Here is a 72,089-nt window from a genome sequence, read left to right as displayed (position 1 = left end):
GTGATGCATCAATAAAAACCAAGATGAAGATCAATAAGTTTGTGTAGCATAGTTAAGAGAATATTGCATATAAATTAGTACTTAAGGTACATTAATACTAGTTTGGTATGTGTTGTCTTTGGCATGTGCTGACAAAGAGGGAGAAATATACTGTCATATCTTTCTAAAATTTGTTTTGTCATTTCAAGAGGGAAAATTTCTATAATTCCTTCACATAGGGAGATTACTACATGAAGGTGAAGTTTTTTGGTGTAAAAACTAAGAGGGAGAAAATTTATGTCAAAGAAAGTCTTGTTCTAAAATTCATTGTGCTATGACATGTTGTGTTGCCATCAATGCCAAAGAGGGAGATTGTTGGATACAATTTTCTAATTGTGTATTGTCTTTGATGTTACAAAGATGTCATATCAATTGCTAGTTAGTGCTTACCAAGTTCAATTGGTTAGAAAGACAATTTTCCTTATCTACCAAGCATTCCTAATTTTATTCTATTAAGACAGTGTCTACCGAGCTCACTCAGGCATTGAAGGAAATTATGGCAGAAAATAATGTTAACCAAGTTCTCATGGTTAATGAAAGAAATTTGTACAGAGTTAGTGCTAACTAAGTTCACTCGGTTACCAAAGGATTTTTTGCAAGTTTGCATTGTTAACTGAGCTTCTATTGGTTAACATAAGAAATTGTCTCAGAACTAGTGTTTACTGAGTAGGGTCAGCTAATGAAGGATTTCATTATTTTGGCATAAGAAGTTTAATTATTTTAAGAATTGGTTCTAGCTGACTGTGGTAATGATTAGTGGTCATTCTAATTTTTATTGAGCCAACTTGACAATTTAGATGATATAAATATAAGGTCAATTTGTGATTTTCAAGTGTGTTGTGCAAGTGTGTTGATTGAATTGAGAAGGAAAGAGTGAGAGAAAACTTGAAAGATAAGAAGATATCCTTGTGGAGAAAAAAAGTAATATTTGATTAGACAGGATCAAGTTTAAGTAGAATAGATATCTGGATTCATCAATTTAGTTGCATCACAATTAGGTCATTTCATTGTTACTCTCTAACCATTGTAGCAGTGATCTAAAATCTCTTAACAGAGTTGGTTTAATAGCCAGCTGTAAATCCTCTAACAAGGTGATAGTTCCATTGAATTATTTTAAGACCTCTATCAAGGCCATTCCTAACAAGGTGATTAAATCCTCTAACAAAGTCACACCTAACAGTGTGTTTTGTAACCTTTAACTAGGTTGGTTCCTAATAGGGCTCACTTTAGAAGAGTGAAAAACAATAACTAGTTACATTGGTGATTTTTCCCATATAGGGATTCCATGTTAAAATCTAGTGTCTCATGTGTTCATCTCTTCTCTCATGTTTGCAAGATAATTACTATTAGTATTAGATCTGCTAAAGTAATACATACTTTGTATTTACCAAGTTACAACAACTTCTCTATGTTTACCGAGCTATAGTGGTAATCAGTTTAATCAATCTTATTTTGTTAAACACTTGGAACAAGCTCCACTCTTTCACCGTGATGTTCAACATGCTCTAAAATATTAAAAAAAGGGTTAGACATCAAATTGCAATTAAAGATGTTAAATTGTATTCAGAAATTGTATAATTAATTTCCAATAGAAAATTAATACCTCAACCACTATAATTCACATCATGGCCTTCATCATGAGCAAGTTTTGTGATAGGATATGAAGGTTGTACTGAAATGTTTCGCACATTGTTATGCAATCAATTTATGTTCAAAACTAACACCAAAAGAGAAATTTCTCAACTAGCCAATTTGATTTAAATTTCATCTAACCAATTTACCTATCTCTAATTTGGTGTACTATATTCATGGGTATGGCATTTAGATTCTTTTGATAGGTGTGAAACTATGACTTTATAGCCTTTCTTCAAGTCAATTTTTTTATCTCCATCTGTGAGCTCCACATTGAATTATGTGCCTTGTATTTTTTCCTCAATATCATCAGTTTTGCATGTGTGGTTTCCTTTTTTTTTAAAAAAATTCAACATTATATAAAAAAATAATAAGGAATTCCATTGCTACTACTTACAAGTTGAGATTGGAGATTCATATAGCCACCAAAGTCAGGTTTGTGTTGGCCAACCTTTTCTAGCCTTGCTTTTGTAGCCTCTAATGTATCATGCAATCTATGAATAGTTTGACATGTGTTATATTATATATTTACAAAGATGACTAATTAGTGCATGATTAGATTCTACTTAATACTATCATGACATACCTTCTTTTTCCCTGTTTTGGTTCATTTCCTTTAGTATCACGTAGCCTTTTTCTCATTTGCATCTTCTATTGTTTCATTCCACTCCATCAGTGGAATCATCGGAGGATGATAATGCTTTAGGTTCTCCTTTATACCCCTTCTATATTGATCCCTCATAGTCTTAATATGTCTTGATGCTCCTTTTAGAAGTAGGGCAGCGTCAAAAATGTTTTGTCCAAATAGGTCCCCAAAAGATGTAATTGGCTAATTTTTTAAATGAGAACCCTGTTCATTCCACCTTTTTTTTTAAATGTTAGATCAATGACTTTAATATAGTAAAATAAATGGAACAAAAGAAAAATATTATAGAAATGATATGAAACTACGTACCTTTTACTTATGGTGGGCCTAAATAGCCTAAATGTCATATCAAAAAGATGATCAAAGAAAACATTATTTCCTATAAAAATATAAAAGGATTATCAGTCCAAAATGAATTATCTATAAGTAAAATAAAATTACACTTTAAATAACAACAATTTTGAAGCACCTAGAAGCTCTCATAGTTTTAATGGAAACATAGTTTTCTTGTTCAACAAAAATGTCCCTGCAAATCAACCAGTACTAGTCACATGGACTGCTCCAGGAAATGGATCAGCTTTAGTAGTACTGGTCTCTATTGCTCTACCAACTAAAGGTCAATCTATTAGTGCACAAAATAGGTACATGAATATAAAATACACCCAAAAAAAGAAAAAAAAGCATGATTATCACATTACAAAATATAGCAAAATAAGGTTTTACTTGTTGTAGTGGGCATAGACAAGGATGTTTGAATGCTCCTTGTTGTCGACAATGCACTCAACAATATCAGACCACTAACCGAAGGAGGCATCTACACTTCATCATGAGCTAAAGAATACAATATTTTTAGTAAATACATTTGCAATGAATAAAGATCAAATGGGATACTAGCTAGAAGCATCCAAAAATAAAAGTTAACTGTTATAATGTTGATGAAAACAAACAATGTTGCACCAATTTCACTTTCAACATTAGATGTCCTATTTCAAAAATTAGTAATTTCCTTAAATAAACTCAATGGTGTAATAATGGTATAATTATAAGTAATATTTTAAAAATAAAGTGTTACTTACACAAAGGTTGTGTGCTACAACTCTCACCATGTTCACCACATAGTATCACAGTTATCACATATTTCCGTAGAAGAACACATAATATCTTAGATCATGATCCATAAGATACAATAAAATATAAACATCCATTGAATTTCTATTTTTTTTTAGATTAATTATCGCTTACTTTCAAAGAATCAACCCTATAGCCCAAATCTTCTTTCAATGCCTCTTTTTCCTCGCTTGTGTCACCCTCGATGATAATGTTAACAATTTCATCATTGCATCTTTGTTTGAGTTGTTGGGCCTTGAACATAGGGTGAGCACTATGGGTGATGTCATGTAGAAATGAGGCTCATATTTCATATCACATTTGATCTGCTATAATTTTAAATTTTCCCTATCATTTGTTACATCAATATCAATAAAATTCCATCAAAATAACTCTGAAGCCATAAAGAAAAGAACATAATAATATGAAATTTGTTTCTATATAATTTGAACAATTATAATAATTATGTTTTACCTCTACCAAAGAAGGTATATGAGATGGTGCATCCCTGCCTATGGATGTTGGTCTATCCATGTCGCCCTATGAAAGAGATTAGTAATTCTTAGCGATCAGCAAACAATGGAAGTATTTGACATTTACTTAATGTTTATGTCTGCACATATGGTTTTGAAAGAAAAATTTAGTGTAACTAATGTGTATATCCTCTAAAATATTGGATATGTTGTAGATAATGTTTATATTATATGCACGTATGGTTTTGAAAGAAAAATTTGGTGTAACTAATGTGTATATCTGCAAAAATATAGGACATGTTGTACTTAATGTTTATATCTGCACATATGGTTTTGAAAGAAAAATTTGGTATAACTAATGTGTATATTTGCAAAAAAATTTGACATGTTGTACTTAATGTTTATATCTGCACATATGGTTTTGAAAGAAAAATTTGGTGTAACTAATGTGTATATCCACAAAAATAGTGGACATGTTGTACTTAATATTTATATCTACACATATGGTTTTGAAAGAAAAAAATCGCATAACTAATTTGTATATCTACAAAAATATTGGACATATTGTACTTAATGTTTATATTTTCACATATGGGTTTGAAAGAAAAATTTGGTCACCTCGCTCAAATTAACCCATATTATAATATCAACAACTTTCATTGAGCCTTTTTATTACTCGTTGTTTGTCATGAGTTGGGATTGTTTAGTAGGAAGAGTTTGTATTCATTGTAGAATATGCACATATCAGAGATATGACTATTAATTTTAGTAGCTCAGTATGATTAATTCAATCCGGTAGTTATTTGGCATCCCCTTCGCCATTTTTCTTGATTTAAAAAACATTAAGGATTTGATTGAAGAGAAGATTGAGAAGTAACTCAAAATATGGAATAAGCGTTACCTTTCCTTGGCTAGAAGAAATGAGGTCTGCAAAAAGATATTGTCCTCTTATAATTTCTACTCTACTTCTTTCTTGATGATAAACCATTTCTAGTTTAATGATATACAAAAGAATTTTGGAGATTTCTGATCTGATTGCAAGGGGGCTTTGAAGGCACATGGTGTGAAATGGGATTGGTGTGCCATGAGAAAAAGAAAAGGAGGATTGGGCTTGAAGGCTCATAGAACACAAGTTCGCACTTGCTACTAAATAGATTTTCAAGGCACTACAAGTAATAGAACATTTAAAAGTCTTGGTTAGATGCAAAATTAGTAGGGCAGTCCCAACTAGAGGTTCCTCATGGAACAATTAGCACTTTTGTGATCTCATTAGTGGATCCTTTTCCATGATCTTTTTTTGGATCTAATGTTATAAATCCTTATCAAAAGAATGGGAGAATGTTAGACAAGATATTACATAGAATAAAAATATATCAGAAAGTAATATAATATGTGGGGAAACTTCCAATTGATAAATCTTTGTGCATAGAAACATATCACTAGCTTTACTACAAGGGCACTTAGTAAGAGAATGTTCTAGAAAGGGAATTGAAATTTTGTTGTGAAAAACTATTGGTCTGCGAAGAAGTATGTCAGTTTAAAACAAAAACAAAAACATTTTGTGGTAAATGTGATTTCAATTTAAACTAATTCTATTTATTTAATCACCAATAGCCATGGGTTATTTATTATTCTTCATTTATTTTAAAGTGAATTTTTATTATGTACAAGGATAAAAACATTGGTATGAAGTTACTTCTAAAGTTGATGGGTGAAAAAGCATTAGAACTTTAATCAATTACAAAGGGGCACTATTGTTGCTAGAGGATTCAAACTTTGATAAGAGAGGAAGTTGTGGAATTTCTCATAGGAGATAATACAAGAAAAATCTATAGATGCTCAAACCAATTCATCAAAATTTAAACATGTATATCATTTATGGTAACCTATACCAAAGGAGGGAAAATTATTGAACCCATGTACCAAAACTGAAACCCAAATTGGCAACTTAGATGAAAATTTAAGCATAATTTAAATACTCCACTTGAGCTACAAAAATCAACATAAAGGCTTCAAAATCCAAAATTAATCAGCATGATATAACTAAAGTGAAAGGATGATGACAAGTGCTAACTCACAAAATTCATTAATAAATTGAATTTTTTCTTTTATCTTGCATAACCTAAATAATAGAATAGAGTAAAGGATAAAGGATTATCAAAAATTTGTACTTACCCAACAAATATCCAATGCAACACCAACTAGTAGAGATTCAATACAACATGAATTGGGACAAATAGGCCCTAAAGACCAAAGAGGGATTTTGTGGAAATAGAAAGAAATCATAAGCAGTGAAAGCAAAAATTAAATTAAGGGTTTCCTTTTTATCTTGTTTAACCTAGAATAGAACAAAGGATAAAGTATTGTTGAAAATTTGTACTTACCCATGTTATAAAACCAAATTATAAGATATATAAATAGTGTGAAAATGGTATAAATAAGAAAATCATATTAAATTGTGCAAGCCAACAAATGGGTGAATAGAGATGTTATACATGAATCTACTAAACAAAAAGATCTTAATGAAAGCTATAATCCACATTTGATGCAAGTGGATAGACATGCTTGAGAGCCTTGTTTTTGTCTATAATGCACACATAAGCTATACCAAACATATTTCTCAATATCTGAGTCTTGCATGACTTATCTTAGTCATATTCATAAGAGGGCATAGGCTACTATGAACCTTAATCTTCTACACTCTAGCTGATATTTTGATATATGTTTTCAAATTTTGATTCAATCGATTTCATATATTGTAGAAATTTGATAGTGACACCATGTTTAAGTTTATATTATGTTATTCAATTTTTTTCCTTCAAAAATTTTCTATTGTACTTATCTGATCTATGCATAATTGTGTATGAGGGTTAAGTAGCTTCTATTTGTCTCAATTACTATGTATTTGATGTTTATTGATGTGCATGAAAATATCTTTGAATTTCATAGGGTCTTTTATTTTCCAAGTCCTTGTCAAGTCTTGGCCAAGTTCGAATCTAATTTTAGCTTTCTAAGTCAGAGGCAAGTCTGAGTCCCATAACTATGGTCTAGACTACATGCAGGAGAAAAAATTGCACTAAAATGGAGGTTTATGCTTGATGATAAGATCTTCTAATGTGGATATGGCATTGAAAAGTATTCCAAGGATAGAACACATTTTCTATGGTAGGAGGATGTACTATTTCGAAGAAACATCTTTGCATAGGATTTAAGAATAGTAATTGATAATTAAATAATGAATCTTATATTTATAAGATGATTGTGTAAAAGTTTTCTTTCTTATAGAGTAATGTTAATCTTCTTATGTTTAGCAAAAACATGCACACAAGCTTTCTTTCCCATGTATTTTATAAATTTTGGGAACGTTGTGAGGTGACTTCTTTCTTAAAATTAGCTTGTGGGTATTTTCTTGTTTTGTAATCTAATTTATCTAAAACTTCCTTGCATGATCAATTATTTTAAATAGACTTCTCTTTCATGACTTACCTATGGAATCTCTTTCTTCATCACCTAATGTGACACTTGTATAAATCAATTGAATGCATTACTTTATGATCACATTTATCCTTTTCTTTACCGTGTTTTCTTGAAATTGGGATGCATTAATATGTTCATGAAAGTAGATAATGCAAGTTGTTGAGCAGAATTAGATTTAGAGATTGTCTAGAATGTCAGTTGTGTAGTTAGGACAGGATTTCTCATGATAAAATCCATCACCTTGAACTCCATGCTCAATTTAGTGCAAATGAAATCCATCCATGTATGTAGTAACTTGAATTAGAAAATAGCAAGCTATGCTGAAATAGTAGGGCTCCATCTAAGATCCCTAGTAGTTAACTATGTCTAACTAAATGGATAAAATTAGCTGAAGAAATATTTGGTACATGCATAAGTTTACTATTGGGTGTGTATGTGATGTCATCCTGACATTATTGTTCTCATTGTGTGTGTCCCTTGTGTTCCGTCCATCCCATTATGTAAATTTTTTTATATGACTATAATCGAACCTCCATTTATCTTCTTAGTTTTTCTTGTTTATTCCACCATTTTTCTGTTCATGGTAATGTAATAGTAAGAGATTCTAAGTTATCATTGTTTAGGGAACCTCCAGAAATATGCAATAAATATGGTTGAAATCATTTTCCTATATAATTTTGTATTAGTGTGGCCAGCACTAGAACTTTCAAGAAACCATTAAATGGCTTTTCTAGTTTAAAATATTGATTAACTACATATTTAATTCCCCTGAAATGTAGCTCAAACATAAATGATGCAATATGTAGTTGTAAAACTGATGTAACAGATATTACAATGGTGTCATTCCCTTCTTGGGTCTTTGTTTGGATTATACTCTCCATCTTGTATTTCTCTTTAAAGGCATAATCTAGACTCTTTTGTGCTACAATAGTCATCTTTGATGATCTGATTTGATATAGTTCATGCCAAGATTCCACGAAATAAGACACTAAATTTGACATAAATTTGTCCCCCTAATGTGAAACACCTAAGCTTGGTCCCTAAATGTAAATGCCTAGGCCTAAATGGATCATTTCTGAACCTAATCCATAGGAATGCCTTAAATAAAATGTGGGCTCAAAAATCCCACTTTAGATACAACAAGGAAACCTTCATAGCTAAATGTGTGAAGAAAATACCTATATCAAGCCTTCAAATGCAAACATTCTTTGTTTAAAGCTCTACTCATGAGCTTGGATAAGGTAGTGTATGGGCTTAAATCCACACAATAGGCCTAAAATTAATGAATGTAGCCCTAAATATGAGCATATGTGCCAAAGATCAGGCCTTAAATGAGGCATGTGGGTGTAAATTTGTTAGATCTGACCTAAATGTGAATTGGATAAGATCGATAATGGAAAATGTTTGAACCCAAATGCATACACCAGGCTCTATATCATCAAACATATGGATCTTATGGAACTAAAATTAATGTAGGTTTAGGCCTAAATTCAAATTCAAACTTCTAAACCTAAGCCCCATGGAATGGGACCTAAAGCTCAACACAAAGTTTGATGGCAAGATAATTGACATTATAGTCAAGTTTTTTTATTAGTGACACACAAACATAATTAGATAGTTAGTAGCTACCGAGCTTATATTTTAGTTTATAGTGTTAACCAAGTAATTTAGGCTCTATTGAGTTTGTTGCTACCATGTTCTAGGAACAATATCCAATTCGCACAGAGTAGTATTTACCAAGTTCATGACTATTAGTTTAAATCAAACTTCATAGTATTTACAAAGTTTCTTAGTACAAACTAAGTTTTCTAGTGTTTATCGAGTTTACAACTTCAGTGAAGTGAATCTAGTGTTGATTGAGATAAGAAGTGCCAACCAAGTGATTCAATTTATACCAAGTTTGTAGTGATATTGTTGACCAAGCTATGCAGTGTCAACCAAGTGATTTAGTTTATATGCTAAGTTTCATAGTGTTTAATGAGTTACCAATGTAGGCTGAGTTCAGACCACTTGGATGTGATTAGTATGAGCCAAGCTTCAATGTATATCAAGTGCATGATGATGTTGAGCATTGACAATGGTTGCCGAGTGTTTGAACCTCATCGAGTTTTTCCTCAAAACCTAAGTACCTACAGTTGGGTTGACTTTGTGTATTTTGGTGAAACTTGTATTGTAGCTAACTTTGATGACTTGTAAATTAGATTGGTATATATGGAATGCATTGTACCACATTCAAAATGTGGGAACATATGACTAAGAAAGATATGGATAAGAGTAGAAGTTTGAAGTGAAATGACTACAAGAAATATAAGGAGCAACAAAGATTTATCTATTATAGCAAGGTAATCATTACACTCCAAAGGAATCTCATTTAGTAAATCAAGGTTGTAGATCAAAGATCAGCCACTGGTTCATCCTAATAGGTGGAATAGTTGAATGCTTTCACAAGGTAGACTTAATAGTCCTTTTTAAATCTCTTTACCAAATACATGCTTCACTGTCTATTTGTAAATCCTTTTGTAATGTCGACCTAGTAGTCCTTATTGCAATGAATAGGGAAGATCGTCAGAAGTGATCGTTGTAAGCCTTAATAGGCCAACTTTGTACTGCAATACTTAAGCTTGTGGGTATCATCCCCACCATAGTTTTACTTTCTAATTGGAAGGTTTTTGTGTTACCATATTGTGTGCCATAGTGTTATGAATATTTTAATGCTTTAAGTTTTTCATGCATGCAATTAGATCAAATTACATGTGAAGGATTCATTGGTGAATTAAGATTAAATTTTATTTGTTCCTAATTCACCCCTCCCCTCTCAATAACCTAGACTATCTTATGTTTCCAACAAAGACCCTAATTGTGGGCAAACATAGGCCCAAAATCATACATATGACCTTGAAATTTTAAGTCCAACCTAAATGCCAATTATAAATACCTAAATACATAACGTGTGGGGTTTCTTTTCATGAAGAACAAAATCTAGGAAATTTTATTGATTTAGTATGTCCCCATAATGAGGCCTATAATGTTGAATTACAAATAAAACTTTATATTCAAATAAATAAGAATTTAATTAGTCCCCATAGAGTAGTATGTGGTCTTGCATTCAATCACTCAACCTGGTTCAATTTAAATTCGACACCTTATCCTTGAATCTAGTCATACACTCAAGATATAGATATTAAAACTCTAAAAAAATGCCCTAAATCTGGGAACAAGTAATCATGAGGCACTAAATCTAGCCTCTACTACAGCAAATGGGCCAAATTAGGTGTGTGGATTTTTATTTATTACAAGATCTCACAATTTTAAAGGAAAAGTTGTAAAGCATTAAAGCCAATTCCCCATAGCCTCAAGTTTAACCACTAGAGGCCCAAATTTAATGAGGGGATCCCTACCTAGAGAAAATTGATCCAATATGGAGGTCTTCAAAATCAAAGATTTGAACTAGAAGAGAGGAAAAAATTTAATAAGCATGATATAGGTTCAACATAAATGAGGTTTCCATTAAATATATGATGTTAAATATTAAAATTAGTAGCCCTACAAGGAATAAAATTGATCCAAGACACCTTGTCTATATAAACAAGGCCACTTTACATTTAATAAGAAGTTTGTTCAAGCTAATCGTAGGCACATCTGAAGTTCAATCTAGTAGGGCAGAGATTTTTTATTTTATTAACTATTTTATTACACAACTACATAAAGGATATGATATAATTGAACCTACAAAGTTTTCTCCCCAAGATTTCATGCTAAATTTGGAAAAATCTCATACATTTACCAGGAATTGGGTCTAATTTAAACCATCTTTCAACAAATTAAACTCTGATTTTAATCCCTATCAACATTTACCAGCAAGAGGATTATGATTACAAGCATTTACAAGAAAATTAAGGTCTGATTTCATTCATCTTAGACATATATAAGGCTTGAAATTAATTAAACTAGTCTCATTCTTCAAATTTTGTTCTTCTCACAAAAATGTTGGTATTGTGGATAGATATTTACAATCATTTTTAGAACAATATAGTTTTGCAACAACCTTTGTTTCTTAGAGCTCACTCAAAAAAAATTTCTAGCAACATAGTAAAATTGAATAGAGAGAAGTGGTAGGAGGTCTAGGATTTGCAAATGATCAAACTTTTAAGTTTTTCATGTCATTAAAGTACTTCATTTTCTAATTTCAAAGTCTATTGTTAAATTTTTTAAGTTTGATTTTAGAACTTTGGTAACTATTAACTTTAGAATTTAATTTATTGTGTGATAAAAAAAAGAGAAATCATGGAAATAGGTAGCAAAAATCCAAATCCATAGCCAAGAAAAACAAAGAGCCATCAGTAAGGGAGAAGAAAGGAAATGAGCAAATAGTGAAAGGGTTAAGGAGCCAAAAGTATTGAAAGTTATAAAGCACAAAGGTTTGCACAACTAAAATTTGATAAACAAGATATGACTCCTGAATCCACCTTTACCTCCAAACAGGAGCACTTGGGAAAAACCAATATTGTACCATTTGACATGGATCTAGTAAGTGACTAATGCAAGTAAGAGTAATCACAATCACCTAAAGGATAACCAACTATCCTTCTTAAGACCTACTCAATTTTAGGGTAGATGTGAAATGCTCCTATGTTCGCTTCACCAACTTCACAACCTTAACTCACCCTATCTTCCAAGTGGTCTAGAACATATACCCAATAGTAATCACCCTTAAACCTCTCTTCACCTACATCTTTTGGGATCTTGAGCTACCATACACCCTAAAATATCATTATCCAACCTTCTACAAGGTTTATTGTCCAATTGATAGGTCCAACACTTCCCAATATGCCAAATTCAAAAGTTGCACTAGAAGGCCTAAAAGGGGCTCATTCATAGTAGCCCTGTTTTGCCAAACTTTACACTAAACTAGACAAAATTCCCCACAACCACCAAAAATAATTATAGAATCTCTTATCATGTATAAAACCATATCTAAATCTCCAATATTGGGTTAATATTACAATTTTACAGCCCTATCCTACCGATCCATAGTTTATATGCTTTCTTGCTTAATAGCATTTTTTGATCATTTTTGTTGCTTCACTCATAACACCATTTGGATTTAATTTATATTATCTATTGGAAACATTATAATTCACTTTGCACTAAATCCCAATCTTCTAGTACTTGAAATGTGGTCTCCAAACTCAATTTCAGAGTTTGTTAGCATGTAACAACATGGAATACATACACCACAAGTTGTTGTTGGACCCAACCCAATAAAAAACCACCAAAACTAGTACAATGGAATTTTTCCAAGCATCAAAACCTTTCCTTTCACTAGACACTAGGAATACTCACCGTGAGATTTGAGAGAAATATAATATTTAGAATTCAAACCCTATCATAGTCTAGGTAAACAAAAAGCAATGAAAAAATCATAATTAATAATTTCTTTATTAGGTTCAAATCAATTCATTCCTCCTTTCATTTAAAAATCAAAGATAAAAACTTTCCAAAATAACTTCAACGCTTACTATCACCCAAGTGGTCAAATAAGGAAAATAATTGCTAGTTGTGCATAAATATGTTGTCAAAGATAAGTTTTTTTATTCATTCCCAATCTGTACATGGTATCTTTTCTGCTTACAAAGAGGAAGGTAAAGCAATATATATTTCCCCTATCTTGACCTTACAACTTCAACTACCTAAATAAAACCAAAATAAAGTTGACTGTTGAGCTGCCAAATTTTGCAAGAAAAGATGGAAATAAAAAAGTTGCATGACAACTTTTTTTGCAATTTTTGAAAAGTTTACATTTTTCCAAAAATAAAGCATAAGAATTTCATTATGGTCACCTAACTATACCTAAATATGAATTAGGTTTATACAGCACAATATTGATGATTTTTTTGGTCAACTCTCATGTTTGAGGACTCATTGACCACCCTTTGACTTTTCTTGTAACCTTAGTAATCATGCAATCCAAATGTCAAAAAAGCACAAAAAGAAAATCTAAACTAACTTGTGTCAAGTTGGACACTTATTTACCTTCACACTCTTCTCCTTGGTGTTTGATTACCTTAATTGGGACCTAGGTCCCATATACCAAGGATGGAATGTATGGAGTCCTCAAATCAAAAGAAATCAAGAAGATAGTTAAGAATAGTATTGTGTGAGTAGCGGTCTTCCCACCTACACATTGATAGACAAAATTAGTCTTGGAGAAGGCAAGAAAATACAATCCAGCTACAATACAAGTTGTCACACCAAAGGTTAGCATTATAGTTCTACTTACAATAGATGTTATGAGGATTAATTTCAATATCCTAGAGCACAAGATAGGTATTTTTTGCATGGATACATACATTTTGGAGAGAAAAAAGACATCTTTATTGATATACACTTGCAGATATCTAGATTCCATAAGATACTTATATAACGAACTTCCAATGGATAGATTCCTACATATGGAATTCCATAGATCTTTTGGTAGAATATTTGATCCTTGGGACTAGTTTCTTGTCACCCTCAAGTCATATGTAGGTCATTACTTTCAAACAATAAAGATTTTCTACACTATCTTATCACCTAATCCGATAGCATCCAATATCTCTTCCAAGGAGGGTATCTTTGTTATATGTGTTAGTAGAGAGAGACATAAGTTACTGAGAAAGAAAGGTGACAAAATGCCAAGAATTCAACTAGACTAGTTGGAGTATGCAAGAAACCAATCAACAAGTCCCGATAACTAACGTAATATAGACAAGATACTCATAACATGGAATGAAGGATATTAGAAATTTTCTTCATTATTTATTCATACTTTAATAATTAGATAACAACTTATAGATGATCATCAAGGTTTCAATCATCCATATCATCTACTTTTCATCTTCTACCGAAGTTATAGATTCTAGGAAGAATTTTGGCATTATGATAGCATATCACTATTTCTTCGTATTATTGACAAGATTAATACTCCCAAGTGACTTTAGTAGGATCTTGATTATATTTGGACATGGATAAGGTTTGATATCCCCAAGATGATTCTTGATCATAAATGCATAGATTCATCTCTGCTTTGCCAAGATACTTTCTTATATAGCTTTGGGCCCTTTAAACTTTTTCTATGTTACATTCTCTTGTGAGATTGCTTAGGGTTTTGTCTTATTTTCTATGATTCAAATCACAGTAGACTTATTCTTCTTATATAGCTTCGTACATGACTCTTTTAATTTGATATAAATTTTAAATTAATGTACACATTTCAGTTCTTCAACATGTAAAGTCATTGTCCTCGTTCTTATTAAAATACCAAGCATACAAAAGAAACAAGATAAACAAGATAGACAAAGATAATATATATAGTCAGCATGAAAGAAAAAGCATTTATTGGGAGTAGCTAAATGGTAAGGAAAATGTTCTATATAACATGACAAAGTTATAAAAGAATTGACAAAAGAAATGAATAAGTATAATAATACATTATCTATTTTTTAGAGGATCATACATCTATGGTGGTTGATTTGAAAGTTTTCTTAACTCTGTTAAAATCCTTTGTAAATGTATTCAAAATCAATTTGGTCTCATTTATTTATGGCTTCTCAAACCCTACATGTTGTGTGCCAACATGATACTCTCTAAAATCCTTTTAGTCTTTCTTAGGATGTTTCTTGTAGGTTTTTAGTATGATTGATAAATCAATGTGCTAATGTATTTTATATGAAATAAGGATTTCTAAATATAATTGGAACAATAAATATTCTAAAGATTCATTTAATTCAACAATGGAAAGCTAGAGATTTAAAACAAATTCAAATGTGGAAACATGGAGTTTCAAAGTTAGAGATTTAGAAGAAAAAAATTGAAAAAGAAATGTGGAGTTTCAAACATGCATTGATTACCTTACATCGATTATGTTTGATACGTGATTATATTCCATATATCCCAAATAAGGCCAAGGAACTAACCTAAAAATGGCTCCTGCATTACTACAGACCGTCGTCAAAACTACTCAATGCCAAATAACAAAATAAAAATTTTCTTTTCTTTTTGTTGTGGGCCTGATTTGGTCAAAATTTTGACCAAATTGGGAAACCCTAATTTGCTAAAAAATTTGACCAACATGGGGAAAAATAAAATAAAAAAGTATTCAAGAAGCCCATTTAGGGCTTGGTCAAAAATCTTGGTCAAAATTTCAATGCAAATTTACTATTGGCAGTTGAGTATTCTCTTAGATAGTTTAGCTATAAAGAGATTGCAGAGATACTAGACAATCATATTAGAAAATTTACAAGGAAAAAAACTTATGAGGAATACCTGGTCAAATGGAAAGGCAGGCGAGAAGAAGATTCATCATGGCTAGCAAGGGAGAAGGTTAACCATCTTGGTTTTCCTTTGAACACTTAAGACATGATGGAGTGACTTCTTAAATTACCTGAGGTGTCTAATACAAGCACATCTAGGGTGTAAGAGAAATCTTACATCACCCAAAAATATTTTCTTTTTAGTCTTTTCTATTTTAAAAAGGCCTAGTAGACAGGGGGTTTCTATTCCTAGGAACTTGTTATTTTTAATAAGTTTTTCATACGAGCTTAGAATGTTCTCATTTTTTACATGAAGGTTCATTTTAGAGTTATAATCCTACCATAAAAATTTCATTGCTTTGGCTTACGTATAAAGTTATTACAAAATTTTGGTAGAAAAAAAGATAGATAAATCTCCAAGCTCACTATCGGAGGCCTTAGTGTGCTAGGATGAGGTTTGAAAACTTGATGGAGGGGCACTTATGCCATTCTAAGCCTATATATTAATAGCTAGCATTTTTTAAAAGTGGTTATAATAGCCAATTAAATCAATAGTTTGATATTTATGGCCTTTTGCAGTTGGACTACCCAAAATTTCTAAAATAATTGTTAAAGATGTACTTGGTTGACTCTAAATGTATCATTAGTGTTTGACAGCACTAGGTATTAAGTTTCAATGTCAAGAACCTTCCTAGGTGACATAAAATTTCCTATTTAAGAAAGGCTTGAACATTATCTAGGACAACTTTTGGTGGTTGTCTACAGCTTAATCTTGCAAATTAATGTAATGAAGGCACCCATGTGGGTTAGTGTATTGTACTTGTAAATTCTATAATTCTGCATTTGTGGCGATAATAAGAAGTCCATATTTTTTTCTCGTATTTGGTGTTATTTATTTATTTTTGTTATGAGTTTATGGTATTAAAGAGAGTATCCTTCATTAATTTTTGCAAGATATAATAACAATATTAGCAGAATAGAGAAATAAGTAGCTAGAAACTTTACTTTAGTTCCATAGAATATAAAGATGTTTGAATGCATCACAAAATCAAAGTCCTCCCAAAGACCAATCATCCACATATCAAGAGTAATCTTCTTAAACCCTTGAGTATTATATTTTGTTTCATGTATCATAACACATTTAAAAATTGAATTTCCTTAATACAAGACTTGAGAAAATGATTCTTAGTATGGTTTTTAAGACTCTCAAATTCTATTAAATCATTTCCTTCAACAAAAAGACTAAGTAAAATTTAAGTCTAAATATAGATATGTCCTAAATTGAAGACCTTACACCAAAAAAACTAGAGGTCCATATTTTATATTTTTTTCTATTATTTGTAAATCCCTCGAATGTTGTATCATTGTACTATAATCTTATTATAAATCATCCCCCATCTCATTTTGGTCTTTACCATTTAAAAATAATCCTTTCTATTACCATTCACAATATCTAGCTTTTTCTACCCTTTTTTTCCATCAATAATGCTCCTATAAAACTCACTATAAGAATGGCTAGACAAATTATCCATAGTAGGAGAAGATCTTTAAACTTAGAGGTGAGTTTTTAGGTCTTTAGGTCTTTCCAAGAGATGAGGGAGGTGGGAAACAAAGGGGCCACTAGTATTTTTTTCTCAAATAAAGTCCAACTTAGGGGTGGATCCATGTGCCATGGGAGAAAAAGATATGGAACCTTCCCAATGAGCCAAAATAAGGTTGTTAAGATAAATGTGGACAATAGCCATATCCAATTCATCTTTATGCATGAAGGAGACAACAACTTTAATAGGGTAGTACTCTCCAAAAATGGAACACCACCACTAAAAAGGTTAACCTCATGAATAGAAGAGAGGGTAGCATTTTCTGTAAAGTCAAAGATAGTATAGACAACCAAAGGTTTCATAAACCAAACACAAATGTCAAGGATAATGCTTCATTCCTAAGAATCAAATCAAACAAATTCTCACTTTTGTAATATAGGGCTTCAAGGCATGCCTTATTTGTTGATTTTAATGTATTATAGGTTTGGAGTATAGTATTCACCAAAACACTAATACAAATAAAAGTAAAAAGGAGTCATAAAATGGTCTAGACAATCCTATACATGAAAATAAGGGAGACTAAAGAGTCTTCTATGCCTCTAAAAATCTTGATATTCCAAATTCTGGTAAAAGGCCTAGAATGTAGATCTACATATGTTTCAAGACTTCTAGGCCAAAAAGAGGCTTGAATCCAACACTTGCATAGAGAAATAATATTCATGTTTCTAGTGCCATCCATCTAGGGACCATTAGTAAGGACAAAAGGGCTCCTCTTTATTTAGGAAACAAAATAAGAACATTTCATATTATCAAAACATTAATTTTATAACTACCCTTTATGGCCCCAATAGTTTAAGTAAATTCCATTTTTTATTTAGTAAAGGGTATATAGGAAAATATGTTTTCCACCATGGATAGCTCTAGAGATACATCTATGCCAACCAAAAGTTCACTTGGGATCGACACCTTATAACAATTTGAACAAGTTGTATTGAAGCGTCACTTCTCCATAAGTGCAGTAGAGAGACCAAGCATGTTATCTAGAAATAAATGACTCAAAGAAGAGAGATTAGTAGATATATTATCACCTCCAAGTAGAGTCAAGAAGGGGGTATCCCTAGAAGAGTTCACAACAAATTGAGAGCCAGAAGCTCAAATCGAAGGGAGAGTGAAACAACATCAAGAGCAAAAAAAAAAAAAAAGAAACTTGGGGGTCAATAGCAACCACCATAGGGTAATATAAAAAAAATAAATAGAAGAGAGACCTAAGACACACATCTTAGCTTCAAGAGGTGAGATCCATGAAGAAGAAAGAAAAAATATTTAGGGAGTAGGAGGAGGATCAATTTTCCTTTTCACTAAAGGTATGTGTTATTTATGGCTTCTCCTATAGGAAAAAAATCTTAAACAAAAAACATTAATATGATTTTGAATTTTTATGCCTTTGTTTACATTTTATGTTGTCAAGAACCAAAAATAACTCAAAATATTCTTTCTAATTGTAAAATTTCATAGAAAGTTTGGAAATATAGGGGAGAAAAATTTTGTTTGTAATCACCTTTTAGTAACTGTCTCAGGAATGTTGTTATGTAGTGGCCCATCTTAGTCAGTTATCTATCATTTTTCTCATTTTTACCTAAAACTCAAGCTCTTTTTCTCTAGAATATATGGTGAGAGGGGGATAGGGAAAAAATTAGAAAAATAATTATAAATTGAAACACTTCCTCATTGATGTTAGAGACATTGATCTAATAAACTATCACAATGGATCTTCCTTCGATGAGATAATCATCACAATATTAGATTATATTTAAAATTTATCCAAGCACAACCCAAATTATCCATGAATGTTAGTAGTCAATCTAACTTAGTTAAAATTATATTTCTTCACTTATTCAAAATAAATATATATTGACTTGTGTTTGGAAAAATGATTCTTTAAATAATCCTCCTCTTCAAAATTAGTGGAGTCATACATGATTTCGATAGAGGTCTAATAAAAGCATCAATATAAATGGTGAAGTATGTAGGACAATGAGCTCAATCATTCTATTATATTTTTCTTTCATATGTATTATTACAATAATCTAAACTTTGTACAAGATATTTATTATCTCATTTATATACTCACCACATTTTAATAAATTAATATCTTTAAATATTTTAAAAATATCATATTCATATATGAATTCAACTTTCAAAGATATGAATGTTGTTTATATGAAGACTTCCATATTTGAATTAAACATAGTCTCTATAATATACGATATATCAACATCTTATTCAACAATATAACATTATCTCTCATAAATAAATTTGAAAATATAATAAATGAATAAAATTAATAGCGTGTATCTTGTTATTTAGAAGATTGGTAATATAAGAGTTAGACATGAAAAAGTTCCTCATCTTATATTTTGTTTAACACATTTTTGTAAATAAATTGATATATTTTTGGATTCGATTGTGTAAAGACACAATTTTGTTTGACATCGCTTACTCTCTTCATCCTGATGATGGATCACGTAGTGTGATTCGAAATGTTGATGGTAAAAATCTTTAAACAATCGAATCCAGAAATATATCAATTTGTTTATGCTATGGATTGTGGAAATTTGGTCTCTTTAACATTTTTGTAGAACTTATGTTTTCTGCTTCAAATATACCTTGCTTATAAAAAAAACAAAGAGATGTTATGTCTATCTTCTGTCTTGACATTGTGTGGCTAAGACCTTAGAAACTCAGGGAGGCAATGATTCGTTGTGTACTTGAGGATTGAATGACACGATTTCTATGACTAAGTTTTTTTCAAAAAGCAACTAATGGGATTTTGAGACAACCAATAGTATAGCATTAACTCTAATAAATCAATTTGAAAATATAATAAATAAATATTTTTTAATGGTGCGTATCTTGTTATTTAAAAGATTCCTAATACTAGTATAGATATATTAAATAAATCTATCTAAAGAAATGCCTATAGATATCCACTCCAAAATAATTATAATTTAATTTACTACATCTAAAATTATTTAATATTCTTTATCTCCATTTATTTAGTTTTTTACTAACTTAACCTTTTTATTTTAATTTCTTAAAATATGGATGATTTATTTCTCTAAATATTATAATTTAAATGGATTTTTTTTGGCATTTATCAAATTATTTTTAAAAGTATATTCTAGTTATAATAAATCTAGACTTTTGACATGTAGATGGTTGTCAAATTTAACCTAGAAGAATAAAAGTTAACATTACCACACTCACACCTCCCATTCCCCCATTATACCATTGTAGAATGCCTATCGACATTAATTAAGAGTTAGACCCGAAAAAGTTTACCATCTTATATTTTGTTAAACACAATTTTGTAAAAGTTGTGTTTTCTACTTTAAATATACCTTGCTTATAAAAAAAATTTAAAAAAAAAAAGAAAAGTTCTATCTATCTTCTATCTTCACATTATGATGCTTTGTAAAAGTTATGTTTTCTACTTTAAATATACCTTGCTTATTTAAAAAAATAAAGAGATCTTCTGTCTTGACATTGTGTGGCTAAGACCTTGCATGGAGACGACTCCCTGTATACTTGAGGATTGAATGACACGGTTTCCTTGAATAACTTCTTTGGAAAAGCGACAAACGCGGTTTTCACGATTAAGTATTACCAGACAACCAAAAAGAAAAAGATAATTGGCGTAGGAGATCTTTCTCTTTTTCTTTGCGAAGGAATTTACACGATCTTTCACCGACATCACGGGACAAATCTCTGTACAATCACCTTACCAAAATACATACATCATGTTTAACAGTGTACTGTACTGCAATTCGAGCAAATTCTCGTATTGTTTATGTAGTGAACGCACATTAATCATTGGAGAGCTGTAAAATTGACACTAACCCGGAACTCAGGTATGCCGAGATTACGAAGGTAAAGAAACGTTATCCATACACGTCAAGATGTGTTATAAGAAGAGGCAAGCGATATCCCTTAAACAAACTGTTCTAAATTATATGATATCGATTGTTCTGAACTATATGATATCTTAGTCCTTGCTGGAAAAATGTGTTTGTATTTGGCAAGCGGTTTTAATGATTTCATTGTGGATATTGTTTCCAAGGCCAAAAAGGCAGAGGAAGCGAGGGATAGGAAAGAGGCATGCATTCTCACTGTGCCGGTAGCCATTCTAGGCGAAAGCACCAGGTTCTACCATCCCACCATGGTATCTTTGGGACCTTATCATAATTACTTTCCCGAGTATTATGGCAAGAAGGTAGAAGAGTCACTCACAGAGAAAGAAAAGGAGCGGCGCAAGCAGCTTGAAGGAATGGAATCGGACAAGTTGTTAGCCACAAAAAAATTCTGGCAGCTTTCCGATGATTCAAAGCACCAGGGCAAGCTCAAGGCTCTGAGAGAGGTATCTGAAAGGAAGAAAGTGGCTGATAAATATGACAGAGATTTATCTCATGTCCCTCTAAAGAAATTTGCTGAGATGTGCTTTGTAGACGTGGCTTTTTTGCTTGAATTTCTCAACACTTTCGTTATGGGTTTCAATAGACACGAGGATGGTATCGGCATCTCCAGCACCCTTCCGCTAGTTTACAATGGATGGGACGATACCTCTGCTCAGGTAAGTTCTAGCCATCCTGTTTTCTATGAACGCAGTAACAATCCTGTGCTCTTCGCCATTTTAATGGATGTGATGAAACTTGAGAACCAACTGCCAATGGTGGTTCTTGAGAAAACAATGGAGCTAACACAGAAGAAGACCATATTGGAGGATTTGCTTCGCCATCTATGTTTGCATATTTCCCCTATAAAGTCCCAAACTCCATGGCCTTGTAATAGCACTCTCAATTTGGTTGCATGCAAACACCTCTTGGATTGCTTAAGGCTAACGCTTGTCTCCAGAGATTCATGGTTTTCTTATAAGAAGAGTTTAAGGCTGGCTTCATCCGTTTCTGACTCATCTGGTTCCGATTGTGATTTCAGATCCCCTGTGCTTAGGTTTTTATATTGTCTTGTTAGTCCTTGTGTCAGCAAAAAGGAAGTTCCTGAGACAAACGAGGAAAGGTATCTTCCATATGGAGCAGACAAACTTAAAAGAGCAGGAGTTGTGTTCAAAGTGATGGATCATGGCGGGATCCATGACATCTATTTCGACGAGAAGACTGCCACGCTGCATCTTCCAGAAATTGATGTTGGGTTGTGGACGGAAGCAATTTTCAGAAATTTATTGGCATATGAGGCGTGCTATAAAAGTGGAAGCAGTGAGCTTTTAGAGACAAGTAGTGATGAAGATCAGAAAGTTGTCACTCGATTTGTCCTGTTCATGTCACAGTTGGCTGAAACTGAAAGAGACGCAGACGTTTTGAGGGAGGAGAAAATCATTAAGAACAATCTGGGTGACAGCAAAGAGGTGGCCAGGATGTGGAACGATATGAACAGTTCAAGATGGATACCGAAATGCAATCAATTTGATGAAATCACCAGGAAGCTGAATCAGCACATCGGTCAGCAGTGGGTGGTCTGGTTCGCTGAATTATGGGAGCAAAATTTCTCAAAACCATGGCTCGTCTTGGCCGTAATCATAGCGGTTATTGTGTTTGCAGAAACCGTCGTAAGCCTCTGGTCCTCACTGAAGCACAACGTTTAAGGAGTGTGTCTGTGTTTAGATTTCTATGTAATTTGTATTTGTAATCATAGCGTTTATTGTGCTTGCAGAAACTGTCGTAAGCCTCTGGTCCACACTGAAGGACGACGTTTAAGGAGTGTCTCTGTGTTTAGTTTTCTATGTTTGTATATGACATCATAGCAGGAGGCTATTGTCAAGAATAGTTTTTCTTCTTATTGGGATTGTTCACATTAGAGAAAGGTTTACTCTTTTTATTGCATATTTGCTATACAAAACAGAATTATAATAGACTTGTATGTCAATTTTACTGATCACGTCGTCTTTTTATTTATATTAGGTTGTGGACAATTCTCCTGTTATTATTCTTCTCGCTCTTTACAGCAGAATCGACCAAATTATGGATGTAATTCATTAAAGTACTAGCGAAAATTAAATTGTATGGAATAATTTAATAACATAATATTGTGACTTTGTATTCCACATAAGAAGAATTTCGAAATATTATGATCATCTCAAATAATGTGTTTTATGGGTAATTTATTATTAAATTGTTTTAAGTGTTTCTTCTAAATGTAATATTTGTTTATATTCAACATCTTGATTTAGATTTTTTTTTAAAGATTTGTGTTAAGTTAAAAGAGAGTAATAAATTTGGTATAAATAATTCAAACTGATTACATCATTGTTCATTAATATATCTATATTTTCTTCTATATAGAGATGCTATTGAACAACAATTATAGTAAAACATTAATTTATATTTTATAATAAATTACAAAATAATTAAAATCAAAATAGTTGTGCAAATATTAGATGCATCATTGGAACATATTTTATCTTTATGATTCATTATTTTTATAAGATAATTTGTTTTTCATAATAAATTAGAAAATAAAAACTGTCAAAAAACTTAAGAGGGATATTTATTCTATTTATCAAACAAATTTTATCAATATGTCTTTTTATTAAAATTTTTATATGTATTACCATTACTAGTTGTCAATCTAGTTTGTTTGCATTGTTCTTTACTATTATCTGTGGTTTCACTTGATGCACTTTTTACTTAAGTATTTTGATCTATTTACTTCCCAAGGGTTCATCAATGGATTTCACTTTCTAGATCCTCAATCAAGATTGTTAGTAGGCACTTTATTTGTGTATAGTTTTTCACTCTTGTAGAAGAGAAGAATAATACCATGAATACCCTCTAGTTTTTAAGAACCTGTCAAGATATTGAGACATGCATTAAATAGCCAAATATCCATTGTTTTTTATTAGATAAACAGGTTTTACAGGGAACCTGAAACCCAAAAATTAGTACATAAGAAGGCTGATAATAAGTGTGACAGCCCAGCCAAAAAAGTATAAGTTCAAAGGCTGATAATAAGCATTAAGCCCAGCCAAAGGAAAGAGTACTGAGAAAAGACCAGGAAAAGGAAACAAGAAAAGCCACAGCCAAAAGCCAGAACAAAAAGCCAAATGACAGTGATAAACAAAAGAACAGGCGAGAGTTATTCCTCGTTATTTCGCTCCAGATCATGCATCACCTGAGTAGCCTCAAAGGCCAGTTGATTCTCCTCTATTTCCATTTGTTGTGCCCTTTGATTCCCCTAGTCCTGAGCAGGAGTGGAGTTGTCCTTTGCAGGGTTGTCCTCCGTTCTAGCCTCATCCCTGTCATTTCCATCCTCATCATCATGCATTTCTCTGTCTTTGATCTAGCCCATGAGAGAGAGGATGTTGTTGTTGATGGAGGTTAACAAGGAAAACATCTTATTCGCAAGGTTGTGATTGTAGTTTTCTAGGTTGTGTATCCTCTGTTTCACCAAAGTGAGCCTATCAATCGAATCCATCCTCCTATTGGCATCCATTCCTTTCCTTATTGCCTCAATATGTTTCACCTAGTCTTTAACCTCCTCAAGCTCATGGAAAAGCCATTTGATTGATCTAAAATTATCAATCATGTTGTTGCGAGCATTATTTAAAAGGTTCATCCTTGTCTCCCTGGCTCTGTCTGAAATAGCCACAATCACTAGATCAATTAATTCTTCTAGCCGCTACTCTTCTTGATTATCCGCGAGGATTTGGGGATTCATGGCCTCCCTAAATATACCCATTTTGGCAGTCTTGACATTAAAATTGATCCATGCTTTCCTCCTATCTTTGGTCTACACTTCCCCTTTCGCATACCCAGCTTTCTCCTCTTTCTGCTCCTTAGGGTGGAGATGGACAGGAGAAAGGGGCAGCACAGATGCCTCCTCATATTGAGAGCGCACATCCTCCAGACTATCCCTCTTGCACTTCTTCCTTCCACTATCCTCCTTTGTTTCCTCCTGCATCTCCTTAACCACCTCCTTAGAGTCTGGATCCTCCTCATTGTCGTTACCTCCCTCCTCAACCTTCTCAGCCTACTTCTACTCGAGATCCTTAGGGCTTTTTCTGTTTGGGGTTATGGGGGAGGGGGATTTTTTAGCATGGTAAGTCGCTGCTATTCCCTAAAGAGGAGATCTCGCTTTTCTTAAAATTGAGGCTCTGAATATCTTCTGAGTCAGAGGAGTAACTGGAACTTCCAGACTCCACAATCTCTATCTGAGGGGGGCATTACTAATAGTCTGAGCTTTGAAGTGCACATGGATAAGTAGCAGCAGCCCCTCATGCAGAGCCAGGTTAGCAATGGGCTTCCTTTTAAACCTATCCATGGCCTTACTCATAGAGGTTAACAGATAAAAGGGAAAAGAAATTATGGCTTTCTTTTGGAAATGATTTTAAATGACAAAGTGGTGGGTTCGGGCTCTATCAAACCTTTGGTCCAAAGTGATGTACTCAATAACAGCTTTCAGAACATACCTCCACCACTTCTTCATGGAGTTAGGGACATAGTGGGTGTCAATTTTTTTCAACGCCTTCAATTCCTTATCACTCTCCACAAAGTCCCTAACCACATTAGCTGGGAGCTTCTTATCCCTGAAGAATTTGAAACCCTCGATAGAGATCTCAGTGACAGTTGCAATCACCTTCTCTGTTATCCAAAAGTTGATGCCATGCACCTTAACCCTGCCATCCTTCCAAGACCCCACCATACTATTGGTCACCTCCTAATCAAAACTGTGCATCTTGATGAGATACTTGGATACCCCACCCTCTTCTAGCTTTTCCCAAACTTTTGGCTTTCTTCTCCATTTCTCAAAGTCCCCCACCGGCTCCTTTCGGCATCTCTCGCCCACCATCTCCACACACTGCACACCCACTTTACTCATATGATTTTGTTACAAACAGTCAACCATTTATTTTACAACATGGTTTTGTTATTATAGATCATCATATACCCTTAACTCAGTCTCCAAACATCTAGTAGAAGAGTGAGCTATTAGATACAATAAATGTATATAATTGAGGAGAGTATAAAGATACAAAGTCTCTTCCTAAATATGAAAGACAAAATATAAGGACATGAAAAATTTGAAATAAGTATTTGAACTTGGAGCTAGTAGAGTTCTAACAGTACTCAACAATATCCTCCAAGATACCTTAGAGTTAAAATAGTTCCCAACACTATCTATCTACCTCATTAATGAGTGAACTTAACTTAACTTTGATAATGAGTAAATATGTAAATTACCATTTATTCCAATATACCACTTAAGTGAAACATAGTTATATTAATTTTGAGGTAGAAAATTGCATGCAACTCATAAACAAAGTTATATTAGGTGTCCATTTACAACTATAATTTAATCTCTCCTAATGAGAGAAAATGAGAAAACGTACGATGAGAGAGGTCTTCTCCAAAAGAGAGAACATGAAGGTTTAGGAAGGCTTTGAACGTACATCTTTATATCATCAACATTAGCATCACAAGATTAAAATGATATCTATATTGATGCCAATGACTACTATGGTACTATATTTAAAATTCCCTATTTGAAATAATGATTTTCTAGATTGTTCTTCTTTCATGTTGCCAAGGTCTTCCTAGGATGAGATGTGCACTCCAACTAGTACTTCTTAAATTATGATTAGGTAGAAAAAATCACAATAGTATTGTTAGGTATATGTACAAAAGGTTTAGTACTGGTGGCGAGAGGAATCAGTACTTTTAAAAATCGTTTCTTTTTATTATCAATTTTATAACCAGTAGCGAAATCCAAAATTTTAATATGATAACTAATAGATATAACCAATGGCATAATCATTAACCATTAACTGTTTTGATGCATAAAATTAAATATCAACAAGAAATCAACACGCATAACTAATAGATTTGGTACCATAGAAAAATCTTGGTTGAAGCCTTAAAAATTGTGGCAGAGATGGCACAAAAAACTTTTTAACTGTAGTGAACCAGGTTTTTTCAATTTGGTATAAAATAGTGATTCCTTCTTAGAAATTCACCTTTTGAGGAGTGATTTGTATAATTTTAGTTGTATGAGTACCTTGATAAGACTACTTGGCTAAGAGATTTTATCTTTCTTGTTTCAGTATTCACCTTGTTAGAGGACTTGACAAAATTCCATTCATGAAGTTAACTAGCCCTATAAAAGACTTCAAAAATCTTGTAAAAAATTAATTATTTGTACAAGATTACTTGACCTATTAAACTCTCTCTCTCTCTCTCTCTCTCTCTCTCTCTCTCTCTCTCTCTCTCTCTCTCTCTCTCTCTCTCTCTCTCTCCCCCCCCCCCCCTCTCTCTCTTTCTCTCTCCATTCCTCCCTCCCCCCCTCCCCCTCTCTCCCTCTCTCTCCCCTTTGTGTGTATGTATGGGGGAGGGGGGCAGTAAATATTAGATTAAAATAGCTCTCAATATCCTTATTAATTCCAAAACATGTAACTAGTATATGAAACACCAATAGAAAGATTAGCAAACACAATACCACAATATTTGTTTGATAGGGAAACTCTTTATTGGAGGGAAAACCCCAATGGAGATGGTATCTACAATATGATGTAGTAACATATAAGCTCCTTGTAAGATGATGAACCCTATTAGGACTTAATAAATACATTTAGTACATATCAGTCCCTATTAGGAGACTTTGAATATTTTGTAGGAGATTTCAAACCCTACTAGTAGTTATTCCAACCCTTTTAGGAGTTATGGATGAAAAAAGGACCCACTTTACAAATAACTTCAGGGAAAGACCAACAAATTTTCTATCAAACTTGCCTCAAGATTATCCTTCTCAAAATCATATAGGTAAATAGTAATCCACAATAACTTATTTGTCAAATAAATTCTCTTTTTCATCTTATCGTGTCTCAACTACACCAATTTTTTTTTGGTCAAAAGATATTCAATATCAAGTTCACTAGATCTCACATACACTTTGCATACTCGAATTACACATTTTCATCACTTTATCAGTATCTCATGCTCTACCACAAGACAATTTAATATTTTCTTTATACCAAGTTCTAGAATATGTTATTGAGTTGATCTTGGGGGTTTCTCGATTTAGAATTATAATATAGGACCTCTTAAGATATATTATTACATTACACATTACAATTGCAATATTATATCTTTCCACAATTACAACCAAACCCTATACTCATAGTCTTCATAATGGTCCTCATTCATAATATTTGACTTTTCTCACTAAACAACGTCATCTCTAGTTAGTCTTCTACCTCTATAAAACTTCTCCCTATCATATTTTATCTCTATTAGGTGATATAATCTATACATAAACAACTCTAGTACACATGAAATCTACCTAAATATTGTCATCAATAAATATCACATAGCCATCTAGTATCTTCATATTTCTACACATACACTTGTACACGATATGTAGACATTGTGTAGAATATCTTGTTAAGTTCACATGACCTCATCTCTAATCGCCAAACCAAATGACTTTAATCTTTGTATGTTACTCTATTGGTCACACATAATAACCTTAATATTGACATCAATGACAAAAACTTCCATGATTGCAACATATGGCAACTATATTATGCATCTAGAAATGAAAGGATACTCACCCATATCAATATCATCAACATTCATGCTAAAAATATCTCCCTTTTGCATTGATGGCAACATAGATGAATAACATTGAAGTTCCATGAATATCAAATGTCTATGTTCCATCTTCTCACCAATTCTTCTTGACCATGAATATCGACTTTATCATGACCAATATGAATATGGAAGTTGCTAATATCCTCTAAACATTAGCATCTTTTCAAATCCTTTTAATTCTTTTATAATTCTCTAAATATATTTGTCCTAGGAACGTCAATCTTCCTCATAGATATTCCTCCCCATTCACATCAATCAATCACATTTTACTCTCCCCCATTGATATTATATATAATTGTTTTCATGTATTACCCTCCCCCATTAGAATCAATGAAAAAGGTATTATTATGTCAATTAAAATACATAAGATATACACTAAGCTCAAGTGTCCTTGATAACATAGGTCAAACATAGATCCTACCCCATAAAGGAAGAATCAAGCATCCAATCCAAATAAAGAATATTGCTCTATTACTATTGGATTGATGTAATCTTTACATCAACTACTCAAAATTAGGCTAGGGAATTACCCTAAGCATACCTCTCAAGTAATCAAATGTATCCTTTAGCAATGGATTTGTAAATATGTCTATTATTTTATCCTTTTTACTTATATGCTCTAATCTAATCTTTTTCTTTGCAAATTTCTACCTTGAAAAGTAATACTTAATAGATAAATTCTTTGTCTTTGAATTTAAAATTGGATTCTTATCCCATTCTCATTTTACTTGTGTGATCCTAATGTATGATACCTAGTTGTGTAACTCAATTCGAATGTCCTTCGACATTTGTTTAATCCAAATTATCTCATGACAATTACTTTCTGCTACTACATACTATGTTTTTTCTTTGCTATTTAAAATATAGTCATGTTTATTTCTTAGCTAAGAAACCAATCTTCCTCCCAAGAAAAATGCTAGTGTACTTATATTTTTTGTGTGTCATCCACATTGTCAGCCCAATCCACATTAGTGTATGCATATAACGTAAAATCATTTGAACTATCATTCCATTATCATAATTTAAGTGTAACCTTCAAATATCTGAAAATTTCATTTCACTACCATATAATGAGACTCTTTGGGATCATTTTAAAATATCTCCACTATACCAATTGTATTAGCTATATTTTCTCTAGTATGTGTTAGATATTACAATCCTCCAATCATAGACATGTACTTTTCATGTTCAATGGTAGGTACTTCATCTTTGCTAGATAATTTGTGATTAGTTACAATAGGTATTCCTGTGAGAAAAATTCCAACAAAAATATTAGTATTTCCACATAACCCATAATAGATCTGAAATAAATATGCAATTAAAATCCACATGCGAGAGAATAGACAACATACCCACAAAAAGGTGACACGAGATATATCATGGGAAACCCTCGTTGAGGAAAACTACCCATCCTCCAAAATCATCTATTGCCATGTATTATTCAACAAAAACAACATTGCAATATAACCATGGAAACCTTTAAAACCATAGCCACAACCAATAAATCCATGTAAATAAGCATGAATCCACACATCCCATGCCATGCTTCCCACCTTCAGAAATGTTCCCTTGGCTAACCTATCAAGTCTTATCTTGACTGACTTTCCCTTTTTTCCTTTTGTCTTTCTCACACCAACAACTAACATTGTATGCTTATATAGTAGCAAGTCCCACAAAACCACCAAGTGGTATTACATAAACCATGTTCTATCTAATTCATTGGATGCACTTTTACTATTGGACATTTAGTTCTTTTCTGCATTATTAAATAATTACATCAAATATTATCCCAATGTTACAATACAACTAATCAAGTATATCCCATGGAAATATTTACATGTGGCATGCCCATTTAGGTTCTCCTAGGTGCAACATTACATTAAAAAAATTTAATTAATATGATATAAAAATAGTATGCAATGTGTGCAATACCCATTATCTCAATAATCTCCCACTTATTGTATGCATTGCATAGGATCAATCTATAGCCATGTAAATGAATAAGGAAATGATCCCTCCTAACACATCCACCATCATTGATCAAAGTACACCATGTGCTCCATCCTAGTATCCACAACAAAATCAAAGAATCAAGCCTCTCGAACATGAATGATGTCACCTCCTAATATGCCACTACCATTAGACATACATATGCTACATCTAAAGAGAAAACTACACATCCTATCACATTAGAACACTATGATGTTTGGGGTCAAATTACAATGGCAATTTGTGAAGGAAGTGCAATTTGTGTTTGATTTATATGTTTTTTTTTAAAATGTCCTTGATGTCATTGTAATATTGATGGTTTCATTTATTATTGCAGCACCTGTATGGTTACAAATAAAAGAAAAAGAAAACAACTGGCTCGTTTTTCATTTGTCAAGCTAGGGCGAAGAGATAGGATGAATTCATGGTGCTGATGTAAAGCAAGGAAAGGAGTGTATACCCATATATTTCTATACTTTTGATCTTGATTGGTTAAAGCTTCTACATTTTCCATGTTTGCATTGAAGCCTTAGAGTCTCCAAGGATTCGTTGGATCAAGTGTTGTTTCTCTATGACAAATAGAGGTTCTAGGTAGCTAAACATTGAGTAATCATGATAGTATGGATTATCATTTATCATTGGCTACACCTAAAACTATTTTTCTATTTGACCTAAATTCTCATTCCTCCTTCACTCTTTCTCTCAAGCACCCACTCCCTTCCTTTTCATTATTCCTCATATAGGTTCAACTACTAGTAATACTAGTCCCAATATGAAATATAGCTTAAACTCCAATCGATCATCAAAGAAGCTACTCATCATGATAGTTGCTCCAACAAAATGTTAACTTCCCATTCTTAGCAAGATCTATGGTGTTAGTGCCATACTCTTCTAATAGGGGTTCATGGAATATCATTAGAATGAGCATAAATATATTTTCTTAGGGCCTCTTTGTGTGTTAGAGAATAATCTTTTTTTATACTATATTTATTGTCATTCAAGTCTGCAAGGAAGTGTGTGTGAATAGGAGAGGTAAATGACCTATAGCTTTTTATGACTATGTGGATTTCATTAATGAACCCAAGTGTTCATCTTAATGATTGAAGAAGTATGACAAGATCCTAGTAGGTGATGACTGGTTCTGTACAATAGCAATGAGAGGGACATGATGTTTGTGGAAGCTAACAATCCCATAATAAACTTCATAATTTCTAATTAATCATTGATCTTTATTAAATATGCATAAGCACTCAATCACTCAATATTTATGAAGCCTTATGAAAAATAACTCTCATAGGAATCCCAAAAAAAATCCTCCTCATAGGGAGGAGCCAAGCCCCATTATGTTTGTTAAGTATTATGCTTCAAACCTCACTATTGTATATCGTTGAATACAAAGGTAAATCATTAAGAATTTCAAGTTTCCATAATCTATTTGATTTATATTTACTATTTTTGATTTTGATTGTGTGATTTTTTAGAATCAATATTTTGATTATTTTATTATTAAAGTGTAATCCATCATTAGAGTTATACAAAAAATTGACTTCAAAAATTCCACACAATCAAAACTAGAAATACTAAACTCAAACAGTGAAAAAAATTAAGAGAAATTAAATTTCACTTTAAAATAACTTCTTGGACTATTTATAAGCACATACCAAGTAGCTTTAGGTGCATGATCTCTTAGCTGCTTGAAATGGGAATGGCTAAAACTCTGACAAAGATACCATTAAACAACTAAAATGTTGTTATATCAAAGCCACACAATAGACATGATCATATCTTTATATGGGTCAGCTAGTAATACTACAAGTATTATGTTAAGTTTCATATTTCCCCATAACATTTGACAAGAAGCATCCCAAAAAATAGGTTGTTGCAAAGAAAAGGTTAACTACCTTTGCCAAATGGAAACATGGGCTAAGATACATATCTTATATGATAGAACTATTTATCAGGATCTATGTTAGTATTAAGAGTTCTAGGCTTATTTGAACGTTCCACTCTCAAGCGTCAATGCTATAACACCAACTATAATGTGTACCCCCATATGATATTTGGAAATTTTATGGAAAATATAAAAGATATATGGCCATTATTCAGAATATGTATGGAAATTGTATCCCACATTATATATCTTTGTGTTATAATTTATGCCTCCTTAGTTTTTCCATTCATGAGTGAATATTCATTTTGTCTCTAGTGGTTCTCTTGTGATCTATGTCTCTTTAGTGATCCTTTTTAGTGGAGAAGGAAGAAAGAGAAAAGGAAAATAAAGGGTCTTGTATACACAGTTTAGTATTGGTGGATTACATACCATCACATTAGTGGCTAGTAAGAGTAACAAGAATCTAAGCTAGTTAGTAGTAGTCATAGAAGTAGTAATAGTACTATTATATTGTAGTATACAATTCAGAGCCAAATTATACTATGATCATAAATAATAAATATACCTAGAATTGTTCATACCCAATATATGATCAAGCAAAAGGCAATCCAATTGATCCTCTATTGATTTTAGGTGCAAACCCACAAACTCCTTTATGTTTCCATATGACCTAGTTTTGCATTGAGTTACTTTCTACAATTACTCTTTATTGAAGGCATCTTCTATTTTTTTGTTAGTAGCAATAAATTTTCAACAATCATCAATAATAACAAAAGGTGGAGGTGTTCCTCCTTCTAGGAAACTATAAGTTGTCATCATGAGAAACATAAACTAAATTATATGTTATGTGTGCTAATCAAATTTGATTGACTAATAGCATTTCATATCAGTGATACTATGGACAAATGAAGTAGGAGGATAGAAAAAGAAAGGTTATCAATATGTAGACCAATTCATAGCCAATGACAATTTTGATTTTTTTACACAAACAATATCTTTCATTTTGATTCCAATCAAAATAGGAGTAAGAGATATTTGTATTCCAAAGGAACATTAACATTATTGGCTTTACCTCTTTAGTTTCTCATCTACGACTCTAGATGAGACGTCAATGTAAATTGCATCCCAAGTAAGCCATCCAAATGAATCAATGATTCTAGGAACTTGCTAATTTCACAAGACTCAAATTAAATCAATGGGATGTAATCTCACCCATGGTCTGAAATCAAAGAAGAAAAGATAGGAATATTTAAATGATAATAATCAACATTGCCTTCTTTTCATCTCTAATTTTGGGATATTTAAATCAAAATAATTAACATCACCTTCATTTCACATTTTCTTCTCACATTCAAATTGTGAGTGTCCTGTCAAGATAAGAACACACACTCATAGTCTACACCTTAAGATAAAACATGTAAAAAAGGACAAATAAAACTCAAATATATAGTTGACATATATTTTTTGAATATAGATTTCAATACAATAACTTTTTCCGCACTAGAAGAATTTTAAGTGCACAAATGTACATATATTTTATTATAACTAATTATTATTTTTCTACTTTTTTAATTTGTAGATATTTGGTTTTTTAAATGTTTATCTCATAAAAATATCAACATGACTATCTATTTTATTTCTATTTATATATTGACAAATGAATATTACTATCTTATATAATGTAGACTGGCTACTTTGATTCTCATGTTCGAGATTTTGCAACCTTGGCTATTGCTAGTTGTTCTACCCTACTATTTATAAGACAATCTATGAATTGAATCTATTCATCTACCTTTACATGTGAACTACACCAGGGAGCTAATCCAGTTCCATAGTAAGAAGCAACCTCTCTTCTAGTTTTAAAATCATCAATATATGATCCAAACCCATTAATCTACCACAAAACATACCATAGATCTAATTAAACTTATCTTTTAAACCTTGACCACACATATAAAATTAAGGGCTTTCACTTGTAATGAAGATTAGAAAAAGAAATTACCATCGACATAAGTTTAATACATGCTAAAAGGATTAGGCACTCCATTTTCTCTATTTTCTTTTCATTTTTTAGTGTACATATTTAGTATATGAATAATATCTGATAAATTTTATACATCATCCTCTTGAGTCTAAAACTGCAACACTATAGCTTGCCTTGTAACCTGTTAAATAGGGCACACTAGTTGAGAAGTGAGATACATGGAGAAACACCTAGGGTGAATCTTAGTTACCAAAAATTCTTAAAAGAGAATGGTTTTGATCTAATAATATAACAACTTTGGTCTCATAGGTCATTTAGATTAACTTGTTTCAAAAGGCATCTCTTTACCTTTTGAATTTTTTTATAAAAGAATAAAATATTCTTGATCAATGGATAAATGATTTTTCAAATCATGAAATGAAATAAGATGTGAGAAGGTTGAAGATAACCTTAAACGGATCAAACATGCTTACACATGTATGAGCATTAAGATGACAATTATTGTGACATGACCTATTAATAAGAGGTAGATCAGATTACGTGGGATGAAGATACATGAATGAGAAACCAAAATAGATGACTCCCTTTACCTTTTCTTCTCCCATTCAAACTGTGAGTGTCCTATCATAACAAGCGCTCACACTCATGCTCTTGACCAAAAGATAAAACATGTAATAAAAGACAAATCAAAGTTAGATCTGTCATTGGGTTATATTTTTTCATTGAAAATTTTAACTACATCTAAAGATATAATTTTGGACCAACTTTAACTACTATTACTCTCCCTTTCTTTGCTTTTAATCTTATCTAAAATTCATTTCCACAAAATTGTTTTCGATTTTCCAACCACTTATGAGTTTAATCAAACATCATATTTAAGTTTTTCTAAACCCACAATAGCTATTAGTTTGATATTGCTTTTCTTAGATCGATTATCAATGATGAACTGAATGGGGGAAAAAATAGCCAACATTCTTGGCAACTCAATGGGGATGCCTTCATATGAAGCATAGATCAATGGCCTTAAGGCATTCATTGGGCATCGATTCACTAGAAAAGAATGACACATTATCCACCTATAAGTTCAAAAAATTCTATAGCCAAGAGAAAATTAAAAGTTCTAGGGAGCTCCAAAAAACCTTGGGAACAACTATGCTTGTACACAACTTAGTTAGAGGAGCTCTATTCTAAATTATCTTGTCTCTATTTAGAAATCTTAATCAAATTATGCTAGTCTAATCCTATAACCCTTTCCAATGTTTTATCAAATTAAGTGTGGTAGAGCTTGGACAAGCTATTATAAATGTGATCAAAACATCTATATTTTAATTCAAACTAAAAAGAAACCATATCAAAAAAAAAAAAAAACCAAAATCAATAAATAATTGAAGCCAAATTAAAAAAAATTCAATGATACATGTTAATTTTACATACAAAAATCCAAAGAAAATATACAAGCATCAAATAAGGATAAGATCTAGGACAAAGAATCAGGCCCAATTGAATAATTTGTGATTACTAGGTTGAAATAGATTGATTTTTTTCTACAAAGATCTATCCAAGGAGTTGCATCAGACTTTGGGAGAGAAAGGTTCCCAATGTTATCAAAACCAATAGCAAAAGTTGAAAAGTTAGACAAATGAGTCACCAAACACAAAAAGAAATCCTAAAATCCAAAGAAAGGGGGCAAAAAATAATAATGGAATCAAGATGGCATCGAAGAGATTACTGGAAGGAATACAAGCATTACAAATTTAGAAGAATAAAGGACCACCATAGAAAAATCAATATCTATTAAAGAGACAAGGGTCACTAGAGTATCAATTAAAGCTAAGATAATATCAACCATAGACATAGTAGCAACAATTGGAGAAAGGGGTACCATATCGATATTATAAATATAAATATAAATTGATTCATCACAGTGAATTTCACCTTATTTTATTCCCTAATCCTTCCTCTACCACTAACATATCACTTTACACACCCACAGATCTTTGTCATAGGAAATTTTAAGGTAAAGAAAGAAAGAAAAATCTATTCAAAGTGCTTCTTTTATTTTAATATTTGGACCAAAGGAATTACATATTGTTGTATTGGATGGGATTCAAGATTTCCATTCATACATTAATGTGTCCTAGTGTGTATTTCCATTTTTAAAATATGCGTGTTTGTTCTTTAAGCCCTTTTTTTAGATTCACCACAATATTCTAATTTTATAGGATTCTTGATTAATTGAGTGAGGGCTTAAGCCATGTCAAGTTCTTGCTAGTGTTGAATGTATAGCATATCAATATTTGATGATTATTCAAGATGGCTCAATATGATCTTGGTAGTGTTTGATCCAGGATGCAAGGTAGTCAATTATGTATTTGATCTACACATAATCGTGACTAAGATCACGTATGATCTATGAATATGATTGTGTATATATTACTATCATGAGTGATGGAAATCAGACTCATTTTGTATAATATCAACAATTATGTTAACGATAACAATTTGTTAACTATCTTTTGGAAAGGGGCACATCATGTAAAGATATGGCCCTATGCATATAAGGGACATCTAGAGTCATGTTTCTAGATAAGACAACTCCTTCAACATTTATATATGTTAAATTTGTGGATCACTGGAAGCATATCAATACACACATATTATCACTAGCAATCTGCATATGAGATAGGTACAATAAAAAAAGAACAATATCAGTATTATTCATTGCTTAGTTTGAACACAAGAGTAATAGTTTAGAAAAATCTTGAAGCACTGCATACTTCAGCCACTTACTATTTCTAATTAGTTGGCACTCTCCATTTTACTAAAGCAATGATATTTATATCATAAAACTCTGTAATTTTACTATGAAAAAAAAAGTTTGAGTAAAAAAATGTTAATCACTCTCCCATGTAGCAGCAATTGAATAATGAGTAAATCAACTGAAAAAATAAAATGAATGATGCCCAATATATTGCACCTTACAGACTTTTGCTAAAAGTTGCAACATTATCCCTCCAACCAACTATTCATTCAAACTAGAATGCATTAACATTATTTAAGGCTCCCATATTAATGTAATTAATTCATTTCCACACCTTTAAAAAACCTTATAATTTGAGATTGATGATATCCTTATATCATTTAACAAATAAAATTTAGTTTACTTGAGTCTATTTAATAATTACATTTCAAATCACCATTCAAAGCATTCACATTAAATTATGGAGAAGAAGGCATGATAATAAACACACATTATATGTGTATGTGTGCACTTTAGAACTTAAGGCCGGCTTCATCCATTTCTGACTCATCTTGTTTCGATTGTGAATTCAAATCCATGTGCTTGAGTTTTTATATTCTCTTTGTTAAAACAAGTCATAAACAACATAAAAACCAAAGTAATGATTGTTGTAATATATACAACAGGGAAGAACAAAGCTAGAAAATAGAGATATTACTGATAAACAACAATATATTAATCTAGCTTGCTTGCATACATTAGACCTTAAAATATCTTCTAACAATGCACAGCTTGTATGTACACATCACATATTTATACATGTCATATCAAAATCTAGAAACTCCTTTTCTAGAGTATTCTATGTCCTAGACTGTTCTACATCTAATTTGGACTGTGCAATAGAAGGCTCTAGGAAGCCTCTTCTCTGGATTCTTCTAGACAATCTTAACCCTTAACATCACCCCTTAAGACTGGTTACAAAAAAACAAAGAGGGAGAGAGGAAGAGGGGAACATTATATGACTATCTCCCTTTAATGTTCACCTCAATCATACTAAGCATACTCCGTAGCTCGATGAATATAAGCATAAGAGTGCTTAACTTCTTAATCAAAAAATATCACAAATTCAAAAAGACTTTCTTCATGATCAACTCTACCAATGACAATTATATTGGTTGGTTCTTTTCTATCCCTAACAATGACTTGATCGGTAGTATCAACAAACTCATATCCACCTTGAACTATTTTGTATAATGAAATTAGATCAACCCCTAATCATTCAACCAATAAAACATTTTCCAAAGACCCATTTGTTACATTAATAGTTCCTATATTTATAACTGGTAGTTTCATTTTAATGCCAATAGTAATTTCTTGATCTGAATTCTTTCCTTCATAAAAATCAGTAAGCAAAGATCTATCTCCAGTCATGTGAAATTATGCACCAGAATCTAAAATCTATTCTTTAATAGAATCTGAAGCAAGTCATTGAAATATATTAGTACTGCAGCAGACTGAATATTTTTCAGTTTTAATTTATTTTGTCTATCCACTTTTCACAAGGTGTATCAGAATTGTCCTGAGTTTCTACAATCTTGCTAGGCCTTGTGTCAGGAAATTTTCCTGAGATTAGCGACGAAAGGTACCTTCCATATGGATCAGACAAACATAAAAGAGCAGGAATTGTGTTCAAAGAGATGGATACCGAAATGCAATCAATTTGATGATATGACCAGGGAGCTGAATGTTCATTGGTCAGCAGTGGGTGGTCTGGTACACTGAATTAAGGGAGGAGTATTTCTCAAAACCATGGCTCATCTTGGCTGTAATCAAAGCGATTATTGTGTTTGCAGAAACCGTCGTAAGCCTCTGGTCCTCACTGAAGGACGACGTTTAAGGAGTGTGTCTGTGTTTAGATTTCTATGTATGTATTTGACCTCATAGCAGGAGGTTATTGTCAAGAATAATTTTTTCTACTTACTGGGATTATTCACATTAGACAAAGGTTTGCTCCTTTTATTTCATATTCGCTTTTACAAAACATAATTCTGATAGTGTTGCATGTCACTTTTACTGATCATGTCTTGTTTTTATATTAGGTTGTGGACGATTCTCCTTTTATTATATTCCTAACTCTTTACAGTAGAGTCGACAAAATTATAGATCTAATTTATTATATTACTATTGAAAATTAAATTGTATGTAATAAATTTAAATAACATAACATTGTGTCTTTGTAATGTACATAAAAAGAATTTCAAAATATTATGATTATCTTACATAATATATTTCATGGGCAGCTTATTATTAAGTAATTGAAGAGTTTCTTCTTAATGTAATATTTGTTTATAGTCAACATCTTGATTTTGAAAAATGTTGAAGATTTGTTTTAATTTAAACAGACCAAAAAATTTGTTATAAATAATTCTAATTGAGTATATATATATATATATATATATATATATATAGGGATGTTATTAAATAACAATCATAGAAAATTTTTAATTTATATTTTATAATAAACTATAAAATAATTACAATCAAAATAGTTATGCAAATATTAGATGCATTATTACAACATATTTTATTTTTACAATTAACATTTTTCTATGATAATTTATTTTTCGTAATAAATTAAAAAATAGAAACTGTTGAAAAATTAAGAGAAATGTTTTTTCTATGGTTCAAACAAAATTTATCAATTTAATTTTTATTAAAACTTTTATATATTTTATTCTCTCTAGCCCTCTCACTTGATCTAATTTTTACTTAAATATTTTGATATTTACTTCCCAAGGGTTCATTAATGGAGTTCAGTCTCTAGATTCCTCAATCAAGATAGTTAGTAGGCATTTTATTTGTGTAGAGTTTTTCAGCTCTATAAAGGAGGAGAAAAACAGCATGAATACCCTCTAGTTTTTAAGAACCCATCAAGATATTGAGAAATACATTGAATAGCCAAATATCCATTGTTACTAATAGTCAACCATTTATTTTAAAACATGGCTCTGTTGTTATAGGTCATCCTATACCCATAACTTAGTTTCCAAACATCTAGTAGAAGAGACAGGTAATAGACACAATAGATGTAAGTAATTGAGGTGATTATAAAGATACAAAGTCTCTTATTAAATATGATAGACAAAATATAAGGAAATGAAAAGGTTGAAATGTGTGTCTAAACTTGGTGCTAATCGAGTTCTAAGAGTACTGAAAAATATCCTCTAAGATATGTTAGAGTCCAAATAGTTCCCAACAATATCTATCTACCTTATTACTAAGTGCACTCAAGATAATGAGTAAATACGTAAATTACCATTTATTCCAATACACCCCTTAAGTCTCACATAGTTATATGAATGTTGATGTGGAAGATTGCATGGATCTTGAAAAAAATTTTATGTTAGGTGTTCATTTACAACAACAATGTAATGTCTCATTATATGTAATAAGAGAAAATGAGAAAACCTACTATGAGAGAGGTCCTCTCCAAAAGAGAGAACATGAAGGTTTAAGAAGGCTTCAAACATACATCTTTAAATCATCAACATTGGCATCACTAGATCAAAATGACATTTAGACTAATGTGGATGACTAGTATGGTATTATACCTAAAATTCCTTATTTGAAATGATGATGTTCTAGATGCATCAATCTTAATGATTACTCCAAATAGTAGTTCTTAAATTATTATTAGATAGAAAAAAATATCAATAGTATTGTTAAGTATATGTAGGAAAGGTTAAGTATTGGGGTAGGGGGCGGGTGAATTAATACTAAAGAGTTTTTATTTTATTTTTATCAATGATTTAACTGATAGTCAATTCAAAGATTAATCTGATAACTAGTAGATATAATCGATGGCATAATCATTATCCATTAACTATTTTGATGCATAAAAGTAAATAATAAAACATGAAAGAAATCAATACACACATAACACATGGATTTGGTATCATAGAAAAACCTTGTTTATAGGGAAAAACTAGGGTGGAGACAGCGCCAACAAATTTTTTACTATAGGCAACAAGGTTTTTTTCTATCTAGCATAAAATAGTGATTCCTTCTTAGAAACTTGCCTTGTGAGGAGTGATTGATATGATGTTAATTGTATTAGTACCTTATTAAGACTAGTTGACTAAAATATTTTAACTTTGCTATGTAGAAATTCAACTCATTGGAGGATATGGTAAAAGTTTACACACGAACATAACTAGTCTTATAAAAGACTTTACAAATCTTGTGGAAAATTTATTAAGTATTTGTACATGATAACCTAGCCTATTTCATACCTCTCCCTTAATCTTATTAGATCCTTTTTTTCCTTTGTCCTCTATCTATGATAACATCTTTTTGTTCTCTCTCCCTTGTTATGTGCCCCTCCCCCCCCACCCCCAACCCACCTCTCTCTCTCTCTCCCTCTGTGTGTGTGTGTGTGTGTGTGTGTGTGTGTGTGTATGTGTGTAGGCAAATTAAATATTATATTAAAAAAACTCTTAATATCCTTATTAAATCCAAAACATGTAAATAGTATATGCAACAACTATGAAAAGATAAGAATACAGAATAGCACAAGATTTGTTAATTATGGAAGCTCTTGATCAGAGGGAAAAACTCAGTGGGTATGGTACCCACAAAATGATGTACAAATATATAGGGTCCTTGTAAGATGATGAACCCTTCTAGGACTCAATTAAATACATTTTATACATATTAGTCCCTATTAGAAGACTATGAATCATTTTTAGGATATTGCAACCCTATTAGGAGTTGTTCTAACCCTATTAGAATTTGTGGAAGAAAAAATGATCCACTGGACAAATAGCTTCAAGGAAAGATCATCAAATTGTTGTTCAACTTTCCTTAGTCCTATCCTTCTTAGAATAATATACATAAATAACTATCAATAACAACTTATTTTTCAAATATAGTGGCTTGCTTAATTCACTATGTCTCAACTCCATCAAATACTTCTAGGATCAAAATATATTCAATGTTTAGTTCACTGGATCCCACATACACTTCACATCCTCACCATACACATTCTCATCACTTAATCCCTATTCTATGATTTGCCAATGCGAAATAATGTTTTCTTAATTCAAAGTTTTAGAAGTTAAGTTATTGAGTCAACCTTGGGGATATCTAAATTTATAATAACATTATATGTCCATCTTAATATATTACATTACACATTACATTGTAATATTAAATCATTCCACAATTATAACTAAACCATCAGCTCATAGTCTTCATATTGCTTTGCATGCATAACCTTTAACTTTTCTCACTTAACCACATCATCTCTACTTTTTGTTCTACATCTAGACAACCTCTTTTTGGTATATTTCATCTCTAATAATTGATATAATCTCAACATCAACTGCTACACATGAAATCTACCTAAACGTTGTCTTCAATAAATATGAAATAATTATTTATTGTCTTCATAATTCTATATGTGTTCTTATCTATGATATGTAGATACTCTATAGAACATCTTGTTAATTGTGCATCACCTCAAATTCAATTCTTGAACCACATGACCTCAATCATTGTTTGTTTCTTTGTCAGTCTCATAGAATAACATGTGTGTTGAAATCAATAAAATAAACTATCTTGAATTCAACATATGACCACTACATTATGCCTCCAACAATATCAAGATGATCCCCCATGAGAATGTGCTTAACATTGATGCTAAAACTACCCATTTTTGGCATTGATGGAAACATATATAAAAAAACATCTAAGTTCAATGAATACCAAATACCTATATTGCATCTTCTCCCACATTCTTGTTGACCATAAATGTCCATTATATTGCAACCAATATGCATAAGGATGTTGTTAATATCCTCCATCCATTAGTATCTTTTCTAATCATCTTATTCCTTTTCAAATCCTTGAAGTATCTATCTCTTGGGAACTTCAATCTCTCTCATAGATATTCTTCCTCATTGACATCAATCAATCATGTTTTACTATCCCCCATTGATATTATACAAGATTTTTTTTTATGTATTACTCTCCCCCATTGACATAAATGAAAAGGTCATCATTATGTCAATCCAAATACATAAGATATATAATCAGCTCATGTGTCCAAAGACACTATTAAATACAAGTTACCAAGAACCCTTCATGACTAGCAAAAATAGAGATACTCCCCCATAAATTAAGCATCAAGCATCCAATCCAGATAAAGAATAATGCACTCTATTACCGTGGGGCTAATGAAATCTCTACATCAACTACTAAAAAGTATGTTAGGGCATGACACTAATCACACCTCCCAAGTACTAAAATATATCCTTAAGAAGGACTTTCTTAAATATGTCTATTACGTTCTCCTTTATACTTATATACTCCAATCTATTTTTTTCTATACAAATTTCCCTCTTAAACATTAAAAATTCATAGGATTCTTAGACATACTCACTATACATCTATAATCATAATGTATGATAATAGGTTTTGTAAACTCAATTCCAATGTCCTTCAACATTTGTGTCATCTGAATGATATGATTGCAATTATTTTCCGGTAATACATACTTTTCTTCTTCTACTCTTTGTGAAATATAGTAATATTTATTCCTTTCCTAAGAGACTAATCTTCCTCCCAAGAAAAATATTCCACCACTTGTATTTTTTAATTTTTTTGCATTCACATGGCCTTCCAAAAAAACATTAGTGTATGCACATAGGGTAAAATAATTTAAACTATCATACCATAATACAAATTTAGGTGTAACCTTTAAATACCTAAAAATTGTTTTAACTATGGAACAATGTGACTCTTTAGGATCATCTTGAAATCTCTCCAGAATATCAATTGCATTATCTATATTTGGTCTAGTATCTATTAGAAATTGCAACCTTTTAATCACAAATTTATACTTTTCTTGTTCAATGGTAGGTGTTTAATCTTTTCTAGATAGCTTGTGACTAGTCACCGTAGGTGTTCCAATAGGCTTGCAACTTTCTAAACCAAATATTTTTAAAAAATATTTAAAATACTTAGTTTGTGATATGAAAATACAATCATAGTTCCAAACATAGTGCAATCCTAGGAAATATTTCTTCTCAACAATCATACTCATCTCAAATTATTTCTTAATTTCTACTTCAAATACTTCATTTTCTTCATCATCTTCTCTAAATATTATATCATCCACAAAAATTTAACAATTATCAATCCATCTTTAATTTATTTCAAATACAAAGTACTATCTGAAGTACCTTTAGTGAATCCCAATTTTTCAAAATATTTTTCTAATGTTGCATACAAATCTCTAGGTGCTTGTCACAATCTATACAATGCTTTCTTGAACTTGTAAAACCATTTCTCCTTCCCAAGTCAAAGCAAAATCTCTAGGAGCTCAATATAAAATTCTTCTTCAATTACTCCATCCAAAAATGTTAAGTGGAAATCTATCTAATGTACTCTCAATTTATTTTTAGCAGCATATGCTAAAATCATTCTAACTACTTCTATTTTTGAAATAGGTGTAAATGTTTTCTCATAATTAATGAAACCTTCTTTCTATGAATAACCTTTACATACCCATCTTTCTTTGTTTTTTACAGCGTCACCTTAGTCATTCACCTTATTTTTGCAAGTGTGTTTATTTTCTGCAAAGTTCTTTACTTTCAATTGTGTGTTTATTTCAAGATGTGTGTTTTCTTTAAATGTTGTGTTAGTCAAGCAGTTAGATGCAAGAAAGACTCTTTCTTGATAGATCCCGTAGATCTCTCCTTTTGGTTTTAATTTTTGGAAAGGGGTATTTCTTTGTAAAATCATTCAGATGAGTTTGTTTCTTGTATCAACTGAAAATGAATCTTAGTTGTAGGTGTAAATGACTTTAAGTCTTGAAATTAAAATTGCAAATCGACAACTCACAACACTTTGCAAATTTAAAGATTAACTATCTTGGTGTTTTTCAAATCAAGGTTTTTAGTAGCAAGGGATAATCAAAAATTGTTGGTTCAGGTAAAAATATCTTCTCAAAGAAAAACTCAGATCATTTTTAGGCATGAGAGTTCCCTAAAAGGTTTAATAAAAGAGAAACATAAGGGTATCAAACTAAAGAGAGAAACTAGAAAAATGACACCAATACCTTGGTTACACAGTCTAAGAATGGTCAGGGTAAAGAAGAAAAAATAATTATAAATGGTATTAAATTCAAAGATTCTAGAAGATTCTAAAAAGTAATTAGATAAATAGGGATATGCATTCTAAAATTGCTATCCCCTATCTATAAAAATTGCTTCAAGGAAGAATCAAATGGAAAAAAAGCGAGCTCTATGAAGCAAATCAAAAGAGATTACTAAGGAATTAAAATACAAAATTGATAACCCATCAAGACCCCTTAGACAAAATTCTCTCATATGGTTCAATAGTGATTGGTAAGTTAGTTTAGAAGGATTCTTGATGAATGGACCAATGGAGTAAAAGGTTGTCTCTGAATTGTTGAAAGCCCATAATAGACTACATTTAGAAACATCAAAGGAAATAAATACACTAAAAACACATTGGGATTGAAGATTCAAGTTTATAAAGTTTTGACTATCAAGGAACCTAAAAGCTTCTTGAAGAGTTCAGAATTCAATTGTCATTTGACACATATCAGAAGAACACTTGCTGATGAAGAAATGCCTTTGTCATTTCTTACCATTTTGTGGGGATATTTTTTGTGGTCTCATGATTGATGCTCCATTTCTCCTAGAAATGATTACCTCCTAGAAAATTTTATCTACCAGAGTCCTAGTTTAGAATTTGGGTCTTTTCAGACTCCCATAGGAGTCTAGATCAATCTCGAGTCTCTGACTGGGGAAGTCTGGAGAGCCATAATGTTGAAAAGAATTCAATTTTTTCTTGAGTCTCATGTACTTAAGTCTACACTAGGACACTAGCACAAATGTGCATAGTGCAAAAGTCACATGCACACCTCTAGAGGGTGCACACCTATAAATACGTGCACCCTCAAAGGTGTGCATCGGGGGACCATGGTTTATAGAAGATCTTGGATCTCCCTTCTTCTATTCACTTTTCCCTCTACTTTCTTGATCAACCACACCCTGCCACATCCTAGTGTGTACTATCTCTGTTGCATCCTACCAGCAAGGAACAAAGAAAACAAGAAAAGTTTAGCCCTTTGCAAAGGTGTGTACCTCTACAAAACAAAAGCCTAAAAAAACAAAACCTAAAGATAATTAAACTAAGACATCATGAAGGTGCATACATGCACACCTCAATGAGGTGCGTAGGTGTGTACCTCCACAAAAAAAAAGAAGCCTAAAAAAAAACTAAACCTAAGGATAGCTAACCTAAGACACTATGAATGTGCGCACATGCACACCTCAAAAAGGTGCACATGTACGGACCTTCCCTAACAAGCACAACTTAAATAATTAATGTAAGATCTGACACTATAAAGGTGTGCATATGTACACGTCTACAAGGTGCACATGTGCATTCCTTTGTGCCTTCATAAAATAAGTATAAATGTAAAAAACAACCAAGCCCCCTAAAGTTGTACATGCACTATGTAACTATGCACATGTGCATGTGCACACCTTTCCCAGTTGTGTCACTACCAACAAAAGCTCAATAGGGACCCAATTTGTGCACTAGTGCACTTTCAAGGGTGAACTAGGTGTGCTAAGGTATATTTTAGGGCACTTTGGGGGTGGTGGTGGTGGGGGATTTAATGGTTTATTATTGAACTTTGCTTGATTCTAACCAGTGCGAGAATAAATTAGGGCTTGTTTTAAGTTAAATTTTAGCTTTCCAAATTAATGTTTATTTTCTTGTGTAGATAAAATTGCATCATCAACCTCTTCAATAGCTCAAGAGATAGCTTTAAAACCCATTTTATTCTAGTACCAAGGTGCACCAAGGAAATTGTTATTTCAAGAAGGGAATGCTGAGATTAGAGACACATAATTTGGGCATATAGACTAGAACACTTTCCTCAATTTTTTTAACAAATTAAAATAATGATCTACAATGGTCTCAACATTTATCTAGTCTAGACTAGTTGACACAACATCACATCCAACACCCATCCTATCTTTAGAACTCATAATGACTCTTGCCGAAAACTATGTGACTGAAGAGAAGGTTGTCAAGAGTGTTACAAGAGAGATACTCCTAGATCTCCCACCAAGGAACATTGAGAAAGTATTTTATCTCCTAGTCCAGATCATTTTTTTATAGGTTTCCTATCATGGATAAGAAAAATGGTATTGGGGGAATGAAAAAGAGGCTAGAGAAACAATTCAATCCTCCTTCATGACTAATATAACACTAATGAGTCGTATGGTCTGAAAAATAGACATGACAAGGGGGTATATGAAGGATGCCATTGGATATGCAATTGGACTTATGAGAAGAGTCATGCAACTTCTTACACCAGAACACTTTCAGACCTAGATGGTCCATATTATAGAAACCATTAGCATATCAAAGCCACCAAATTGATTGGGATGCCATCCTAAGTGAAAAATTGGATGTGAAACTTGTAGCTATGAAAGATGATCCATTATTCTATATGACATCATATAGATGGTGTATCTATTAGTAGCTAGATCCATAGATTACCTCGATGTCTACAAAAGGGAAAGCATGTAAGAAGCAAATTCTTGGTCCTATGTGGTATATCAACAATTTATGAAGAAGATACTCTTAGAGTAGAGTGTGGAATGATGGTGAATGATGTCATCATCTTCACATTATCAGGCCCATAGAAGCGAATTATGTTAAATGAATGTTAGTATAAGCAACTGCTAGGATCATAGAGATTGACACTTACTATGTTGAGTTTAAAATATTCACATATTTTAGGATAGCTAGCACTCTCAAAAATATGAAGAAGTTCCCAAGATATCCATCTAAGAAGATAATATTGCGAGATAGTGCATGCCAACTAACTTCTTCATATGCCACAGTGAGAAGACAAAACAAGAAGGCATGAGTCTAGCCCATCACAATTGGTGCTTTTGAGTCAAACAATAGCAAGACACTGTTACGTCTAATTTTGAATGGGATCAATATCCCTTGGAAGAGTACAACTCTCCTAACCCCTACTTCGATAACATAAGCATCATACAACATTTGGCAAGAAAGTAGTTAGTACATGAGGAAATATTTGAAGAAAAGCAAGCCCTCCATCTACTTCTAAAGAACTTATTCATGTATTTACATTAGAAGATGAGAAACAAGAGTAGATAAAAAATATGCAGGGTCAAGAAATTGATGTCTTTAACCTCTCTAATTTTGACTTCATGCCAGTATGCACCAAGATGGTGGGAGAAAAGACAAGAGATACTCCCATAAGTGAACTAGAAAAGGCCTCCTTATGGACATGCACATTTATCTTCAATTGATCAAATTTCAGTAGGTGAAAAGATTTCCCAGAACCTTAGATTTGATCCTCAATTATCTTTTCAAAATAGGAATTCAAAAGGATTCCTACTATTCAAAATCATGCAAAATGACAACTCAGCATCATCAAAGACTTAAATTATAAATCTTGACCATAATTATGGTAACATAGATTATATTCCATGATAATAAAATCAATACCAATCCTTTAATAGAGTCCTTGTGATCTAGTTCAAAATAATAATTTTAGAATCAACTTATAATAATTGTTTCTTGAATATTGGTGTTAATACTTAAACAGATAGAAAAGAATAATTATTCTTGATTTTGAATAAACTTTATTCTTTGACTTTTAGTAAGAACCCACTTGGAAAACATAATCAAGCCTTTTAACATTTCATGAATCTATACCATCTAAATCTTGGTGACCAATAACATGAATATAAAGTTTCTTCCAAATTCTGAATAAAATACATAAATAGATCTACTCAAACAATCAAATGATATAAAAATGCTCAACAAATTTGATGATTGATTCAACATGATCAAGATAATTTGCACTTGCATCTACTTCATCCATTTTGGACTCTACAATGCATTCACTAGATGGTCATGACTCTCAATAGTCAAAGGGCTTATTGTATTTACATTCTCTTCTTTCTCAGTTTACTACATCATTTTGCTTGCTCTAATACCACTAATAGGCCCTAAAATGTGATATAGTTAAAATATAATCAAAACTTTATTGTCCCATGTCCATCGAGATTCATTACATAAATAAATATAGCACTTCAATTGCTATTTAATAACTACCAAAATTGAAATGTATAATCTAACTCTATAACCCTAATGATTAATACATTAACAAATGACCTTAAAGCCTACACTAACACATCTCTATTCATATAGAATAAGTGTAGTCTCTACACAAGCATAAAGAGAGTTTAAATTTACTACTAATAGTAATTTAATAAATATAACATAAAATTATTATTAAATATAATTATGTCAATTTCTATTATTAAATACATACAAGCCTTTAAAAAATTTATTTTAACAAATATATATTTCAAATGGAATTACATAGAAAAATACACACACATATAAACATTTGAATATATAACATATCCTATATGCATACCTTAATGATGTCTTTATCACCTATTAAAAAAAGATTTCCTATCACCTATTAAAACTAAATTTCCTCTCATATTAAGTATATGGAAAGAGGTGTGAAATCATCTCTCGTTTGTTACCTCATTCTATTTTTTCATCCCTTGGATACAATTCTTATTTTCTCTTATTCAATGCTCATTTATAAATCTTTTTTTTTTTTATAATCTAGGTCCTTTCAAAATGTCACAACCATTCATAATTACAATCCTTTAAAAAGGATACAACCATTCATAATCACAATTCTTTAAGAAGGTCACAAAGATTCATATTACAATTTTTTTTTTTAAATCACACCCATTCATAACTAAAATCCTTTCCAAGAGTCTCATCCTTTCATCATTGCAACTATTTGGAAAAAATATCTTCCTTGTTTTGTTCTCATTTCATTTCTATTCCATTAATCCTTCTTATAACTCTTCTCTTCTCTCTTCTTCATTTCTATTAGAAATGAACTCTACAATTTTATATCTTAATTTGAAGGACTACCATCTATTTAGTACACATCTTGTGACATTTCATTAGATCTACTTAATTTATATTATTTACTTATTTATTTTATGTTTATAATCATTTATAATTAAATCTTCTTTGAAATTGTAATATACTCTCTACAATATTCTCTTGTATTAATTTTTTTATTTCCTTATTATTATTGTATGGTTATTTAATCATTTTGTTACTTATATTAAGTATTATTTTATTGATAATAGCTTATATAAATATTTAATTATTGTTTTTTATTTTTCATAGTTTTATATTAATTTTAATATGACTTTAATATGATTATTTATTTAATTATAATATGTATTTTAATTGTTGTTAAAATTCTATCTTAATATGGGAACATAACACTTTACTTTATTAATTAGATTGTAGCAATATGACTAAGCCTAAATTTAAACAAGCCTCATTTGACTATCCATTCATTTATAGGAAATATTGTTTATCAAATTCATGCGTGAATAGAATTAGAAAAGTACATTTGTTATGGCTTGCACCTAAAAGAATTATACTGCATTCTTTTAACACTACCTCCTTTTAACTTCTCCAACTCATAAAAAAATGTTAATTAAGTATTATGTATTCTATATTAAATGAATTTAAGTTTGAAAATAAAACTTCAATGTCCAATAATTCTTTTTATTATTACTATTGTTATTGATATTGAGAAACCATATATAGTATATTCATTACATATGGTGCACAATTTTTAGTTCAATAGTCCATTTGGCAGAAGACTATAGTTTTCTAAAATCTTTTGGATTATTAGTTCACTCGTTGAAAAACATGAGTTAGAAGAAATAACTATCTAAAACTATATTTTTTTGAAGAAATTTGAAAATAATATGACTTCACAAATATAAATTGCTTTTATCTCTTACCCTTTTATTAGTTGTAATTCTTTTTTCCAAGTATTTTTAATTTTTTTGACTCTCAATTTTTTTTTTTTGATGAATAGTCCTTTTCTATTAAAAAAATATACTTAGATTACAATTCACAAAAAAGGGGTCAAGGGATACAAGATCACACTATGAATGAGTTCACATGGCCAAAGCCAGACTAAAAACACGGCCATAGTTAGAAATAGAAACTATTCATGAAAAAAAAAAAAGCATATAAGGCAACCTCAGGCTGCCAAAGTAGTGCCAGCTGAGGGTGGTGGATCCTCTTTGTTATGAAAACCCCAATCATCTTTGGGATTGGGGGTAGGCTAGGAATAGTCTACCCATCATTTGCAGTAGCCATAATAGTGGCAGCCTCTGCAACTTTAATCTCTAGCTATGGAGGAGAGGTCACCAAGTCTAGGCCAGGCCACTTCCCAGAATGCACATGATGAGTACCAGGAGGAGGAGACAGGGACCAACCAAAACCACCATAGGGTGGGGAAGCTGAGTAGCACCTCCATCCACCATCACCACCAATCAGAGAGTGGTGGCAGGAAGTCTAGGAGCCCGAGGTGTGCAAATGGCGGCCTAAGGAGTGGTGTCGAGATCTCTGCTAAGGAATCAGGAGGACCTCTCACAATAGTGCAGGGAGCATTGCCCCAATGGTTCAGAAGCTCCTATAGATGAGCTACCTCAAGGGCAACTATTTTAGCTTGCACCTAAATCTGCATAATTACAATTTTACAAATTCAATCCTTAGTGTACATAGCAATGCTAACATCCAAAAAATTGTGTGTGAAAAGAATAACATTCCCATATTTCCATAGAGAGAATAAAATTTCTAGCTTGAAGGTATGCCGAATCTAGGTGAACTTCTGAGGAAATCTAGCAGAGTCACCTAGTAAGATCATGTGCCAAGAAAAAGACTCAAGCCTGAATGACTTTTAAAAATCATGAATCCAGTGCTAATAATTTTGAGCACGCTTGCAAAATCAAAAAATATGCAAGAAAAGCTCTAGTTGTCCACAAAAGGGGCATTTGGGATCAGGAACCCCAATGTGTTTGAGTTGAGGCCCTAGTGGAAGACCTTGGAAGGCCAGGCACCAAGAAAAATACACAATCTTGGGTTTGGTTATAACATTCCAAAAGGTATCAAAGAATTTTTTCCATTGAGAGAAGCTTGCAAATGCCATCTCTGGTTTAGCATATCCACCATTAGAAGATGTGGTGAAAGCCATCTGTATCAAAAACTTGGCTTGTAATTAGAAAATGAAGTGGCAAGATACCACTTCCAATCAAGCCACTAAGGTCAAATAGACTGAATCCCCACTTTATGAACTAAGTGTATAGGGATGGAAGAAAGTAGAAGGTCAAAAGTCTATTGCTCTAGACGGATAAGGTAGTACTATACTTGCATATCTTCCTAGGTCCTAAAACTCATGGTGACCCTTGAAAAGAGGTCCTTACGAGTTCGGATTCCACATTAAAAAAATGCAGAGCATTAGCCCCTTGAGTCTTGGTGAGGGGAGTACCTTGAATGAAAAATAGGGGAGATCACCAAATGTTCTATTGATTTAAGGAGAGGCCATTGTGGAATTCATCTCCATCCCATCGAAGCTAGGGCTTCATAACCTCCTAGGCTTTCCAGATGCTCTTGATGAAAAATCCTTGAATGGCCATTGGCTCATGCATTATGAGTATGGTTTGGAAATCAATCCCCTTCCATGTAGGCGTGTTAAAAAGAAATCCAAAAGAAATGTAGTGTCGAATCAGAATCTTCCAAGCTTCATCTCCTAAAATAGCCCTAATAATCCATTCTTCACAGAAAGCAACCCCTTTTTTCTAAGTGGAAAGCAGGCCAAGACCACCAAACTCTTTTGGGAGAAAACAAAAATCCAAAGCCACTCTGTGAAAGCCATGATGATCAGAACCAGAGGCCCAGAGACAATCCCTGAGCAATCTTTCCAACTTCACATATGAAGCATTGGATGGAGCCCAATAGGAGGAACTTAGAACACATGAGTGGCTACCAAAATTTTTGAGCAAATCTAGAATTTCCTGGTGAGGGAGAGTGGCTTTGTGATCTAGTAGTCAAGCTTCTTGCTAATCTTGGCTAGCACAACATTGCAAAGTTCCACAAGCGATGCCTAGAATGCAAAGGGAATGCCAAGAAAGCTGAAGATTTCCCTGTGTGTAACCCATTTCAACTCAAACTAGTTGAGCCAAGGTGGAGCTGGCAAAAATGACTAATGGAAGTAGAGCATTTTATGACATTGAATGGCTAAACTAGAGGCTTGACAAAAGGTGTCCAAGCAACTTAAAGTATTATTGATGGTTTCTTCATCCTCTAAAAGTGTAAGAAAGGAATTATCAGCAAAGTGTCCATTGACTAATTAGGAGGATGATTTAGGAAAGGAAATGCCACGAACTAGTCCTAAGGACACAAAATGCACTAGGAAATAGCCAAAACCTTCTACAACAACGACATAAAGTGTAGGAGCTAGTAGGGAAGCTTACCTGATGGAATGAAAAATTCCAAAAGCCTAAGATTGCAAATTTTTGATGGTAATGCAAGCATTAGCATCTCTAAAGAGAATCTCCATAGACTTAAGAGAATTGGGGCCAAAACACAGAGCCTGGAGCATAGCCAAGATGAAGAGCCATTCAATGTGATAATAGGCTTTAGAAAAATCTATTTTTAAAAAGATAGCCTTTTGATTGGACTTGCAAGCCCATTCCATTCCCTCCCAGACAGCAATGATTGTATCAAGAATATATCTGAACTTGATGAAGCTAGTTTGTTCAGGCCACACAATTAAAGGCAACATGTGCTTGATTTTGAGAGAGAGAGTGCCTTGGCAATAATCTCATAAGACACATTCAGAAGGGTAATGGGTCTCCAATTGCATATGTCCTTTAGATCACCTGCTTTAGGTATGAATTTGATATTTCCTTTGTTTATAATGACTCCTAAACTTTTAGAATGATAGGCTTAAAGATAAACTTTGTGTAGATCAGGACCTATATGCTCCCAGAGGTGTTTATAGAATTCACAAGGAAACCCATCACACATAGTGGACTTATCATTAGCCATGGAATAGACCACCTCTTTAAGGTCTCAAAGGGAAAGAAGTTGCTCATAGGAAGCATGTTTCTCAACTGCTAGGTGGTTTGGAGTAATAGAAATACACTTTCTGAGAGCTTCCTCCTAAGCAACCAAATTTCTCTTTGAAGCAAACGCATTCTCATATTGATGAACAAATGCTTGCAGGATGGCAGGGAGACTAGAAAAAACAACATTTCCTTCTTTGATTCTTTTAATCCCATCAATTGTATGACGGATGTGAAGAGCCTAAAAAAACTCCTTCGAGGCTTTGTCGCCAACCTTTAGCCAGTGGAGACAGGCTATGATTTGGGCTCCATGAGAACCAAAATTATCAGCAATTTTTTTGTCATGGCAATGCTTGGCAAGCTGAATTTGTAAATCCACATCAAAGGGATTGAGGGTGAGAGCCTCGAAGGCTTTTTTGAGGGTAAGCATGTTGGCTTCGTATGACCATTTTCTGAACATAGCCAATTGTAGCCCATAGATGCACATGAATCGAGTAGTTTTGGTGATGGCATCATTCCACCGTTGAATCCATCCCCTTTGAGAATGTAGACATGGCTCCAAATTCTAGACACGAAGGATGTGTGAGATGGTGGAAGCATGCATTAGCACTGATGTGTTGAGAAAGAACTAAGACTTGGCCACCTTTTGGACAGTTGTTTGCCAAGAAATGACAAAATAAATGGGAGAGTGGTCCAATAATGTCACATTTGGCAGGGGAATGATAGGTTGATCTCGATCCTTAGAAAAAGAGAAAAAATATTGTGCAATGATCATAGCACGATCAAGGTATTTTAATATGCAGTCAGAGCTAGCTCAAAAGTTGGACCAAGTGTGGCAAACCCCACTATCCTGACAATGCTTGGTATTGGGATCAAAAAGGCCCAATTTATTGTGCATGTAATACTAGGCTTGTCTTTCTCTAGTTGTCTAGTGAAAAGGTAGAATGCCATCTTTGTCAGAGGCCACTTCAACCATATTAAAGTCCCCACACATGATCCAAGTAGTTGGAGGCAAATTTTCAGCCAGCTAGGCCCACATCTGGGATCTTTCCACAGCATCATTGGAAGCATAAACATTAATGACTCCATAAGAATGATTGTTAATGGAAAGAAAAAGACAAATACTTCTATGTGTGGGGTCATAACCATCCAAAATAATAGTAGAATGAAGGTGAGGTGATAGGAGAGTAACTACACCACCTTGGCCAACTTTGTGTAGGGAAGAAAACATTACGCCATCCTGCGAAATTACATGACATGTCAAAGAAAGCATGAAATTAGAAATTTTAACTTCTTGCATATAGAGAAAATCTAAATTACCAAGTCCTTGATGAACATCCTGGACATAGTACTTTTTGGGAAGGTCTGTGAGACCTCGAGCATTCCATGATAGGAAGTTCATGAGAACTCTTCCATATCATCTTCATCCTCAAGAGAGGAGTAGCTATTCTATAACAAGGTAGAAACATGGTTGAAGTCAGATAGAAAACCCTCTAGACTTATAGCTTGTCATTTCACCTTTGGTATCTCCACACGTCCAAGAGGACTGCAAGAATTCCATGTCATTTCTCATGAATTTGGATCGTGAAATCAATCTCTCAATTTGTTTCAAGCACACAAACATCAGCCTTCTCATGGTGCAGTTTTTGTCGTTTCAAAATAGAGAATGTTTCTATTTCCCAGAGCATTAGAGTTCCACACAAATTTATTTGCTTTCATTACTACCAATGTTACTAACTCTCCAGAGGTATAGAACTTGTTTTTTATTTTCTTTCGAGGGAATAGTTATGTTTCTTGAATCTTATACGAACATATTATCATGCTAAAGAAGATTTAGCAAGACTTTTAAAATAAGGTTTTTACTTTATTCATGTATTTGAAACATTTCTTCTGGAATCAATCTACTTCATAGTTTCCACAATCCACATATAAATAAACATTACATTTTTCAGCTGTGTAGTTTTGTTTGTTGGTGGCTGCATTTCAATATATCCTCCTTATTTCTGGGAATTGTAATAGTTTAACATAGTTTAACATGATTAAAATTGGCTTCCATTATAACGAAGATTTTTTCCACTCCAATAACATATTTTTCTTTGCTCACAATTCATCCAATACGATATATAATTCTATATTTTGGTTCAGACATTCATATCAAATAGTCCTTCATAAATGTTTAGTTATGCACGTTCACCGTATATTAGAATAGTTAAGCACAATATGGTTTTTTTTTTTTCTTTTAAAGCTTTATAGAAGTTACATCTTACATTTTATATATATTGTCAATATTTATATCTATTTGTTTGTGGGAATAAGAATAAGAATACGGAAATAGGAATATGTATTCTGGAATTGTTATTCTAGAATAGAAAAGTATTCTATTCTTCTTTCATTCAGTCAGAATTTTATGGGGAATGCACGGATCCAAAAAATTTTGTTTTCTAAAATAAATGAAACTGGAATAGGAAAAGAAATACGTATTCCAATTCCATCTATTTATGTAGAATTGTAAATTCTCATTTTTGGAGCAAAAGTACAATACGTAATTGTTTTCACAATTCTGATTTGGTGCATCCAACCAAAAAAAATAATTTTTTATGAATTTACATATGCCTATTCCACTCATATACCCACTGCCAAAAGGACTACATTCTTTTAATACTACTTTGTTTTAGCTTCTCCATCTAATAAAATACTATTAATTAAGTATTATGTATTCTATATTAAAGGAACTGAAAAGAAAACTTCAATGTCCAATAATGCTTTTTAGTATTAATATTATTATTGATATTGAGAAACCATAGTGAATTCGGCTTTCTAGAAGATCAAGAGAAGCATTAGAAATTGTTTGGATAATCTATGAGAAAGATGAAATCGATGGATAAAGAATAAAGTCTGAAGCCAAAACAAATCAGATCGCAGCGAAGGAGTTGGTCATTAGTCCTAAAAACTAATTTTAAAGCGATTATCAAGGCATCACTATGGGAGAAGATAGCAGACCAGATTGCTCAGCCAGTAGAAAATCAATGCTAATTTTTTTCAAATGTCAGCCATTTTGGCCCTACCATTACTGAATAAATCTTTTTACTCATTCCCAAAAACCCTTCGCAAGGAGTCTCCAAATTATAGAGATTAGTAATTCCCCACTTTGGTCGTTATTACTCGTGAATACAAAGCACAAAGAGAGAAACATTTTCTTTCCCCTCGTACAAACCAGGGATGATTCAGACAATAAGTAAACAACAACAAAAAAAAGAAAAAAAACACAACTCACTACTCCGTTGACACAAGTATTTCAGAAGATCTAATTACACAAATCCGTTGCAAACGGAGATGAAATGCTGACTACCCAACTCAAATAATTGCAAATTTTCAATTACCCACTTCAACACACTCAAACTCTTCATTCAAAATCTTATCAACCGTTGACACGTTATTTCAAGTACAATGCACTTTTGTTTCTCCTTTCCATGGTTGTAAATCTACGGAGGTCATGAATGTTCTGTCAGCAATTGTTGAATAAGCGTATGACACAATCAAACAAAATGCATCTGCGTTGTGGATCAATGTCCGAACAAAACAAAATTCATCTACATTTTTTAACAATAATTGCTAGAAAAAACTATTAAATATATGTTTTGCATTCAGAATTTTATACAAAGCAAATCCACGGATAGAGACATAGGTAGACTTTTTATGAAATGGTTGTCCGTGGCTAAAATGCACCTAACTGACAAATTTTAATTAAATTAATTTAAGTATATACAAATTAATTATCTAAATAGGTGCATTCTAGCCCCTATATAGATGCTACTGACCTTTTATAAGGCATGAACACAATTTAAAGTTAAGTTATGAGGTTTGATTGCTTTCCCATTTTTTACAAATTTTCTAAGGTTTAAATTCCAATCAGGAGTTTTCAAGGTTATTACATTCATATTATTATCTTTAATGCATTTTCCTTTAGAACAATTGTCAAGAGGAAGTAACTTAACCAATTCTATGTTTATCAAATAGTGTATAGTGTTCTTTGCATGTGGTTCAAAGTACTTGTCAGTTGTATATTTTGTTCTCTCCAACCATTATGTATTGTCAATATTGTATGTGAACTTGACATTATTTTTTGGCTTAACTATTCTCAAAATGTGAATGAATTAAACACCACACATTAACGTTTGATTCCTAGACTAAAAGTGTTAAATAGTCCAAGTTGACTTATTTGTCTAAGCTAAATTTTTACATTATTGTGTGATATTTAAAGATGAAGAAAAATTAATAGTTCCTTTTAGGTAAGATTTGCACAAATTTGTTAAAGACTTAGTTTGTCATTATTTTTCATGTGAAATATTGCATATTCCTTGATCAGATTTGTAAATGACCTTGCTTTATACTATTGGTACTCTTAAGTATTCCTTGATTTTAGAAGAGTTATGATATAGATTCAATATAAATAGGAATCAATTTTTAGTCTATTAATATAACAATATATTTGCATGGTCTTTTTAATTTAATGGTCACATTATGCATTGCCTTAGTTTTGCCTTACATTCTAGAATTGATTTATGTTATGTTGCTAGCATGAAGTTATCAAAAACTTATAAACATAGTTTGGAAGATAACTTCATGAGATTATATTACTATAAGGATGTCAAAAATATATTTTTAAGGAGTTAATAAAACTATCATGAATTTGTAGCAATGGTAGTTTTAAGAGATACATTAGAATGGAAGCAACTTTAAAGGACTTCACTATATTATAATGTTATTTTTCAAAACTTCTTGTCATTAATGAAATCCTTAATGTGGGAGAGGGTATGAAGTGGTCATGATCCTTATTTTTATCTAGACATATCTATTTTTTTAGAGTAAAATCTATGAAAATATTATGAATTAGTTGTGCATCCATTGATCAATGTAAGTACAAATTGATTCAACTAAACTATGCATCATAGAGAGCTAACGATTTAGTGTAGCATAAGAGCTATATTTCCTATTTAATATATTTTTCCTATTTTATCATTACTTCTAATATCATTTGTTTAGAGGTGAAACATTGCAATATGATTAACTAGATTTACTTATTTAAAAATATAATGTAATGTACAACCATTGAATTGGACGTCAAATGCTTCCTCAAAAGGGTCTTATAGTTAATTAAAAAAGACATCTAACATGATTTATTTACAACTAAACCCTTTGAAAGCTAAGGATGGTCCTGATCATTTATAATCAATAAAGAATCCATTAGAAGTAGAGAATTATCTCAATCATCTTGTTGAAAAGTTTGTCATTTTAGCAAAAGATCAAGCCATCCACGAATGTTACAAACAATAGATATATGCAAATCCATGAGAGGAGGTTAAGCCTATTGGAATTAAGTCATGTTTGTTATTAGTGACAACACTTATTTAGATTTTGTATGGTTACTGAGCTCTTCATTCAGTATTCAGTGGTTACCAAGTTTCACAGTTCATACCGAGCATTCCAAGTGGTTACCAAGTGAATATAGGTAGTGCGAAGTCCAATAGTTCAAACCAAGTAGTTCATTTCTTATAGAGCAGTTAGTGGTTACCGAGATTCATAGTGTCTACTAAGTCATTAGTTCTTATGATATGAAGCTAGTGTTAACCGAGTGATGGGATGAGTAGTATTTACCGAGTGCAAGCAAGGTAAACATGGAACTCAGTTTCTACCGAGTGACACTATATCTACCGAGTCTCCAATGTTCACCAAGTACAAAGCTATGTTGAGTGATTAGTATGGAACAAGCCTCTACTTCTATCGAATACATGACGATGCTAAATAAAGCAATGGGTGTCGAGTATTAGAAAGTCACCAAGTCAGCTTTTAGAACCTGAGTTTCTACATTTGGGCTGACTTAGTAATATTAGTGTTATCTTGTGTTTTGGCCAACCTTGTAATTATGAGAATTGGGTTGGTATATATGTAATGTATTATATCATACCCAAGTATGAATGAATTAGTAATGTTTTGAGAAGAGTGAAAATGTAAATGTAATGATCAACATGTGAATGTGAATCAACAATAGAAAAAATTGTTGTGCAAGGTCAAATTAGGAGTAGTCAAGTTACATCTATTGCAAAGAGGTGATCTATACTTCAAAGATATTAATCAGCAATTTAGTTATAAGTTAGATCTATTATTTCATCCTAATAGGTGAATCAACTTCAAATCCTTTAACAGGGTAGACTTAATAGTTATTTTTAAAATCTCTTTACTGAGTGCATACGTGATTGTGTGTTTGGAAAACCTCTAACAAGGTGGACCCAGTAGTCCTAATTGCTCCTAACATGGCATATCATCAGAAATGGTCATTGTAAGCCTTAATATGCCAAATTTATGCTGCAGTATTGAAGTTTTGTGAGTATCATCCCCTCCCAAGTTTTACTTTCTATATGGAAGGTTTTTAGTTCACTAAATATTATGTTCAAAGTGTTATGTGCTTTTAGTTTCTCATGCAGGTAGTAGATTAGATCAACTAATGATAAATGAATTATGTTATTAAGTGCTGAATTTGTCAAAAGTTTTGAGGAAATTGATTCACCCCTCCCCTCTTAGTAACTTAGCTTGTCTTGATTATTTCCAACAATTGGTATCAAAGCATTGTGGTTCTCAAGATAAAGTTTGACCGCTTGAGAAAAGATCAAGGATAATGGAGATATTTAGACTTGGCAAAGCTATATAAAATGAGAAGCTAGATTTGGAAACGGTAATAGCTCAACTCAAGGAAGCAAAAGAACATCTTTCCCAATCCCTAAAAAGAAGGAAGGAACTTGCAAAATAGACAAATGACCACCAGTATGTTGAAGAGAAGATTGAAGACTTTTTTCCCTCAAGCAGCTCAGATGAAGAAAATGATGTAATCAAAGAACTCCTAGAAAAGAATGGTTCCTTAGAAGAAGAAGTAAGAAAATTGAAAAGAGAACAAAAAATCTAGTCAATAAGATTGTGTGAAATTTTGGAACCTAGAAATAAGGAAAATGAAGACTTAGACAGAAGGAACAATGAAACTCAAAATCAATCCCTTAAGTAAGAAAGTCTTATCAATCAGCTCTCCAATGCAAATAAAAAAATAATGAGTCTGAGATCTGAAAATGAAAGGTTAAGAAATGATTTAAGCACTAAAAGGAAAATCAATGAAATATTGAAAGTTGACCTACATTTTGAGGAGCAACTCAATGAAAGAATATTGAAATCCCAAGTAGACATGGATCAATTAAATCAACAAAATGAGCAGAATCTTTATAGGAAAAAGGGCAAAGTAGGACTTGGACACAAAGAAGAAGGTGAATCCTCCAAACAAGGTACTCAAAGGAATCAAAGACCTACTTGCAATCACCATGGTAAGTTAGCTCATGCATCAAAAAAATGTTGAAGCAATGGAAAGGTAAAATTCAATGGAAGATGCTACAATTGCAGCCAACATGGTCATAAAGCTCATGAATGCAAGAATAAACCATAGTTTGAAGGTAAATGACACAAATGCAAGAAACAAGGTCACAAGGCATCTAAATGCAAATCTAAACCATTCAATCTAGCTAAAAAAATTTTAAAGGCAATATTTGGTTGGGACTACAATACTTGGTGTAGATGTCATTATCGTGGAGAATATGGACACATTGGCATAAACTGTGCTAGGCATCACTTGAGAAGAGATGATACTACAATAAGATGTTACACATGTACTAAAATTGGTCATATAGCTAAGAATTGCATGACTGTAGGTAGAGTTAGAGATGAAAAGAAAGAAAAAGCTAATAACATTAGGAATGAGATGAGACAGCAGTGGGTTCCCAAATCTAGTGAGCAAGCTAGTTCAAGTGATAATGGTCATGTCACTCATGAAGTGGGTGACTCCACCATTTCCAATTAAGTTCTTAAGAAACAATTGGAACTGTATTTTCAAGGTTGCATCTTAAATAGTTCCAATTAAAAGGAAGAAAAAGATCCAAATTAGTATTTCAGATACAAAGGGATCAAAAAGTTTAGCATTAGTAATCAATGAGCAAGGTTGGGTCATAGGCTCTATCGAGTGAGGTCAAGAGTAACAAAGTTTTGTTTGGATACCAAGTTACAAGCTTCTACCGAGTAATCTGCACAGATAGTGGATGATAGTTTGTCAAACAGTATGTCATTATGCCTCCCATCGTACTGAGCATTAATGGAAATTTTTAACGAAAAGGTAAATATTCAATTTAATTTCCACCATGATTTCAACATATTTAGAGTAGAGTGATTTGCAGAGCATTTTAACAATCTTGAGTAGTATTTGCAGCAAATTTTTTTTGAAGAGTTTTCTCAGTCTACCGAGTGATCATGGCATCCACCAGCAATACTAGCAAGGTGAAGAAAGGATCTGAGATGTTGGTGGAAGGCATTGAATGGAAGGCTCTGAATTTCAAATTGGTGTTAGTGATTGTAGAATCCCTCAATCCTAATAGAGCTTAGTCACAAATTCCACCAATGGTACTCCTTATCAATGATATTCGTACTCATTTCAAGTGTGTTGTACAAGAGATAAGAACCCTAGAAATAGATAGTGCTCTAGGTGAACTCTATGTGGATGGAACCCTTAAGACTGAGCATAAACACCTAGAGGAGAAAGGTTTAACCCATATTCTGCACCTACCACGAAGCTTTCAGATTAAATGGATTAGATATATCTCGAGCAAGGTCCATAATGGTCAATTGTGGTTAGAGTATCCAATTCTAATTACGAAGAAAATGATTCATCATGTTACAGGTCTCCCTATCCTTAACAACGTGAAAGTCACTAAAACCTTAGGTCAGGATGAGCTTTAGAAGAAAACCCTAGTCAGGTGGGATGAAAAAGGATTATAAATTAGGAATGCATCTGATGTGGAACTCAAATTTAGTGTTCATATTATTGCTCATAAGATTTACAGCTCTAGTCAACTTAATAGTGTGTCGTGTGAGGCTGTGAACCTAGCATACAAGGTTGTTAAGAAGAATTTGGAATATGACTTAACAAATTTAATGTTGAAGTAGCTCAATAAGAAGATGGAAAGCATTAGAACCTTGAAGAATAATCCATGCAAATTTGGTTCTCTATTGACTTGTTTCTTCTTTTATGTTCGTAAGTTTTTCCCTTCCAAAGGGTCAATGGTATGGAGAAAGGACACACTAGTTTTGTACCAAATTAATGAGTTTATTGTAGAGATGGGTGAGAATTTTGATAGCATAATGGACAACTATTTTGAAATTCTCAAGGAAAAGATGAATACTAGGTTTTGGATTCCCCAAAAATTGGTTGAAGACTACAAGGATGATGTATGTTTTATGGTTGATTATGACAGAGTATACATTCAGGCAGTAAGGCCTAGAATAGTATGGGTGAAACCTCTTTCTTATGAGTTTAATATTGATGAAACAAAGAAGATAATTGAAGCCCTAGTGAATGAGCCTATAGATCCAAAGGTCCCTACCTTTGGAACATATGATAAAGCCAAAGCTAGACTAGAACTCGAAATAAAGCTTCCAAAGGTAGTGAATAGAGGTAAGAGGAGGATATCTAAATTGAAAATAGCAAGTGCCCCTCTTATGCTTACCAAGGGAAAAGGTGAAGATGAAGAAGAATATTAGAATAAATATAAAAAATTAGAGAAGGAAGAAGAGCGTGTGAGAAAGGAAGGCAGGGTGATTATCACCAAGACACCCAAGGCCCCCACAACTATATTCACTAGAAGATCTAAGAAGAAAGGAGGTAGTGAAGTTATATTTACTAAGTCCCCTCTCACCTTCTAGGAAAGACTGAAGAAAATGGAAGAAGGTGCTGGCATAACAAATTTCAAAGCATTGAAATATGAAACTAGAACTGATGTAGAGAATATGTAAATTAAGGAGTTGGTGCTAACAAAGATGAGAAAATAGAAATATTCCCCTGATCAAATTGCCCCTCAAATTTCTAATGAGCTAGTAGTGAGGTTAATACCAAGATGGGAATCAACTATGCAAACAACCAAGGACATATATGAACAATCTTTGAGACAATTGTTACCGAGCCTTTCCAATATTGAATTAAAAGAAGCCATGAATAAAAATGAAGATAAGATGAACATCAGATTTCATACTTGTTTAATTTTGGTAAAAGATATTGAGCATGTAGTCAAGTATGCTACATATATGTGGAAAAATGTTTATCATCTGCACAAACCAAGTGAGAATCTGGTAGAAATCAAAGATGATGATGATGATAGTGACAATGAAGAAGACAATACTCCTTGTGTCACCATTGATGCAAAAGATTATCAGGATTTGATGAAGGAAGATATAGAAAATAAAGAAGATGAAGCTAAGGAGGAAGACAAAAAAGAAGAAGAAGAGGAAAGTGATCTAGTTAAGATAGCTACAAAAGTCATAGCCTCCCTTCCTCACTCTCCACCAAAAACTACAGTATCATCAAGCACAGAGACAGCTTCAGCAAGTGTGATTATGACCATAGTAGACACATCAACTATCCAATCACTCTTTGCTCCCTCTTAGCTATAGGTATCTCTAATGGAAGTGTCTACCACTTCATCTACCAATCTGCAACCTTCTACTTCTTTAGTGCCTAAGTCGAGTTCATCTACAGTAAGTACAGTTTCATGTTCTATAGTTTTGGATTCTTTAGTTTCAACTACTTCAGGTGTACATATTCCAGTAAGTTCTTCAGTTTGGCATGCTCCAATAAGTGCTCCTATTGTAAGTACTTCTATTAGTATTCCACTTATAATTACATCAATTTTGGGAAGTACATCAGCTGTGGATTCTTTTAGTGCTCCAGTAAGCATTCCTTTAGTAAGCACTATACAAGATTTTATTGCAAGCCCTACTATTTCTACTATTGTTTCTATTTCTAAATCCAAAGCATTAGTATTAGAAGTTGTACCAAAGACACCACTAAAACTTCTGATTAGTAGAAAAGAAATTGAGGAAAATATTGATTTGGACAAGGAGATTGAAATCCCGAAGTTATATTTTGATAATGCTACAATAGAGAAAATGAGGTTAGTCAGCCAACTTCTTGAACATAAGGCCAAGTAGAAGCAGTTAACAGAAGAAAGAGATAGATAATTCTAAATAATTGAGAGTGCTAAGAACATTTTGATAGAGGCTAGAGGTGCTGATGTAGACTCTTCTTAACATATTTTTTTACAGTTAGAATAGGTAGTAAATAATTTCAATGAGGACTCCACTGGCCAGGATAAGCTGATGGAGAAGGTAGAGAAAAAGTTTGACAATAATGTGCTTAAACACATTGCTTAGCATATTGCCATCCATCAGGTAGAGCTTTCTACAACTTTGTCAAATCTTGAAAATTCCTATACAAATGTAACATCTCTTTTTGCAAAGTTATGTGATGTTACCAAGTATAAAAAATAAATAAAGGGAAAATTTAGTAAGATTGATGAGGATGAGAAGGCCAATGCTCAAAAGTTAGAGCTTGACCCTAGTTCAAGCTCTGCACACCACATGAGGATCACATTCCTATCAGATATGTAGGAAAAGTTATTAAGAGAGGAAGCAAGGATCTAGTCTACCCTTATAGACATCTAGAACATGATCCTTCCTATCATGGACACAATGTAGAAGCACATTGCTTATTCTAAAACATTTATCCATGCTAATAACTTTTCAATTTTAGATCATATGATTGAACTCTTAGCAGAAGTCCAAGTTGCACTTCAAACCTACAAAATTTGGCACAAAAACTAGCACAAGACATTAACTCTTATTATTAAGGCACACTTTGAGTTTCTCTGACATTTTGGTGTCTCTATATAAGTAGATTTTAAATCTTTTGCATTATTGTCAAAAAGGGGGAGAGACATGTATATAAGAGAAAGAGACAATAAAGTGGGAGAGATTAAGGAGAAGAGGTATTTTTATATACACTCAGTATGATATTATGATTTGTTATGAACATTGTATGTGGGAGATATGTGCAAATGTATATACAACAAAATTACAAAGACAAATTTTGAAAAATCTTAAATCAAAATTAGCATGTCAATATACATAAGTTTTGGCTGATAAGTGTTTTTGTCACTAATGCGAAAGGGGGAGATTGTTGGCATTAAGTCATGTTTGTTATTAGTGACAACACTTATTCAAATTTTGTATGGTTATCAAGCTCTTCACTCAGTATTCAATGGTTACCAAGTTTCACAGTTCATACTGACCATTCCAAGTGGTTACCAAGTGAATATAAGTAGTGCGAAGCCCAGCAGTTCAGACTAAGCAATTAAGTTCTTACCAAGCAATTAGTGGTTATCAAGCTTCGCAGTGTCTACTAAGTCATCAATTCTTGTGATATGAAGCTAGTGTTAATCGAGTGATGGGATGAGTAGTGTTTACCAAGTGCAAGCAAGGTAAACATGAAACTTAGTTTCTATTGAGTCACGCTATATCTACCAAGTCTAATGTTCACCAAGTTCAAAGCAACATTGAGTGATTAGTATGGACTAAGCCTCTACTTCTACCTAATGCATGATGATGCCAAGTATCAAAAAGTCACTAAGTCAGCTTTTAGAACCCGAGTTTCTACATTTGGGCTGACTTAGTAATATTGGTGTTAACTTGTGTTTTGGCCGACCTTGTAATTATGAGAATTGGGTTGGTATATATGTAATGTATTGTATCATACCCAATTATGAATGAATTAGTAATGTTTTGAGAAGAGTGAAAATGAAAATGTAATGATCAGCATGCGAATGTGAATCAACAGTAGAACAAAGTGTTGTGCAAGGTCGAATCAGGAGTACTCAAGTTACATCTATCATAAAGAGGTGATCTGTACTTCAAAGATATTAATCAGCAATTTAGTTGTAAGTCAGATCTACTATTTCATACTAATATGTGAATCAGCTTCAAATCCTTTAACAGGGTAGACTTAAAAGTCTTTCTTTAAATCTCTTTACCGAGTGCATACTTGATTGTGTGTTTGTAAAACCTCTAACAAGGTGGACCTAGTAGTCCTAATTGCTCCTAACAGGGTATATCATCAAAAGTGATCATTCTAAGCCTTAATAGGACAACTTTATGCTATAATATTGATGTTTTGTGGGTATCATCCCCACCCCAATTTTACTTTCTATTTGGAAGGTTTCTAGGTCACCAAATATTGTGTTCAAAGTGTTATGTGCTTTCAGTTTCTCATGCATACAGTAGATTAATCAATTAATGATAAATGGATTATGTTATTAAGTGTTGAATTTGTCAAAAATTTTGAGGTTACTGATTCACCCCTCCCATCTCAGTAACCTAGCTAGTTTTGATTATTTCCAACAAAGCCATGTTGCAAACCCCAAAGGAGGTATTGATCCCCAAGTGAACAATCTCCCCCTCAACACCAAATGAGGGTTCTAAACCTATAGAATGAGGACACCTCTCTAGATTCAAACTTTTAACCCACGGCTCTAATACCAAATTTTGGTATGTTGTTGTACCAAAAGCTCAAGCCATCAATGAATGTCACAAACACGAGACTTACCCAGATCCACGAGAGGCATTTAAGCCATGTCATAAACCCCAAAGGAGGTGCTGACCACCAAGTCAAAAAATCTATTCAAATCATTCTCCATACTCTAGATAATCCATCATTAGGATTTAATTACACCTAATTGAAAATAAAAAATAAATTAAAAGATATAGTTCTCAAATTTTGATATCACTACTAAGCCTTAAAAAAACATCATAATAGTTATTTATTAAGGTGTAAGTTACAAAAATGTAGAAAAAGAAAAACTAATTCTCCTATATATATATAGAATTGTCTACACATCAAAATACATCAAAAACATCAATGTATCATTTAACATCACTAGTTTATCATACGTGGGAGAAGCAATGCTCTCAAAAGAACTAGTGTTCTTAAATCTAAATAAGTTTGATATTATAATTCAATCCAATACTACAAAAAATATTCTTAGGTATCTAATCAATGCTTGACTAGTTAAAAATTATCTGTTAAAAATTATCTATTAAAGATAGGTTTTTTCACTACAAGATAAAGTATTATAGAAAATACAGTAGATGGGGAGGGTTCCTAATTTAGTACTCAATCGATCTTGTTTTCTCTTCTTTTGAATTACATTTATAAAATAGGTAGAGATTTGATGCAAGGGTATGCACTTCAAAACTTTATTAATTTGGTAATATATTGTACAATAATGAAGTTTAGAAAATGTATTCTTTTTTATATTAGGAATTTATTCTATTTTTCTATAAATACTCTATTATAATTGTGTAGTAAGAATATCTAGTTTAATCAATATTTTCCTAAACCTATCTTATAATAACTTACATGATTATTTTTTACCTAAAGGACACCCATGCTATTTTGAAGGAATGCTCTAAAATTCTATATGAAGTGAGCAATATTTAGGTAAAATCACAAACCACTATCACCCTTTTTTAAAGGAAAAGAATAATAGAAGAATAACTCTTCAATTTCAATGGAAAAATTTAAGTATTATTGTTATTTACAATTTAAAAAATGAAATAAACTAATTAAATATGTATAAATAGATGAAGTTTAGGATTATTATTTTTAATGATTATTTAGAATGATAATTGAAATATTTAAAAAAATATTAAAGATGACTTTTTAGTTGTTGAAAAATGTTGAAACTTAGGGGTCTAGTTCCCACCAAAAAGCTATATGGAAATAAACCTTTTCCCCTTTGTTATTAGATTATACTATAGATGACATATATAAATACCTCAATAAAAATTTTAAAAAGGATTTTGACCTATATTTTCTCTTTTATAACAATTCAAATTTCAACTCACCTTATTGATAATTTTCATCTCCCACCATATTTATTGTAACAAATCTATTCTAACAAAAAGAAAATTCATACATTCTGAAAGATAATTCTCTCCTCAAGAACATCATGTGCTTCTTAATTTATTTTTTTACATGACACACTATTTTTTCTTTGTCAAAATGAGCGTCTTCTTGAGTGTTAAAATATGTTCTTGTAAGAATTTTAATTACAATATACTATGTCTAATTAAAACACTATAAACTTTATATTATCATATTCTTATCATATTATCATAATACAATGTTGCTTGCCCCTTTCACACTGGAAGAAATTAAAAAAGTGGTATCTACATTCCCACCTAACAAAGCCCTAGGCCCTAATGGATTTATTGCTCTTTTTTATCAAAAATGCTAGGATCTTATTGGTTCTAATTTATTAGGAGTGGTTGAAGATTCAAGAAGGAATGCCAAGATGATCAAGAGCTTCAATTCAACTAATATTGCTATTATTCCAAAAGTTAAGCAACCAACTTCTTTTGCTGACTTTATGCCTATCTCTTTATGGAACATGGTTTATAAATTGATTACTAAAGCTATATACATGAGGTTGCAGCAATTTATTCCTCATATCATTTCTTTAGATCAAGGTGGTTTTGTGCTAGGAAGAGAAACATGGGAAGGCACTATTGTTGCACATGAGACTCTTCATTCTATCAATTCTCATTAGTTGTCTTGTTTTGTGGTCAAGTTTGACATGATGAAGGCTTATGAAAGGGTAATATGGTCATTCCTCTTTAAAGTTATTTCCAAATTTGGTTTTTCAAATAAGTGGTGTAGATGGATCAAAAATTGTATTTCTGGTGCCTAGTTTTCAGTCATTATTAATGGAGAGTCAATTGGTTTTTTCCCCTCTTCTCAAGGGGTTCATTAGGGTGATCCTCTATCTCTAGTTTTATTTATTCTTATGGTTGATGCTTTCAGCAGATTCATCAATATATCTTCACAATAGGGCTTATGGCAAGGAATTTTGATTCCTCGTACATCTATTACTATTACCCACTCCCTATTTGCTGATGATACTCTTCTTTTTGGTACGTCAAATGTAAAGGAAGCTATCCATATTAAATATGCCTTGGATCTATATTCAAAAGTTTCTGGTCAAAGAATCAATGCCAACAAGTCCAAAATTTTCATTTTCAACACTAATGGTGTTGTGGCTCAGAGGATTTCTTCAACTTTGGGTTTCCCGGTGGATCGCCTCCCATCCATTTATCTTGGAATTCCTTTTTTCATGGGAGAAAACAAGACAACTTTTTGGCTTCCTATCACTAATAGAATTAGGTCTAGGATCTCTACTTGGAAAGCTAGATGGTTATCTTTTTCAGGCCATATTTTGTTATTTAAAGCTGTCCTAATAGCTATCCCAAACTATTATTTGTCAATTCTCAATGCTCCCTCTTCTATAATCTTGCAAATTCAAAAGATTATCAAAGACTTTATATGGAAAGGAATTTTTTTAGATAATAAGAAGCTTCCTCTTGTCTCTTTGCTTGAAATGTCTCATGATAAGGCATCTAGGGGTGTGGGGTTGCATGATATTGCTACTAGAAATAAGGCTTTTGGGGGCAGGCTTGTGTGGAAAATGTATACAAAATCTTAGGCAAAATGATGTTCAATCATGCAAGAAAAATACTTAGGTTCCTCAAGTCCTTCCAAAAATTTTACTATGTTTGATCCTCCTTTAGGTTCAGCCATATGGAATTTTATGATGTCTTCAAAGGATATTGTTTGTAATTATGTTACTTGGGAAATTCACAGTGGAGAGAAAGTTAAGTTTTGGGAAGACTCATGGAATGGATTTCCCCCTCTATTCAGACAAGAAAAGTTGGATGAAGCACACCACGTCCTTAAAGATGAGTGGGGATCCTCTTTTTGGGACTATGTTTTGGCTATTGAAATTCTTTCAAGAAGGGTTCTCTGGGAAGAACCTCCAACACATCTTCTTAGTCAGCCAAGTCACCTTTCCTTTAGGGACTCTCTTGCTTAAAGAATTATTTTTCTTTCTAATAGGGAAGATATAGTTATATGGGCACTGGCCAAAGGTGGTGATTATTCAATCAAGGAAGGTTATTATGGTCTTCGACAAGCATATAATTCAAGCAGGAAGTGTAGAGCTTTTTCCTTTTGTTGGAATTCCACTATGTTGCCTAAGGCTAGATGTTTTGCTTGGCTAGCCCTTAGAAAAAGAATACTCACCAGTGAACGATTGTCCAGGTTAGGTATTGCTGAATCTTTTATTTGTAAATTATGCAACAAGGAGCTAGAATCTATAGATCATCTTCTTCTCCAGTGTCCCTTTGCTCATCAGTGTTGGGTTTTTGTGTTGAACAAGCTTCAAATGTCTTTACCACTACCAAATAGTCTTTGGGACCTATTTCAATCTTGGCAAGTTATATTCTCAAGATCTCTATTTGCTAGTATTTGGAAGTGCATCCCAGCTACTATGGTGTGGGCCATCTGGTGGGAACATAACAAGATCATTTTTTACAATGAAAAATCAAACCTAGAATCTGTTCTAGATGGGATTGAGAATGCAATTTCAGAAAGAGTAAATGCAAATATGTTCAATTTTATGAATAATATTTCAGTTTTTGCTTGGGATTATCTTCTTCTAAAATTTTGGAAAAAAATTAAGTTACCTCCAGGTTTCTCTGCAAACTGGAATTCTAATCATCTATCTTATCGACTTCATGTAAAATGGTCTC

The sequence above is a fragment of the Cupressus sempervirens genome, chromosome 7, assembly GCF_028749045.1.
Source record: "Cupressus sempervirens isolate cs-2001-9-10 chromosome 7, ASM2874904v1, whole genome shotgun sequence".
NCBI lineage: Eukaryota > Viridiplantae > Streptophyta > Pinopsida > Cupressales > Cupressaceae > Cupressus > Cupressus sempervirens.
The sequence above is the reverse complement of the archived record's forward strand: the minus strand, read 5'-3'. Positions refer to the sequence as shown.